At 44.8% G+C, this 72,089-nt stretch overlaps 2 protein-coding genes across 3 annotated transcripts in view; both read left to right on the top strand.

Moving 5' to 3' along the window:
• The first annotated feature begins 19,202 nt into the window (after nt 1–19,202).
• On the top strand, nt 19,203–49,237 carry LOC126526402 (decapping and exoribonuclease protein-like). Of its 2 annotated transcripts, XM_050174318.3 has the most exons (6): nt 19,215–19,790; nt 38,869–39,098; nt 39,919–40,141; nt 46,001–46,136; nt 48,096–48,181; nt 48,736–49,237. In XM_050174318.3, exons 1-6 carry the CDS (start codon nt 19,372–19,374, stop codon nt 48,854–48,856), a joined length of 1,215 nt encoding a protein of 404 aa, XP_050030275.3. In that variant the 5' UTR covers nt 19,215–19,371; the 3' UTR covers nt 48,857–49,237. The 2 variants fall into 2 exon arrangements, with proteins under 2 accessions (XP_054923631.2, XP_050030275.3); XM_055067656.2 differs by lacking the exon at nt 48,096–48,181 and having other exon boundaries at nt 19,203–19,790.
• Nucleotides 49,238–65,844: 16,607 nt separating this feature from the next.
• Nucleotides 65,845–72,089, top strand: part of LOC126522269 (decapping and exoribonuclease protein-like) — a 73,912-nt gene continuing 67,667 nt past the window's right edge. Inside the window, exon 1 of the mRNA XM_055066310.2 lies at nt 65,845–66,428. Coding sequence (XP_054922285.1) covers nt 66,010–66,428 — 419 coding nt within the window. The 5' untranslated portion in view covers nt 65,845–66,009. The remainder of the gene's footprint in view (nt 66,429–72,089) is intronic.

The raw sequence follows: 72,089 nt of genomic DNA on the forward strand, positions 1-72,089 counted from the left end.
GCGCATTATCTATGTAGCACAAGTTGTCATACATATTTAGATGTTACTGTCCGGTTGGTCTACAAGCGCAATGTGCTTAGAGAAGTAAACTGAATGCCATCGTTAACATCTTGTCACTTCTACATCATTTCATTTCCTTAAAGAGCCATCTGACATCACTCAGGAAGAAAATTGGGTACTTCATTCATGGAAGTTGATGGACAAGTGATGGCTGCATTTTTTTAGGAAACGCCGCTCCATTCTGCTGCTGCGCGCGGAAAAAAATGAACAGTAAAATGTGACGGTTCGGGTAGGTGGGCGTGACACGAAGTTTATGGCCCACACAAGGGGCATGAGGGCAGGGGGTGAGTTTTAGGGTGTACGGCCGCGATAACAGTAAAAAAAAGTTGTAGAACAAGGACAGCGCGGCAAGGTGAGAGCAATAATATAGGTAACAGCTATAGGTAGTAATACAGGTAACAGCAATAATATAGGTCATAACAAGCTGGATTCTGGTTTTAAAGTGATACACTAACGTTGCATTGGTAACTCTAATGAATGAATGAATCTAGCAACGCGGTTTTGAACTGCTTCCAGTACAGTCGTGAGGCAATACTGGTATGGGCTTCTAATGGTGGATGCGTACTCGAGCTTAGATCTGGGGTGCGATTCCTGACCAACAATTTTTACATGTAAGGAGGCATGTCGCAGCTTTAGTTTGATGAATCCAAGTGTTTCATTGGCAGTTGATATGATCTTAGCAATATGAGTAAGCCAGGACAGGTCACTCCGTAAGATTACACTAAAGTGCTTGAATGAGTTAACGGTTTCTATGCGAATATCAGAAATTATGTACGGAAAACGTTTGGAATTATGTACGGAACGTACGGAATTATGTACGGATTTACATTTGTAAGAATCAGGCCTATTACCCATTGGTTGCACCAGTTTATTACTTGGTTAAGATCAGTCTGGAAAGCTTGTTGGTCGAAGGAGTTATTGACAATGCGATAAATGACACAATGGTCAGCAAACAAAACGGATGTTAGTTGACACGTGTGAAGGAAAATCGTTAATATATATCAAGAATAAAAGGGGCCCAAGAGCGGATCCTTGTGATAGAACTGAGGTTACTGGGAGGAAATCAGATGTTTTGCTATTTATAAGAACGGTTTAAGAGCGGTTAGGCAGGAATGCCTTAATCCATGCAAGAATATTCGGATCTATATTTAGGTGGCGAAGTTTTGGTAAAAGTCTTTGGGGTGCCATTTTGTCGAATGCCTTGGCAAAATCCAAGTCTGCCTGTACGTTGCGATCCAGGTTAGAATGTGTATCGTTAAGGGAGGTGGCCAGTTGAGTTTCTCATCACAGGCCTTTGAGAAAACGATACGGCGAAGCGTTAAAGAACTGGATCAAGTCTAAAAAATTTATATGAGAATATATGACGTGCCTCGTTACCTTGCAAGGAACGCTGGTTTGGGGAGTGGGCCGATTGTTAAATGGCGGCACTGTGTTGCCTGTTTGTAGATTGAAAGGGCCTTTTCCATTTTCCAATCCTCGAGTAAGCTGGTCGTTTGCGAGAAAGTGTGAGCATAATAACATTGATAGACAGCAGAAATACATTTAGTGTTTTTAGGAACTTTGCGGCAATATAATTTTTACGAAATGATGAGGCCAGTTTCACATCTTCAATCTGAGGTGCTATGCCGGAGGCAGAGAATACAATATGTGGCATTTGCGGTTCAATGGGGAGGGGGGGGGGGGGCGATAAAAATGACATGGTGCATCACTTTTTACGGTGCAAACAGATGAAAGTAAGGCACAAATAAATGCATCGGCACATTCCGCATTAGAGAAAACCTAATTGAAATGATTAGCGAGACACATAGTACGGGTATTGTGAGGGTTAGTTACTTCGCAAAACTTAGGATTATTTTCTGATAGTTCAGGGAGATCAACATGAAAGAACGAATATTTGGCGCAGCGAATTTCTTCCAAGTAGCTTGTAGCAGCGTAGTGTTTTCCCCATGTAATGCCTTTCGGTTTCGCAGCATAATAAAGCCGCTTCTTTTTATTTTCTAACCGTTTTAGTTATCGTGTAAACCATGGCTATATAGAGTTAATGCAGAAAGTAACCTTAGGAATATATTTAGTTACAAACTCGTCCATTTTGGTTTTGTAGAGGATCAAATTGTCATTACGCTTCGATTATCAAAATTAGCTTCAAGTAGAAAAAGCAACTCAATTGACTCGTCATGTACAGCTTGATAGTTGGCGTTCTCGTAGAGGCTTAGTCCTTCCAGAAATCTAGTGCTGAACTGATCCTGAGGCTAAATGCCGATTGGACAACTTTATGATCGCTAACTTCTTTGAGGTAAGTATTTCATAGGAGGCTTTCAGGTCTGTTTGTTAGCATTAAATGCAAGATGTTTTCCGCTCCCTACGGGATGCGTGTTGGCTCTATTACTAATTGCGTAGGATCAAAATTAAGGCAAGGGTCAATAAAATTAGTTGCTTTGGAGTTGCTGTGGAAACTTGGTTACACCAGCGAATGATTTGAAAGTAAAAATCACCCAATAGAAGGACGCTAACATTAAGGTGCGCTCCAACAGGCTGGCTTAATATATTATTAAGTTTCTCTGGGGAGCTTGCGTTAATTGGTGGTGGCCTATGGCATGCATCCAGTACAACTCTTTTTCGCGTAGCGCAACATTATAACCATACTATTTCTAGGTCAGACCCGGTATTAATACGGACTATGTCAGCTACTGATATGCAGCAATGAGAACACCTCCCCCTCGGGCGCCTTTGCCGTCATTCCAATATCGATTGATATTTGGCACGCCAGCCGAAACTTCAGCGTAACTAACTTCATTAGTAAACCGAGTTTCTGTTTATGCCAGAACATTACTTCTGGATGAGGACACAAGATTATATATGACTTCTCGTTTCAGCAAGAAGCTGCGTATGTTTGTAAAAAAATGACGGAAAACGACAGTTCGTTTGAACGTGGGGCGGCATTCGTAGAAAAAGGCGCTTTCTGTTTCAGAGATGATTGCTAGGTGGTGAATTCTTTTATCGATTGAGATGAAGCGTCAAAAGTGCAACGCTCCGATCCGTTGAAAAGAGCTTTGAATCGAAAAGAAAATGAAACCAATTTGGACTTGGCAATTGCAAGAAAGTGTTTTCGTGCGATGGCGGACGCCACGGGAATAATCATCGCCCACGCTCTAGTGGGTTCCTTTGAATGTACGACCACGAAAAAGGACTGCACATTTGCTTTTATGAAAAACGAACTTAACTTTAATAGGCCGGCGTCGGTTTTGGGTGAATTTACCGAGGCGGTGTGCACGATGAATATCTTTAGGATCTGTGTTGGCATTTGAGCTGTTCCGACAAAGGTCAATAATTCGTTGTTGAGATTGGGCAAGCCTTTTTGTTTGTGTTGGTCTCAGGAGTACACTAAAATCTAAGGTTGTTCCTGCGCGAGTGACAGTCAGTATCATCCAAGCGGGCTTCAAGGTTGAAGACCAAACCAGTTGTTTGGGCGGAATCTCCCCGCAGGCTATCATATTTGTCCTAGTTGATAGCTTTGGTAATGGTTTTCCAAGTCAATTAGGCGTTGACTTACGGCTGTTAATGTTTTTTGTCGTCAGTAGCTTGTTTCTGAGATCTTTAGCCTCTGAAATTGGCTCTGACTGTCGGGTAGTTAGACTTCGCATTTCAACCAGTACGGCTCTGACATAGAGACGCGGGCTAGATTCTACATCCCCATCCAGTAACGACAGCGGATTACATCAACCATTTCAACAGCGACTGCAAAACAACACCGTGGGTCCGGCAGCGGCCCTAGGAAGTAGTTGTTCCTTCTCTTAGAAAACAGAGCCTACTTTTTCAGTCCTTTGTGGCGAAGACGAGTGAGTTATTCGCCATCGTTGTAGCGCAGCCACCAAAACTACGGGTAGGGTGGCAAAACGGGAGCCGTTGATCACGATGGTGCCTCCCAAGCTCGACCGAGGCACACAGTGTCGTTGGCAGGATCTGTGTTGCGCTGCTTAATTCCGTGGCGCGTTCAGTGCGCACTAGCGCGCTTGCCCTACAGCGGGTCAGGTAGGCATTCCTAAGAGCAGGGCAGACAATCTGGCTGATTATCGGAACAGTCACCTGTGTGACGAAGACGAGTGCGTCATTCGTCATCGTTGAGGCGCAGCCACCAAGCCCACTAGTAGGGAATGCACTTATGAAATAAAATTTGAAATTCATAATTTTAACGCAATATTCTAGCGACCACTCGTAGCTGCTCCGAAAATCAGATACGTTCAACGCATTGATACGCAAGATGTTGGACATGGCGAGCTATCTGTTTCTAACCACTGCACGGCATTTAGCAAAGTTAGGAACGAGGGCAGATAAGATAGTGTAATGCGGGCGTACAGGAGCGGCCATCAGCCCTCTTTTGTTCGGCTTGACACTCCTGTATACATGTGATAGGCCTGATGGTGTTACTTAAAGTCATTGTCTATGTCTTGGATGTGCTGTGCTGAACTCCCAGAAGCGCTTCTGATTACACTGATAATTTACAGCGATGACTTCACTGTTTATTTAAACATATCTAAATTACCATAATTCTAGGTGATGACTTCTACTACTGCACCAGTAGCTGAGTTGCACTGTTCGCCATTTCCTCAAAACTACTTGTTAATGTATCAGACTGCTTCAATAAGCTTGTCGAGAACTCAAAGCGTGGCAGCGACACTTGCTGTTACACCTGCTGCTGACAAACCAGTCAGGTAGATCGACTAGATGGATAGATAGCACGGTTACTCATAGCAGTTCGAATACAATAATAACTGGGCTTACCAAAGCCTCAATACGCTGGAGTGGCCGCGCCTGACAGACAGTGAACAATGACAAAAAAAAAAAATACAGACGCTGTCAAGAACCTGGCAAAATGACTTAAATAGCACAGAAAAAATATGTACAAAGATGTAACAGCTACGCAATCAAAAAGAATGACATCATTTTGGAATGATGTCAGTAACTGCTGATGAACACAGCTAGTTACAGGACAGGAAACGACGCAGATATGGATTGTCAAGTTTTTGATACCGTATTTAGATTTAATGCTGTACACACTAAGTGGTAGGCAATTGAATCAAACAGGTACGTGGTATTGATGTTTGCATTTTCTATACCGGTTGAAGGAGCGAGGAATGTTATCGCGATGTTTCGCCTTAAATCACATGCAGAAACATTACGAATAGTGAATTGACTGTACCAAACATGTTTTATTGCAAGAGTTTCTATTAACAGAGCGTTAAAGTTTGGAAGCATTCGTCTTCTGAAAATGTCAGTGCCATTTCCACTGGACATGTTGAAGGAAATATTTTTTAGAATAGAAAGCAGAAGTGACTTTTTTTTTTCCAACAAAAGTGATCAGTGATCATAAACAGCGATACAATATATAAGTACTCTATACGGTAGATCACGTATAACACACATGCGGACGGAAAAGGACACAAAATATCTAATGTCATTTGCAGACAAGATTGCTGACAAACCAGTCGCGTAGATCGATTAGATGGATAGATAGCACGGTTACTTATAGCAGTTCGAATACGCTAATAACCGGGCTTACCAAAGCCTCAATGCGCTTGAGTGGCCACGTCACTCAATAGAGTGTGTAACTCATTTCAACTTATTCTTAAGGCTTATGAAAGCTTATAGGCTGCGTTATAGACGTAGTAACATAATAAGGTTAGAAATAAACTTATCCAGGGCTTTAATAGCTGCCTTTTGTAATGCTGTAAGTGTATGTGCGTATTTTGTCACGCATGAAACAATAACAGTTTCGTCAGCATATTGGCATAGCGAAACAGACACAGTGTTAGGAAGATCATTAACATATAAGTTAAACAACTAATGACGCAATATAGAACCTTGCTGGACACCAGATTTAGTTACCGTGAAATTGCTATGCAATGCCGAAATTAACACATACTGCCGCTTAGCATGCAGAAAGTTACTACGCAATTGCTAAAATAAACCACAAAATCCCAGTGATGCAAGTTTATCAAGCAATAGAATGCGACACACGCTATCGAAGGCTTTGCTTACGTCAAGAAAAAGTGAGCGCACGACTTGGTTGTTATCAAAAGCTGAGTGTGGTATAGTAAAGAATCCTTTAAGAAGGACAGTCGTTCCTCTTCCTGTTATAAAGCCGTACTAACAAAGTGATAGTACGCTGTGAACATTAAAAAATTGTCATAATAAATAGTAAATGCTTTTCGAAAATTTGGGCAATGCACGGAAGGATTGACATACTTCTGGAGCTTCCCCTATACAAAGGTGTAAATTTAGCAGCTTTTATTCAAGTCGCTATCTTCCCAGTAGATATTATACTGTTCAAAACAGCTAGCAGGACACCTTTAATCAATTCAAAGTTTCTGCATAAGTGTGAAACCGTCATGTCATCATGACCGGGAGATTAGCTACGTTTAAGGCTAAAAATAATAAACCTTAGTTCACTTTTGGTTACATCAGAGAGGAAAGCAGATTCCATCACACTGGGAGGCATAGGACAGTCGGAAGGCGGAGTGCGAGGTAAACCACAAACGAGGAAAACGAGGTTGTTAAAATTGTTTGCTATGCTCTGTCCATCTTTACAAAAATGGGAGATAAAATTGGTATCATTATCCCTATCAGCGCTCATTCCTTTAACTCTATTCACCAACCACTATGTTGTTTTGCTGTTAAAACGCATATCATCAATTCAGGACGAAAATGGTTGCGTTTAGCCAGACCAATCATGACATCTACACAATTTCGCTCGTGCTTAAATTTAACTTGTAGTTCAGAGCAGTTGGGGCACACTTTGATCTAACGCAAAGTAGATCTTTCGCTCTAATAGCTTTGAGTTATGTGGCTGACGGTCACCTAAGGTTTAAATTTCGTTGTTTAAACGGACCCTGAAACAATTTTGACGATTTTCTACAAAGGTACTAAGTCGTTAGTGTAGGTCCTTCTGATCATTAATTGACACCTCTAACTGCTTGGCGTAAAGCGTGGAATTTATTATAAGGTTTTAAACATGCACATTGATGCCGATTGCAGCACAATGCTCGGCGGAATGTTAAGCCGCCCCACTCATATGACGGAAATCGCCCATATGACGTCAGTGGGGCGAGCTATTTGATGGGCTGACCAGGGCACATGATCGATAATTTTTTCATCTTTACGGTAAACAAATCATGTTTGTAATAGTTTGAATGTTAGTTAATGTGTTTTTATAAAAAGAAAGTAACATAAAGAGAATGCACAATAACAATTTTTCAGTACACTTAAGCACTTCCGGCACACAGCAAGTGTCGTCTGCTTGTGCTACAACGTGCTCCGTTTTTGACGAGAGCTCCGCAGTCAGTGTCGGTCTGTCTTTTCGCGAGTGCTATGATTCGACTTTGTTGCGTTGTGGACTGCAAACGTAGCGACTGGGAATATGTCAAGCTGCGACATCGTGTCCTTCTGCAAGCCAGTAGACGAGCGGACTGGCTGCAGCGCATTGGACAGCCACTATCCGATGGGCGCCAGGATTTGCTCGATTTCGGCCGTCACTTTACACCGGAAGATCCCTAACGCAATAGCGTCTAGCGAGTCCGGTATTAGGGTAAACGCAAGGGCAAGGGGACAGAGCCTAGCCGTGTCCCCTTGTGTGTGGTTTCAGGGGACTAACAGAAGCGAAAATGTGAATGGTGTGCACGATGCACCCACCTGGTGGCTTAGAGCTCAACCACACACAGTAGCAGTAACAAATAGTATTCTTCTTTGCTGCTGGTGTAACTTTTTCGCAGGAGTGTAATCGTTAACACGTTGTTTTTGTAAATACTTAGAATGTTTTACACTTGGTTAGAGCAATATTAGCTCTTTCTTTGGCTGGTTAAACTTTGCGCCAACGTGTGGCTGGACCGTGGAGACCGATCAGGCAGCTCACGTACGTCTACGCTAAAATTCCTGCATCAGCTTGAGTTTATGCCTTCACCGTCCTGTGGAAACGTTTTGCTAGTGTGTGATTACCGCGATACCAGACACGTTCGGCGCTATGACCTAGTGCTCGCAACACACGCTGCTTCGATAGCTCTCGCTTGTGGTCGACGGCCAAGCCGCTAGCGGAGATGCTTCGCGTGGGCGGGGGTGGGCTCCAAAACAAACGCACGTGGACGATGTGACGTCGCATCGTGACGCAGAACCAGTGAAGGCGGAACTTAGCTCGGATCGCTCGGCGAACGAGTTGTTGTTTGTTGTTTGAGACATACAGCTGTCTCAGGGGCTGCAGCAAAAGGCAATATTCTTGCCTGACAAAGGCTGCAGCACCCAAAGCATGTTGACACTCTGAAGCAAACAACATCACAACAAGTGTTACAATTTTCGAAATATGATAACATATAAAAAACGATTAACAATTCGAATCTCGATCAGAACATGTTAAAAAGGAAAACAAAACAGTAACATTGCAGTACATAAGGAAGTTATACAATAAAGCAGCGAAGAAAATACGTTTTAACAGATTTCTTGAACCTCAAGCTTGATTTCGTGGTTTGTAATTGTTCCAGAATTGTGGGATTATTGTTTAGTAAGGTTGATATTTCAAAGTGTAATGCCTGTTTCCCGTAGTTCGTTCGAGTAAGCGGTATAGAGATTGGGTCATGTCTGAGATTATACGGAGTTTCTTTGGTGGCGAAGGTCTGATTAAACTGTATGTGATCAGCCTGACGGAGACGGAACTCCTCGAGCGATAGCTTATGCAAAAATAGGTGTTCTTTATGGAGTATGCCAAGCTTATCAAAAAACGGTTTAGTGTGTGCAAGAACAGGTAGGTTACAAACTGCCCTTACGGCTTTTTTTTGCAGCCTATATAGTGACATAAGGTTACTTTTGGTAGTAGTTCCCCAGACCAGAAGAGAATAGTGTAGACGAGAGTGTATTAGTGTGTAATATAGCTGTTTCTTTAAATTCATTGGAATAAGATGCTTTACCATGTTAATTATTCCCGTCACTCTACGAATGTCGGCTCTGAGGGTCTCCACATGAATGGACCAATACAGGTTTTCGTTAAACCATACGCCTAAAAATTTTACGCACTTCGTATTTTCTATAATGCGCCCCCCTAAATTTAACTCGTAGTGACCCATCAGCTGCTTTCCTTTTGGTCTAAATATGACGTACTTTGTTTTTTCGCAGTTCAGTTGTATTCTATTTGAATTTAGCCAACAGTTGAAGTCCCCCATCCATCTATTGGCTACGTTAAATGCTTCTTGAATGTTATGATCAGAGAAGAAAACGCTGGTGTCATCTGCATGCAGAGTTATGCACGGTGTGTTTGGAATGTTAACAATATCATTGATATAGAGAAGAAACAAAGTTGGGCCTAGGATTGAGCCCTGAGGAACGCCGCAGTTTAAATCAAGAAGTTGGGACTTAGAATCTTTTAGGCTAACAAACTGTTTACGGGAGCTGAGATAGTTCTTAATTAAAGCATATGCTACACCTCTTATGCCATACCAGGGTAACTTTCGAAGCAAAATATCGTGATTAATAGAGTCAAAAGCCTTTCGGAAATCCAGAAACACTCCAGTAGTGTAAGTCTGTTTTTCAAAGTTCTTAATTAAGTGGTCTTTCGCATGCAAAAGCGCTTGCTCAGTAGACTTTTGTTTCTGAAACCCGAATTGTGCTGGTACTATTGCTTTGTTTTTTGTCAAGTGCCCAACTATTCTTTTATTTAAAATGCGTTCAGAGATTTTAGAAAAAATAGGAAGAACTGAGATGGGTCTGAAATTATTGAGGTTATCTAACGCACCCCCCTTATGCAGTGCCACTACTCTCGCAATTTTCAGGAGCACGGGAAATTCACCAGTCGATAAGACGAGGTTGCAGATATGCGAAAGCGGGTGACATAATACTTGCGCTACACTCTTTATAGGCTTTGTACTTATTTCGTCCGCTCCGCATGCGCAGTTATTCTTTAGGGTAGATATGACGTCTGCTATCTCTGCTGGGCTTGTTGGGTACAGGAATATAGTGGGCATATCAGAACATCTTTTTTATGCTTCACATCGGCCCACAGGAGCATCGCTACACTGCGCAGCAGAAACCTGGAAATGCGAGTTAAACTTGTTGGCTAGGCATTCCCCTGATAATGTTATCCCGTCGATAACTATTGACTGAGGACTGTTCGTTTTGTTGCCCGTCAATAATTCTCGAAATGTTCTCCAAAGCAGTGAAGGATTGTATGCAGCTGCGGTGAACTTATTCTGATAATACTCGCGTTTAGCCTTCTTCATTTTAGAGTGTTTTATTTCGAAGCTGCTTGTAGGTTTTCAGGACGTGTAGATCTTTCGATTTAATGAATGTTTCAAATAACTTTTTGCGGCGTTCAATTTCTTTATATAGTTCGTAGGAGACCCAAGGCTTTCTAATTTTTCGGTGCGTTTTGCGCATTTCTAGTGGGAAACAAGTGTCTTAAATTTCTTTAAAGAGTGCTATAAACTTACTGTAAGCCTGGTCAACATTTTTTTCTCTCTCTATTACACTCCAATCGGTGTTAGTTACAAGCTCCTGGAACTTCGTAATGTTATTATCACTTATTTTTCTACTTGCTCTCGCTTCTTTCCCATTCTGCGAAACACTACGATGGTTAGAGCGTGGTATACTGCAAAAGATTGGTAAGTGGTCACTGATGCCGCTAGATATTATGCCGGAGACCATTTCGTCACTTAAATGGTTCGATATACACAAGTCTAACAGTGTACTTGTTTCGACATTAATTCTTGTTGGTGCTCCGATTAAATTCCGACAGCCATAAGAGTGAATACCATCTAGTAGATCATATTTAATAGAGTTCTCATGAAGGAGGTCAATATTAAAGTCACCAGTGAGTAACACGGGCACTTTCAACAATAAGCTGTGCTCCAGGATCCTTTCAACAACTTGCAAAAAAATATTCACACTACCTGCAGGCGGACGGTACAGGACAGCAAGAAGCAGGCCATCACACTCAACCACAAGTGATTCGCAATCATCGTTAACCATACTGTACTCTGTTAACTCGTTGTACAATACGTCATTGCGAAAATAGATTGCAACGCCACCACCTCTTCGTTTACATCGCGAAGCAGACACACAGCTGTAACCTTCAAGTTCGGGAATAAAATCATTAGAACTGTACCAGGTTTCTGTAAAAGCCAAGACATTGGAACTATAGTGCAGAGAGTCAAGAAGCATGTTAACTTCGTCAAATTTGTTCCTGAGGCTTCTAGCATTCATGTGAAAAACTGAGAAGCATTGCTTGTTATGAACATAGTTGCCCACATCTACTCGGAACGTTGCTTGACTATAGTATTGGTTGTCTCATTGGCTAAATAGTTCTGCCATTTTATATCAGTGTTACTGACACTGTCAGCTTCTATTCTATCTTGGACAAGTCATCTTCTGATTGAATTCTAATTGCGCGTTCCCCATGACGTTTCCTGACGAACAGCTTTCCCTCCTTTATCCATGTAAACATGTAATCCTTTTCAGTTGCCTTTGCTTTCATTAGACAAAATAGTCGCTTGTTCGTAGCTGTAAGGTTCTCACGCAAACCCACAGTTGATTTCTTCTCCCTCAAGACAGCTCTCTTTTTGAGCCATTCTTCCTTAGTAGTTCGAGACTGAAACCTCAGTAGTATTGGCTGCGTCTTTGCTTGTTTCGCTGGAAGTCTATGAACAACATCGAGTTCCCTTGTAGTTACAGGCTGCAGACCGTGTTCACTAGCAAGGATGTTAACCTTGCTGAGCAAGTCCTCATTCTCGGTGAACCTTATGCCGTGTATTTCCATATTGTGCCGTCGTCCATACTGCTCAAGTTGATTAAGGTCATTTCTGAGTTTTTTCGTTTCTTCACAGTCCCCTGACGCTTCAATGGCGGCAACTCTTTTCTCTAACGTGCCAATTTTGTTTTCCTGAGCTGTCATCTTATCCAGTAGCGTATCATACTTCTTGGAAACAAGTGTCACCAAGGACCCGATGCCATCCACAGTGGCCTTCAGATTCAGTAACAACTCTACATTTTTCTTTATTACGTTTACTGCTAGCAGCTTTTGATTTATGGCAGCTAGCTCATTGAACACATCAGTGATAGAGCGTGCATCTGCTGAGCTGTCAGGATCAATCGTTGCTTTAGGTTTGCAGGCTTCACAGTTCCACTTTTTTTTCCTTTTTCGAGTCATGGTTATTTCGTCCTCCCCCGAACAACTTCCTAAGTGATACCTGCAACCACAACATACGCATAAAATGGAAGGTGCATTGTCGGGAAAGGTTAGGCTACATGAAGCACACTGAGCAGTATCGGCCATTGCAGAAAATTTGTACACATGCAACAAGAACACTCGCGGCAGCAGCAGCAGCAGCAGGCGGCAATATCAAGTAGCGGCGGAGGAGGCTCAAGTTGTGGTGTATACTGACCTGCGTTTACAGAAAGAATTCCTCGGTTAGGAACGTAGCCACAGGACTAGCGCCACGCCGCTGCTGCCGCAGAGTGCAAATGCAGTCGGTCTTCAGTCGACGTGGCTTCATATACTGGTTCCCGAGTGGCAGCTGCTCCGCGGACAGGCGATGCACTTCACAGCAGGTACGTACGGCGCACCAGTAGATAGTCCCGCCCAACCGCAGGCACCGCGAAGGCAGTCAAGGCACGTGGCAGTGATGCAATTCAGCTTGCAGAAGGCAAAAAAAAAAAACTGTACGTCTGGCAGAGATGCGCAGACGTAGGGACCTGCGTTTACAGAAAGAATTCCTCGGTTAGGAACGTAGCTACAGGACTAGCGCCACGTCACTGCTGCCGCAGAGTGCAAATGAGTGCAAATAAGGAGGAAAATCATGGCTAGGGAGGAGGGTAACTTGTAATCGCTTATAGCTCCATTAATACGTAACACTTCACTTGTGGTGCGAATGTTCTACTTAAGCTGAACCCTACGGGTCTACAATATTTGTCCGAACCGATTCAGGGGCCCTTTATTATTAGCATACGTGAAGGCTCAGTTTTGTGGGAACGAACAACTTCAGCGAAGCTATTGTCTAAGTCAGCAAGAAACACTTTGTCGACTAAATAATTCCAAATATGATTTAGTTTTCGCTCATCGAGACACTTATGATCAAGTGCTGACATCTTTTGCTGGCTTTGGATAAATCCCCAGTGGCTAGATCCCTCTCTTATCAAGCAGCAAACGAAATAGTCATCGGCAAGCTTTACCTCATCCACAGCAGGCCGCACCGACAGGTTCTGAGAAGGCATATTTATGTGCTCGATGCAAGACGCGACCAGTTGCCCAGATAAGAATTACTCACGTGTTTGGCTGTGGATTTCGGTCTATAGTTCCCATTTTGATAAAGTGTCCAGATAATCTGCGATCATTACCATCGTGGGTTGATGAATATCGATATTGATGTCATCAATTCTGCAGGCGTGCTCTTCGCGGAAGAATGATGGTATTGCGGAGTAAAGCCCAGCTACAAGGATTCGTTTGTTATAACATGGAGGGCGGTAAATTGTGAGTATCATTAATGTCAGCCAGGGTTAACTCAGCTGCTGCGCAACTACTTCAGCTTGAGTAAAAGCGATAGTAATTTCTGAAATGGTCCAGGTATTTTTAACAAAGACTGCGATTCCTCCTCCTCTTCCTTGTGGACGAGTGTAAGAAAAACTTTGGTAGCCTGGTAGCGAGAAATGTGCTAACGCATGCGATGTAACGTCCACTTCCGCGACATTAAATACGTATGAAATTGAGTGAAAAGGAGAGCTAGCGCAAAAAAAAGTGTCCCAGTGTTTCTGTATAGTGCCAGTATTAACTAGAGTACACTGAAAATAATTGCCTGTGTGCTGTTGGAAGAGCTTTCGGGCTTCATAAAAATCCAAGCATTTCATGAAACTAGTATCAGACATCATTATGTTAGTTTTTCTGGGTCCGTAGACCTATTGATGCGATTGATATGCGAGTCTCCAGACTTTTCTTTTTGCTAGTGGGCCATCGCAATTTTGGCCCAGACGAACTTGGAATAATTTTCCTTTGCCCGAGACCTTGCCACTCAGAACAACAATTTTACAACTAGGATGGTTGAGGGACTGAGCAACCATTGAGTAGCTTATCACGTTTTTTCTGCCCCAATCAGTGATTACTACATGAACAGTTTGGAACAACCCTGGAGCCGGTCTGGTAAAATGAATACTGTGTTACAAAAATTCAGCCTGAAGTTTAGAAGCGCCTATCACACCAGCACAATTATTCAGAATTCCTGGCTGTTTCGTGACAAAATAAAGGATACTGAGTGCGTTTACGAACCAAAGTTAACAATGGAAATAGTGTCCATGTTCCTTCATTCACCGCAAACAAATCTCTAAATAGAAAGAAAATGCATATGCCGCAGGGCCAAGCTAACAACCACAGATCATGAGTAGGAAAACTATAAGGAAGCCATGACTAAGGCAGAGGCTTCATTTAGAGCGTCCAATGACCACTAGTTACCAAACTTTGCCCCAATTTGGGAAAACCGAACCAACCGACTTTTTCGAAGTGGTAAACCTGAACCGCTAATTCACGAGGACTGCGAATAAGGATGAAGATGTTGTTGTCCGTTGCATGGAAGCTACAATATATATATATATATATATATATATATATATATATATATATATATATATATATATATATATATATATATATATATATATATATATATATATATATATATGTATATTTAACAACCATTCTGCGCAAGTAAATACAAAACAGGCTCCACTACGCGAGTTATCCGATGACGTTGACTCAATAATATTTTACCTATCCCAAATAAAACTCGATAAGCGATTATGCTGAGTTCGCGTGCTATGCACACAAGGCCTTTAAGCAAATGAATGGTTCTCTATCATACATGAATGCGTATTTTTGCACAGTAGTGTACTCAGTTATGCAAAATAAATGTGTAACTCCGATATGAATGCGCAATGTACAGTTGCGCGCGTGCATTAGCTACGTACGATTTACGGTAATTTTCTACACTTTTGGTGATGTCGTACGGTGGTGCTTATAAGCGACAATATCGCGTCCGGTAATGCGCATTTTATTTCCATGAGGACATGGCTAGTGTAGGCTCGTACACATGCGTAATTGCTGTTTTTACGTGTGCAGTTGTAATAAACCGAGTACATCAATGTAAAGAGATTCCGTTGCGTTGTAGCAGCCATAGAAGTTAAATAGGTGTTTTGCTGGAAGCTTTGTTCTGAATACCTAAAACATTACCAATTATCCTTAAACAACTGGAGTTTTGTTCAAGCGCTAAACACCGAGACATTTGCGACGTAATACTTTAATTTTTTCTATCATTTCTTTACCCTAATGAATAATTCGGTAACCACTAAGTTAGCATAATAAAAGCGTAGCTAGCAGGGCAGACCCTCATTTATAGATTGCTCAGATTATTCTCTCTGCTTAGACGTCTCCAGAGAATATCCGCATCTTACAACTTTAGAAGGACCGATGGTTTCGAGAGCCAGTGAGAAAAAATTTGCATTTGTACAGGCACTGAAACCAATATTACCCGCAGGATGCTCACACATATTCATCATCTTGACGGATTACTCACTAATCAGGTGGTAAGAGTTCTTTGCCGTTAAGAACGAAGAGGAGAAATTTACGCGAAACCCAACTCACAATGAATGTCAACAGTAATGCGAGTACCACTGAAACAGTGTAGCGGCACAACATACTGTCATCGTCAGAACGCCTTATGGATAAGGGACTCCTCTCTCGGGCTTTGGATGGATAGATGGATGGATGCTATCAATGTCCCCTTTGGAACTGGGTGGCTTGTGCCGCCAAGCTCTTGTTATTACATTGCCTATGTACTAGCTCAAGAGGAATTTCCATCACCAATCTTTCTGAGCCCTTATTGGGAACTTTGGTTTTGTACAGCTACGTTGTTTGTCGTTTCCTTACTTTTCATTCACCAACCTTCCAATCGCCTTACTAATGTCTACTTCTGACATGTTTACTTTTCCTCTGCTCCGACTGAACCCAAGGGCTACAAGGAGGCCAGAGGTGCCTAAATTGACCGCTGGGCAGATATCTTCCCATTCTAATAAAACATGCTCCATCGTTTCCATAACCTTACCGCAGCAAGCACATGCTTCTTCTTCCTTGTTGTATCTCGCTTTAAAGGGGCGTGTTCTAAAGCATCCTGATCTCGCGTCTAAAAGTCGTGAGCTTCCCTTTGCGTTATGCTAATTTATTTCTTTCCTGATTTCGTTCTTTCCTCTTAAGTAGTTACTCATGCCAGGTTTCTTTTCCATTGACGCCACCCATGAAATTATTTCAGCCCATCTGACATTCCGCTTGACGATCTTTGTTAAAGTGTTGCTCACCCTACGGGCCGAATACTTGCTGGTAAGCTTCCTAGTTCTTTTCCTCCACTGTCAATCAACGTTTTCCCGGTACAAATATCTCAGCACTTTCCCAGCCCATTAAGTTTCTTCCATATTCCTCAGTCGCTCTTCATAATCAATTTTTCTATGAGCTTCCCCCCCTTCAAAACATGTTCAGCCCATATCAGCATGGCCAGATTCATTTGTAGTCTTCCCTTGAGCGCCCAATGTGAGGCGTCAAAAACCTGCGCCTCCTAGCGGCTTCCAGCCATCCTAATATCTGGTAAGCTAGAATAGCTGTTGTGGTTAGGTTGTGGTTGTGGTTATTTTTTGGCAATCAGTAGCTTTTATAAATGAAGAAAGCTGAGTGCATGGGAAAGAACACGTCTTCTTCTCGTCCCATACTGCCTGCTTGTCATTTCAAATCGGGCTTCACATGGGAACTAGCTAACGGCGTGGGCCCGTCGTCCTTGCCACCGCTCGACCTCCCTGCTTGCTCACCGATACCGCAGATAGCGAGTGACCAGCTTTGGCTGTCGTGGTAAGCATGAATATGGAAAAGATATAAACATAGGCTTGATGGGCGTCAAGGAAAGGAAGTCCCAGGAGAGCAAGCCAAAGAAGCATTACACGAACATGAATAGAGATATAGTATGCGCATGTGCAGTGCGTGTTTCCAACACCACAATTTTCAGTTCTGCAAGGTTTTCAGATTTCCCAGTGACGACGAATAATGACAAGTGTTTTACGACTTTTCTGAGCAGGTACTTGTTTTCCGTAAGTACAATAATATTGTAGAGCACTAAGTTTCTGCGGAAGCCTGAGAGACAACGAGCAGTGTCGCACTTTTCATTATTTATGACGGTATCTAGTTTTTATGCTACCGATGAAGTACTCTTAATGATAGTTTCAGTTCTTGTTCGCAATTTTATTTGCCCACGTATATTGCCAACACTAAAATAGATAAAAGACAACATCGATATATTCCGTCGATTTTTAAGAGCCGTGACGTTGAAATCATGGGGAGATGTAATTCTTAGCTCAATTTTGATGTGCAGCTGCTGGGACATTGCTGGACATACACGCAACCTCTTTTTACCAAATTTGGTACCACCGACTGCTGTAGGAGCCCCCCGAAAAAAGAAAGCTTGGCTAACTCTTAAGGGTGGGTATTTTCTTTCCCATGGTTGCTTCTTCCGGAGACTAGAAAAGGACCAGAAGCTTAAGTGTTTGAAGGGACAATGTGGCAACCTTGCTCGCTTAATATGTACATGCCTTGAGCGAAATTTGCTTATGTAGTTTGAGATTTTTACCTTGCGTCGAGTCATGTCACAGTAGCGAATGTGTGAATGAAATGAAAACTTTCAACGCTTAAGTGCGCCCACGTTTGACCGACTGATATATGAGTAATCTTTATTTACTCCATACCTTTGTGGTGAAGCAGCGAACTGACAAGGACAAGGTGAAGACATACAAGAATGTGCGACACTCGCGGTATTCTTGCCTGTCTTCGCCTTGTCTTTGTCAGTGCGCTGCTTCACGACCAAGGTTTGAGGATTAATCACCAACTAGCCCAACTTTTTACATTACTGAACCTTATTTGCTCCACTTCTAAATGCGTGATGCTAGAAGGATGAAGGCGCTGCGGAAGGTTCTTTCTGCTGACATCAGTGAACTTTCTGTGTTTTATTAACTAAATTAATCATACAGAAGGAATCACACAGAAGGAAAACGAAATTTTCAAGATATGGCGCATTGTTCGTGCGTACATAATGGCTGCGCTAGCGACGCCCTTCATGAACGCCCGAGGAAATCACACCCGCATGAAGTGGAAAAGAGTGTCTTGCAAGCATGTTCCTCTCCCCTTCCTATTGTACACGTCACGAGTGGCGTCATGAATGCGTCCTTTTGTTTTGTATGTGGTTTAGTTCGAATAGCGTGCCCGGCAACCCTCAATGGTGAAGCCCAGCTGGCGTGTCACGTCGGCATGCGACCATGGGTAGTTTCGACTTCGCAATGAAGGTATAGAGTTACTGGAAGGAACTGAGGCGCTAATGCCGATGGGAGCTGTAAGCACGGTGGTTCGGCCAGCATGGAAATGATGGATAGCGCATGGATTTCCATAAACGTAATCCTTCTAGCTTCGAACGGCTTTCTGACATTGCAAACTGATCATTTTCAGCAATGTGCTCAGTTCTAAATAAGTAAATAAACAATGTTAAAATGATCCGAGCATTGGATTCGAGCACAAGGCTTGTAGTACACAAGCCCCATATTAAAACTATTAGGCTACGAAAGTCTTCTTCGAGACGCCGCACAGCGGCCTTAATAATTGCTTCCGGCTAAGCCAGCACCTTGAGACGCTTGGCGCGTTTTGATTGGGCAATTTGGCCACCTGGACAGGCAGCAACGCTGCAATTAGCAGCGAGCATGCGTGCTCGGAAGTCCTATTTCCTTGTGTATTTAGAAAAAATATGGTAGAAAATTTAGGCCACTGAAGGCAGATAATTAAGCGCAATGCACAAAACCACAAAATGCCTGATGCCAGAAGGACGAAGATCAGACGAATGCGCGCAGTAACTGTCATTGCCATGGTGGCGGAACGATCGCCCCCCCCCCCCCCCCCTCTTAGCCATAATTTCTGCTAGTAATTATTGTCGGAAACTGTACCCCATAGAGGGTTTCCGCATCCGGTTTTATGTGCGAGAGAAGGAACCCGCGTGACTCGCATTAGCCAATCGGCTTCCTGGTGGGCCGACGCACGACAGACAAGATTGTCCGATCGCTTTCAGATAAACTGCTTGCCTACTTGCAGCACGGGCACGCTGCTTGGTCAGTGAACACGCTTATCACGGCCAAACGTAAGCGACGTGGGTAACGCGTTGAAGAACAAACGCTCGGAGCATAACAGCTAGCCTAACTGCGGCGGAAGCGTAGGTTTTGAAGATGATGGGCGACGATTTTGGCGCTTCTACAAGTTCGGCAGCGGCAGACGAACTTCACCGGGGAACATGTCTCGCCGCCCTTGGGGAACCTGCCGCGGTCTTAACCATGTACGACGCGCTCTCGGTTTGGACTGACGGCTGTTCCGGATACGACGTGCTCTGCGAGATTGGCAGTTTCTCCGTGGACGGAGTAAGCGGCGCATATGTCGACGGTGCCGGTCAAAAAAGGTACCTACGGCTTCCAATCTCGCGGACTCCTGGTTGGGATCTGAACACCGCAAGTGAAGGTGCAGTTCTCAGAAATAGGCTATCCTCGCTACCATCACCTGGGCTACTCCACTGGGTTACTTTCAACAAAGACAAAGTGGCGGCTCCTTCATCGAGGGAGGACATACCTTCGTCGGTGCAAGGAATGCACAGGTGAGTGTCGTGTTTTGCATTGTTGTCTAAAGCGCACGTCGTTGCGAAGCGACTCGGTTTGCGCGTAAATCACGGTATATAAGCCACCCTGCGTTCGTGGCGCATTGGGCTCACGGGTGTAGCAAGCGTCGGCTCACAGGGCACGCCTCCGCCCCGCCGCCTCAAAGTTTATCTGTACCAAGTTTTTGAGGTGATGCCACACTTGCTATCACGGCAGCGCATCCACCAGTACCACACACATGTGATGCAAACGGGCGCGCGATCACTGTGACGCGACAGGAGACGACCCTCGAATCTACGGGATACCAGGCATAAAATGCAATGCGGCAACACTAACATGGCATCCGCTCGCCAAAACGAGAAAAAAAATGTCTTTTCCAAAGGTTACGTTAGTCAGTGTGTTTCCTTTTACACGTCGCAGGCTGGCTGAAGGGCAATTGTTTGATGAATTAGCAGCGTGACTATTTCGGCTATATGGGTTTCAATTACCTTGGGGGTACACTGCAACACTTAAACAGGGACGTAGAAAAGATTAGGATAAGAGTTGACTTCCAACTGAGCTTCTGTACCTAACCTTTAAAAAAATTCACATTAAAGATTCATCATTGCAGTGTTATCGCATATCAATAATTAGTATAGCTCGTAAAAATTTGAACGCGTTTCATTTTCGAACAGTGTAACTTGCTTGAGTTAATAATTTTTTCGCTTGAAACAGTCCTTCCCCAAACGCTTTCGTGCCATTTTCAGTCCTTCCTAATATTTTAATTGCATGTTCCTTTACATCAGCAGAGCGTTCGATAACGTTTGTCGTAAACTGCTTTCTAAAGTTAGTTTGCTAACATGGGACTGCAAACTTAACCTTTACAGCAAATAACGTCATTTTTCCGTTACGTCGCGTTAACTCCAGATTACCATGAGGACAGATTGCAGGCCCACATTTTATTAATTTACATTAATAATTTGCCTCCTTGTGCGTCCTGTAACGTTCACTTTCTCACGGACGACTGTTCTATATACTGAGAAATTAATGGCCATAGCGATGCCAACAATGCGACATGATATTGACGTCATAAACAAATTGTCATCTCTGGCTATTCAGGCTGCATCGTACTAAGTACAAATCTTAGATATTTCGAATGATTCTACAAATAATGCTTCATATTCACCTCAAAACTTTTTGCTTGAGTCTGTAACATGCTGCCGATATACTGGCGCTCATATTACTTCTGGTCCTAAGTGGTCAGTACACGTTACCAACTTCAATGCCAGGGCTAACAGTAGATACATTTGTCGCAACGTCCACTCATCCCCTGGGCGTCCTGAATTCATGCTTTATAAAACATTAATCCAGAGTCAGCTAGCGTACCCTGCGGCTATCTGGGGTATTAAAACATACCCTCGCAAGGGCGTCTGCGTCAGTAGGCGTTTGGTGTATTGCGACACCACCTACCCAAGCACACGAGCGTTGGACCCTTCGCGTGCAGCCGTGCTCGGCTTAGCCGTGTCCGGGGAAAGGGGATCCTGGTGGTTCAGCCGACGCCGGGTGTTCTGACCTTTAAGGCCCCTCGGTAGAGTTAACACACCTCTTTGCCTCTGCTTCACGTGGACGGCACCACCGGACTGACCTGCCCGAGGGAAATCGGCAGTCGCCTTTTCCTGTCCCCTTCTTCAATCTTTTTCTGTCTCTAACTTTCAATCTTTCCTGTGTTCTACTCACTTATTCTTCCAAATTTCCGTGCTGCAAGGGTTAACCGTGTGCAATACATTCGACCTTGGGTATATACATTATGCTATAGTGGTGGTGTATAGTTGGCGTCTGCAGGTTTCTTGGAACCTGTAGCGTCCCCTTGTTGGGCTCGGTGGTGGGTGGCTACCACCGCCACGAAATTTTGAAATCATTCGAAGGCACATGCGTTCCCGCGATTTTGAGATCGGCCTCTGCAGATAGGTCTCACAGAAGCAACTTTCCAGAGCTTTTTAAACCCAAGTGAATAAACATTTCAGAAATACCATGTTCTTCGCACTGAAGGCAACACCGCCATTGGAAAACTGTCACCGTTCATAGCTTTCAAATGTTTAGCAAACACAATTGGAACTGGTTACAAGGCCTGAAAGATGGATAGCGGAGACCTCCTCCTTGAACTGACAAAGAAAGATCAAGTAGAAAAGCTAGCCGAACTCACCAGTATTGGTGACAACAAAGTGACAATTTCTCCACGCCGTTTCTCAACACAAGCAGCGGAGTTATGTCAGAAGACTTCCTGAACCACAGTGATGAAGGGTTCCTCGAAGCATTCAAGGAATAAAACTTAATTAATGTAGAGAGAAGAACACTACGACGAAATGACCAACAGATCCCGACAAAACATGTGATATTGAAATTTGGTAGCAGCACTGCTCCTAATTCACTCCGCGCATGATATTTGAAAATCAACGTCAGACAGTACATACCGAACTCGAGGCGATGTTTCAAGTGCCAGAGGTTCGGGCATGCATCACAATCATGCAGAGGCAGAGAAACATTCGCGAAACGTAGTGCCAATTACAATCTTTATGATAACTGCCATGCTCCCGCACAATGTGTCAATTCCTAGGGCGATCATCCTGCTTACTCGCAGAGTTGCCCTTGCTGAAAAAGATAAAAAGAAATTGTCGGAATCACAGTAAGGGAAAATATTGCCTTCTATAAAGCGAGGGAAAGGCAAGGGTATTTACCTCAAGTGAGCTATGCCAGCGTGACGTGGCAGGGGGCAGCGCCACACTTGTTTCAGGAGCCTACAGGGTCCACGTCTTTCCTTCCTTCCTTCCATCCCTTGGTGGTCGCTGCAGCCAGTGCTGCTCCGAAGACGCGCTGGCAGACCGGAGTGCCACCGGGCCCAAAGGTGAACCGAACCCGAGGGTCCGAGACGCGCGTCTCGGCGCCTGGCTCTCGATCGTCCATATTTGAAACAGAACAGCGCGGTTTTCACGGGGACAAGCAGGGAGAAACGACACGGCAATGACAAAACAATGACTTACCAACTTGCCCAAACGTCTGTTTTATCGATCGTCCAGAGCCTCGGAAAAGGCAATGGAGGTCGTTCCGAAAACCCCGGCGTCATTGACGCCAAAAGATCTGCGCTCCTTCAAACGCTCCAAGAAGGAGAAATATATTGTAACTCTGCCGAGAAAGGGACAGGTAACCTGGATGGTTACCACCATTAACACGCGAGTAATGAACCATTTAATATAGTTTACCTGAAACTGCTCAGCTCACACACATATTTTTTTCTTCAATTCCAATAAAATGGCTTTCATCTTTTATTGGAATTGTAGAAGTCTACTTCACAATCTAGGTGACATCAAAAACATCCTAAATAAGTTATCACCAGTAGCATTCAGCCTTCAAGAAACAAACCTAGGGCCAATGAACAGTATAATGCCTAAAGGCTTTACCGTTCTCCGAAGGGACCGCGAACACTCTAGCCGTTCAGGACGGCGCACCTACACGAAATGTTCAGTTGAATGGCTTTTGAGGCTGTCGCTGTCACCGTTATATCGCATAAAACCATCACCATCTGTTCACTTTAGATTCCGCCCTATATTCATTTTACTACTACACAACTGGAAAATCTCATACACCAGTTGTCGGAGCCTTTGATTTAGTAGATTTTAATGCCCATTGTACCCTCTGGGGCCGCCATAGAACATACCAAAGAGGGCCAGTAATCAATGATTCTATTTTGTGTAACAGCATATGTCTTTTAAACTCGGATTCACCAACGTAGTTATCGCCAAGCTCAAGCAAATTTAGTCGTCTCGATTTAGCCGTCTGCTCACAGTCTGTCTTTAGTGATCTTAAGTGGGAAGCCCTCGACACCTCACATGGAAGTGTGATCATTTGCCTGCATTTAGCAAGCTATTATCCACATTACCTACCTCAAACTCTATGCCACATCGCTGTAAAATACATCTTGCCGACTGGCCGCTTTTCGTGAAACTCAGCGTAAATAAAATTAATGAGATGTTCACTGCAATTTTAATTTTCAGTGGCAGAAAAGGCAATACCTCAAACATCTAGCCTTGTGCGCAAAAAAAAAAAAAAATTACCCCAGGTGGACTCCTAAGTGCACAGAAGCAAAAAATACTTCAAAATAGGGCCTGGGGTATATTACGAAGACACCCAACCTATACCACCCTCCAAAACAGGCCAAATCCAAAGCAAGATTTAGCAGATGGCAGGGAGAAACATCTCCGTGGAAGAAATACATATCTTCAATAAACACTTCAATCACATCTAAACGAATGTGGGAACAGGTTGTAAAGTTTCGGGGATATAACTCGCCTTATACAATACAAGAACAGGCAGATATACTTGGCGAATATTTGTGATATGTATCCAGTTCAGTGAATCATGCAAAAGAATTTTTACAGCACAGTCTGCTGAAAAACACAGGCTGCCCACTACTGGCGCGTCAAATGAAACGCACCATTCACCCCTCACACAATAAGAAATAAACTGTTCTTCCTTCGGGGAAAAACACAGCGCCAAGTCACGACCGTATTCACTACGTCATGCTGGCTCATCTATCTCAAGCATCTGTAGAAGCTCTCCTTAAATTTTTCAACATTATCTGCGAATCTGGTATAACGCCGGAAGAGTAGAAAAAGGTAATATTCCATTTCTAAAAGCTGGTAAATACCGAACATCCACAAGCAGCTACAAACCCATTGCCCTCACAAGCTGTTTCGCAAAATCATGGGAAGGCTTTATCAATATAAGACTCATTTATTTTAGAATCAAGAAACCTTATAGACCCCCACCAGTGTAGATATAAAAAGTTGTTCAGCTACTGCCCATCTTGTCGGTCTGGAACATGAAATCAACACTGTCTTGCTTCAATTTAGAAAAAGCCTAAGATACCACATGGAAATATAAAATTTTCAGAGACCTGGCTGATCTCGGCATCCGCGGTAACATGCTGAACTGCCTAGCTAATTTTATGTCAGAACATTTCAGGTATGTCTGGGCTCAGTACATTCCGATACATTTACACAAAAAAACCCTTTCGCAAGGCTGTGTTCTCAGCACGACACTCTTTATCGTAAAACTGAACTCGGTTATTAAGCTAATACCGCCGTCTCTTATGCTCTCTCTATACGTAGACGATGTCCAAGTGGCTTGCCGCGCCTCAAAATAAACTTACACAATGGGCTAACAAAAATGCTTTCTGGTTCTCCACACAGAAAACTGTTGCTGTTTTGTTCTCTCAGAAACGAGTGCTACACAGTGATCCAGTCCTAACATTTAATAACGCCATACTGCCGGTGAAACAAGACTATAATTTTTTAGGAGTAACCTTTGACACCGAACAAAACTTCCTAGCTTACATAAAAGCAACAAAAATTAAAACAGATAAAGCGCTAAATATCCTTAAAAGTTTGTCTCGTAACCATTGGGGTTCCGACCGAACGTCCCTTTTACGTATCTACCGGTCTCTTGTGCGCAGCATTTTAGATACGGCTGCATGGTTTATGGCTCAGCCAGGCAGTCTTACATTCGACGACTTGATCCAGTACATATACCGGGACTCCGATTAGCAAGTGGTGCCTACCGAAAATCACCTGTCCAAAGTTTAAACCTTCAGTGTAATGAACCTCCCTTACATCAGTGCAGAGCGTTACTCACTTTTTCCTATGTGCTCAGAGTTCAGGCCTCACCACAACACATATGCTATAACATCGTCACACAGTGCAACTCACGATTACACTACACAAATAATGATGATGGCAAAATGTATTTATTAAGGGATGGCGCGAAGGCCTATAATGGGGAATAAGAAGAGGAGGGGGGGAGGTGTATTCAGAGCCGTCCTAGAAGCTACGCGTCCTTGGCGAAAGCCAAGAGCGAGTCCAGAATGGCCCTGTCGGAATCCATCGAGCCAGTTGCCGGTCTAATCCACTTCTCGTAGGACGACACTCGCGCCGCCCTCAGGTGGTGGTCCCGCTGTTGAGCGTGTCGCTGGCACTCCCAAAACAGATGGGCTGCGGATGGCCGTGTGGCCATATCGCAGTCAGGGCACCTGTGTGGCGTCTGGAGCGCTTCTTGGTCCGCGGAGGCTGTGGGATGGCCGGGTTCCTGCGATGGAAGGGAGTTGGAAGACGGAGATAGAGGGCGTCTTTCCCGGCGTGGCCGATACTGTCGCCACCGCTCCAGCACATCCGGTGTGAGGACGAAGCCGGAACGTAGCCTATGCAGCAGCACCTGCCCCGACCTGGGAAGACCCGCTGGAAGTGGGTCTGGGTCTGAGGGCACACTCGCACGGAGTTCCCTCTTGCGTTGGTTGGCTGCTGCTCTCAGAGCTCTGTCTCGGTCGCACGGGGCTCCATTTGTCGTGTTGCTTGTACTGGTTGTGAGGGTTTCTCAATGATCCCGGGAGACGACGCGGTTGGAAAGAAGCGCGCGCCGCCTCATGGGCTCTCTCATTTCCCTCGATGCCCTGGTGACCAGGGATCCAATGAAGTGTTGCAGTGACCCCGTGGGCTCCTCGTCAAGCACGCCTGAAGGCCTGCCTGACGAGGAGTACTTCCGATGATGCTGTGTGGCGCGACTTGCAGGTATGCAGCGCATACTGAGTCGGTGTATATATCGATGTGTTTTGCTTGCGTGGTGCTTGAAACTCTATCTAATGCCCAGACTATTGCGTGGAGTTGAAGTTCCGTTGGGTCGTCAACATCAGCAGTTGTAAAATGTGTCTCACAAGAACCCACTACGTGGTAGGCGACTGCTCCTTCGCTGGTGCGTGGGTCGAAAGCTGCGTAAGTGTACACTTGTTCATGGCTTGGCGGTGCGTCTGCCAATGTCTGCACATGACGCGCAGCGAATGCTGCCCGGCGGTGCGCATGTTGGGCGCCCATGTTTCGGGGCATTGGTACACCGAACATTATTAAGCCGCTTGTCCTGCGATATGAGCAATATTTTTGGGAGTATGACATCGCTCTCGAAGTCCTCCAGATTGCCAAAAAACCACGATTGCCCCCGCGGTACGATTTGACACAGTTATGTGACTGGACATTGACACATTTAAAGAAAAGAGACACCCCACACGAACATATTATACAAGAATTCCGTGCACTTTCGGACAAATATCAAAATAACATGAATTCGACACTGATGGCTCTAAAACAGAACACGAGGTTGTTGGGGCCGTAACAGAAAATTGGGAAACAAATACTCGTCTACCAAAACATGCCTGTGCTTTCACTGCTGAAGTTTATGCAGTATGGGTTGTAATGAAAACGATTATCACTTGCGAACACACAGTCATATACACTGATTACTTAAGTACACTGCAGGCTCTACATCTGAAGTCTGAGTGTAAACCCATGCTCGGGGATATACTAACATGGTCACGCTTTACAAATACGGGAGATCAATTCGTTTCTGCTGGATACCAAGTCATGTCGGGATACCGGGTAACGAAGCAGCTGATAGATGTGCATTGATGGCAGCCTAAAAAGACATAATAAACAACACTTCCATATAAAGATAATATCCGTGCCATTAGGAAGGCCCTAATGTCAAAGTGGCAACACGAATGGGACGATATTACAAACAAGCTACATGCCACTAAACCCGTACTTGGTGAGTCGAAGTCGTGTAACCACCAGGAGCGGTTTGAAGTAGTACTGTGCTGACTACGCATTGGGCACACACACCTCACAAACAATTATTTACTTACGAAAGAGGACGCGCCAACACGAGAAAAATGCCAAGAACCACTAAAAGTCATGCATATATTACTCACATGCACACATATTGAAGTACAAAGACAAAACATTTTGCACAACCTATATAAAATACATACCTTTACATCCTGCTTTAATTTTAGATGATTCGATAGTCCCATTACCTGAAGTACGTAAATTCCTAGACAGTGGGTTTTTACACAAAATGTAGATTAACAGTCTTTCGCCTATTAAATAGTATTATAAAGCACCTCGTGTTTGGCGCAGCATAGCCTTAGCCGCTTTTTCGCCACTAAACCACATTTACCTAGCTTAACGCATACCGATTTTATAGTACTGAAAGTGATCAGAATAACTCTTCTCGTTTGGTTCTCAATTACTATCTCCGTACAGCAAGCATAACAGAAATGAAAACTAGCTGCAACGCACCTCTGCAGCAACTCATCGTAAATTTCCACTTTTATGCTTATTCCATAAAGTACACTACCATCCAGCACAGCGCAATCATATAATTAATCTCCTTTCATAAGTGTCTACCATCCTCATGAAGAGAGAGGTGTGTTGGGCCAAGCACAATCAATCCTATCAGCAGGCTCTCATCCCGCGTGTTTGATCGAATGTGTTGCGGTGTTGCATCGAACGCGGAGCGATAGAGTGCCGTGACTGTGATTGGGGGATTTGAGTGTTTACCCTGCGCATGTGCAATGCGAGGTGAGAGTTTTCTTCGTTGCTGTGACGCGGCCTGCAGCTCCAGGAGTAGTTGGAAGGACACCTGCTGGTGTTCCCTTCAGTCCTCCCCAGCAGGTCGGCAGCAGCGGCGTGCATAGTTCACGTTCTCGCCTGTCACAGGTAGTGTAGGCTCCCGTTCACAGCAAGTTCTACTGCAGTTGAGCTCTCTGGGCTCTACCTGGCGGCCGACCTCCTTGCTGAGCATCCTCCCCAGCAGCCGGTGGTGGCGGTGTGCGACTCTAAGCAAGAGCTCCAGACCCCTATAAACCCGCGGCGGGCAGGACTTAGAGGTGCTGCTGCTTGCCAAAGTAACGGCTCTAGCTACCGCCTGTATCCCAATATCCTTCCACTGGCCGCCCTGACATGCCGGGGTAGCCAGCGACGAGGATGCGGATACCTATTCCAAAGCTGCCCACCATGTAGTCCCGATTACCAGAGGGGTAGCGGCTTCGTACTACACGGGATATCGGCTACGGCGCCTGCTTACCTCCATTCACCCGGACCTTCGAGTGGCTAGTGGCAGGTCCCCCAAGCCGCTTCCAGAGAAAGGCCTCTCCAGAAGAGACCGTTCCACGTCCTGGGCTTAAGGACTGGCTGCGCCGGGACTGCGGCTATGCTTTACGCCAAGGGCCGCGTCGTGTCAGCTGCCTGCAAGAGGTGCGGGAACACCGTTACTTTGGAGCACCTTCTCTGTGCCTGCCCATCCTTGAAGCAGGAATGCTCTACAGTTTTCAACATCTGCAGACGCCATGGCTTTCCAACGGCCACAGAGACTGACCTACTGTTCCCGGTGTGTCTCCGGCTCCCTGGGCTGCGAAGCCTGCTGGAGTTTATAAATTCCACTGGAATAGACACCCTGTAAGCGCCCGCTACAACGCTGACCACTTTACTGAGGACTGCCACCTGTCGCGTATAATAGGAGTCTATTAGGCAACCATCCTCTATCTTGCTCTATCATCTTTCACTTCCCACTCCCTCACCCCTGACGACGCTTCGCCGTGCTCCCTCACGGGCGGCAGAATCAAGCGTCTTTCCTTTCTTTAGATCCCAATCATCATCATTATCGCGGCCTGTAGGCCAGATGGAATAAAGACATTTCACAAGTACGTCTCGACGTCTTGACGCAGTAAACTGGCGACGAGGATGGGATGCTGCAAGATGCGCTGAAAATGGCTACGTCGGGCGCTACACTTGGCAAGCTGCCGGAGTTGGACCCGGACACCGGGGACTACCTATAAGCTCGAGATAGACAAAGCCTACCTCGAGCTTCTCCAGTGCGTCAACGCCGCCAACGACATTGCAGGAGAAAAGAAACTACACGTCTTTTTGACTACAATGGGTGAAAAGACTTACGGAAAGCTCAAGAGCTAGCTTCTTCCAAAGACGCCCACAAGGTGTCATTCGAGGATGGCGCTGGTGCACTGGAACTGGATGGCGCTGGTGCACTCGCAGAGTTCTGTGGTGACGGAAAGGTATCGCTTCCACCGACGAAAACAAGTATGAAAGCGTGATGGACTTCATTGCCGGTCTCAAGAAATTGTCAGCAACGTCCGCGTTCGGCACGTTTCTAGAGGAAGCTCTGCGGGACCGACTAACTGCCGGACTTCAAACAGATGCTATACGCTGCCGACTGTTCGGCACGCCTGGCGCTGAACTGACCTGGGATCCGGCCTGCACCATCTTTGTGGCTATGGGAGCCGCGTCGAAAGACACTCAGCAGATGGCCTCGACGAGAAGCGAAGTCCTCGCTGCGGGTATCTCCGACCTTCACTGACAAAGACAGGCAACAGGATGGCTTCAACAAGCAAGTGTTGTCAAAAACACCGAGAGCAACGCATTGGCGAAGGCAGCGGCACGTTCAATGGTGTGATGGCCAGGCATCCATAATGCTATAGAACAAGTGGTATGCCAATGTAAAGCTTGCCAATCTGTGCTCCCTTTGGTGCCGCCAGTACCCTTGTGTTAGTCGCGAGTGAGCGATTGTCCGTGGGAAAGGGTACACTTAGATTTTGCATCTAAAGAAGGGGATATGTTATTGACCGCTGTGGATGCATATCCGAAATGGTTCGAAGTGAAAATAATGCGTTATAGGACAGCTACGAAAACAGTGGAACCTATACGTTTTGTTTGCGTCGCATGGGCTTCCAGCTGAGATTGTTAGCGATAACGGCTGTCAGTTTGTTGCTGCATAATTTGAACTCTTCTGGAAAGCGAACGGTGCGAAACATACGCTCACGCAACCGTACGATCCACCATCAAACGGGGCGGCCCAACGAGCCGGGCCACTATTTTGTAGCGATGCCTTATGCCTTATTCTATGCTATTCTTATCATCCACCACACACGGCTGCCTGATCCCGTTGATGATGTGGGCAGACCGTCGCTCTGACCACTGGCCAAGCGCAAGAAGTCTGAAAAAGCATAGAATTGGAAAAGACATCGCTACAAAATACCGGCCCAGTACAAACTGCAATGGAAGCGCTTCTTAAGCAGCTACTAGAAGATGAAGGGAAAGGGGAAAGGCGATCATTGCAGCACAGAATTAAGAACTTTTTGTTTTCTTACCACACAACGCCCCCATACACTCACGGCTAAAATGCCCGCTGAACTCTTTCTGCGACGCAAACTGAGAACTCGGCTAACATTGCTCCAATCATATCTTAGGAGTGAACTGCTGGACAAGGTGGAAAGAGTGAAAGTGTCTGGAGACAATCGGCGAGGTATGTCGTGATAATTTTCTGTCGGTGATTCTGTTTTTGTGCGCCCAGTGCGAGGTGAAGTTATTAAACAGTTGCCCGGAAAAGGAGGGGGGGATGACACGAATGAAATTGCCATTTACCGGGCAGTCTATTGTTAAAAGGAACACCGGAGCGCGTGGCGTCTGCTCTGCTCCACGAGCCGGCGGCGGCAACGAACTTCGCGCAGGCGCAGTGAGCGCAGTGGGCGGTGCTCTTTGGTGTATGCTGCTCTCTGCCGCCGTGCTTCGGATCGTCGCAAAGGAAACCGTTCACGCGTTGTTAAAGTTGGCTGGAGACTGCCTGGTCACACTCGGATAGCCAGCCCTTGCAAGGATGAAAGAGAATTAGACGGTGCAAAATATTACCTCGGTTATTTTTGCCATTTAAGCTCCCGAGGCAAACACGAGAACTTTTCCACACGTCTCTGTGGCGCAACTATTTTAGAAAGCACTACTGCATATTTGCGTCGCTGGTATCCGTAGGCAAAACAAGCGCCTTTAAAGAGCATTCAGTAGAATTCACAGTGGTAAACTTGACGGGGAAACATATTAGTGTGTGTAATGTGTTAGGCTACCGCAGTTGCAGAAACGTTACTAACTAGTGGACGCTGAAGTATAGCACCATGCTAAATTGTCCTAAAGCTTTAGGTTAGTAACGTTTGCAAAATGGTGCCATTCTGATTATGGTAGCCATATTAGGGTATGCGTTCAAAATACTGATTGCTATAACCTCTTTGTTAGGACTTCACGTCAAAGGTGCTGTTACAAACATCTGCCATCTTATTGGGCTTTAAGAAAAAAGGAAAAAGGGTAATCCTCGTGCGTCGCTCAATACCTAGTCACGTCGCCGTTTGCCTCCCACACTGCCTTCATTCTTGAACGAATATTTGCTTACAAGTCTTCACATAAGGACGCATTTTGCTTCAAACGCTCCCATTCGGCCTTGACAGCGCTCCAAAGCCTGTCCGCGGAGAGCCCATGCAGGCACTCACTTGCTAGAGCCTTCTTCCTAGTCCGCAAAACGTTTTCTATGGGGTTCAAGTCGGGAGATTGCGATGGCCAGCTCGGAACTTCCACTTGGTGTCGCTGGAAAAAAGTGATAGAGCTTTTTATGCGGTATACACAGGGGAGTTGCCGTGTTGAAATCGGAAGTCATGCGGCTGGGAAGGACCATTTGCAGCATGGAGGGCAACTTGTTCGGTGACGTCACAGTATTTGACTGCCGTGAATTTTCCTTCCAGCCTGACGAGAGGCCCGAGGCCATCCTTTGTCATGCAGCCTCACATGCTGACGACTGTCCTTTCGCTTGCAGCGAGCCGCTGGATGTATTCCGACCTGTAGCTGAAGTATAAAATAACGGAGGTTCAGTAAACACATCCTATCATCTGCAATGCGCGCCATGAGGCAATGGAAGTCGTGGATCTTTTCATTAAACTGGAAGTTCTTGCGTACTCAATGCTGCATCATCACGTGCAGTATCGCTCCCCTATATATAAAGTTCAGCTTGCTACACGCAAAGCATTTTACAGAATGGAACTACAAATTCGGAAAACTCAAACGACAAGAAATAACACTGCTCTTCCTGGTTCGTTTCCGGCATAAGAAGCTCCTGGACTGTAATGTAGCGTAATGTGCCATCGTTGATGCCATTGCTACATATTAGCCATCATTTCTATATATTGCGAGCAGAAAATATTGTCGGCGCGTTTTTCAAGCTACTATTTAAATAATTATTTGGGAGCAGTTTGCCCTATTGTCAACCGTGTTAGGCCTCGTGTGATATGACAGGTAGGATTCCGCCAATGACACTACATATTATTTTATGAAACATCGTTCCCTTTTACAAACGCTTCCAGGAATTCTCAGAACTAGAGAGACGAGTTTACAATTATCAATAATGAAAACAAAAATCGTGCAAGGAGCACCATTACAATAGTAAAGGCATATATTACCGATTGCAGTCAGGGCGTTAATGCGTCTTCTGGGGCCGTACTCTAAAACGTTCACCTTCAGCGATAGTTTCGCCGCCGCGATAGTCGCGTTCAATGAATCAAGCGACTGCTTACCCTTGATGTCAGCGTGCACCAATACGCGCTGTGCAACGCTTCACATCGCATGAGAGAGCGCACCCTGCGAGTCCAGAGCAGTTCGGGTGTTTTCGAGTGTAGTGGCCGCAGTACGGCTTATACTAATTTGTTACGGCGGCTTTAGGTAAAATAAATTGAGTAAAGAAGTGTAAAATGTTTCATTTTAAATTAATCAACAAATATCGCCGGAGAAAAATGCGTGTAAGGCGCCACCAATAAGGCTACTATAAACTACCACCTACGTTATGCCTTATCTGTACTACACTCCACCACCAACCGAACGCCAAAAGACGTGTTCTTTAATTCAATATATGTGAAGAGCACCCATCGACACCATGAAGTTAAAATGACATAGGCTGGAACTGCTAGATGGCGCTGTTTATTTTCCGGTTTTCCTAAAACTGCCAAACCGGGCACGCCGTTGGCGGAGGCCTGGCCAAGGCGATAGTCTTGCGGAAGGCGTACGTTTCAAAATACGGGCCCTTCCAATCTTGCGTCGTCCAGCCTGCGTGACGCTGCACAAACTGAAGTCGCTTGTCCTTGTTAGCGGTACGAAGAAGCTTCTGTACAGTTGTCCTGCTTTTTAGCTCAGCCTGATACAAGCGGGGCTTCACAGTTGTCTTTGAAGTGTTTTGTCCAAGGCTCTCTGTGATGTCTTGAACAGAAGCACGAGGTCTGCAGCCACAGCAGCTACAATGGCGAGGTCGTGCGCATGGCTTGTGGCGTCGGGCCACAAGCCATGCGCACGACCTATAAACACGCACCTATAAAGCGAGATATAAGGAGGAAGAAGCATGTGCTTGCTGCGGTAAAACGAGGGAAACGACGGAGCATATTTTATTAGAATGTGAAGACTTCTACCCAGCGGTCGATTTAGGCACCACTGGCCTCCTTGAGGCCCTTGGGTTCGGCGGGAGCAGTGGTAAAGCAAACATCTCCGCAATAGGCATTAGTAAGAGGCGATTGGAGGATTGGTGGAAGGAAGGTAGGGAAACGACAAAAGACGGATACCTACAAAAGCACAGTTCGCAATAGGCGATCAGAAAATTTGGGTGCGGTAGTCCATAGTGTTTTTTTTTTTCATTGTTTAATCTAGGTAGGACATTAGGCAGTAAAATACCAAGAGCTTGCTGGCGCAACCCACCGCCCCGTTCCAAAGGGGTCGCTCATAACGTCCATCCATGCGGCGTTGCATTGAACGCGGCGCGAGAGAGTGCCGCAGCGCGTTCTATGCAACACCGCGTAGCCGCCATGGTGACGTAGTGGCTTTGGCATTGGGCTGATAAGTCAAAATTTAATGTAATTTAATTCGCGTCAATGTGGGTGCGCATTGAAAATGCGGGCAAACGATTGGAGCCTGCAAAACCGAGCATGCGAACGAATACCTTAAAGGGACACTAAAGTGCAGAATGATTTTTTCCCCATCAGTGAATTACCGTTCTACAACACCAAAAAGACCGCTCTGACAACGCCAGAAAAAGCGCAAGAACGAAATATGGGTGGCGACGCCTACTCAAGTTCCCGCACCTGGGGGCTGTGACGTCTAGGATTTTGATGGCATCTTCTAGGCCCCACTAATTATTGTGTTCTAACGGAACCAAATATTAAACATGGCAAGTTTCGGCAGCCAACGCACCCAAATCACGCGGACGTAACGGCGCTGGGGTTTCGGCACGAAATTCAAATACTGATACTTGGACCTTCATTTTCTCACCTAATAAACTATTTTTTTGAAATGACGCCTGCAGGGTTCTCAAACAATACTTCATTAGTCTAAGCTGATTTATTGTTTCGATTTAGTGTCCCATTAATACACAGGGTGTTTCACGTAACTTGTGCCAGCATTTAAAAGAAATGATTAGTTTCAGATGAAGGAAACGAACGGCATGTGGTTTGCCGGCATGTGGCTCTCCTTATATTATTCTTAAATTCGGCCTAAGTAGTGACTAAGATTAATTATGCAACACCTTTAATGCTTTTAGATCCAAGTGCGTTTCGTTGGGTTGTAGAGGGTCTTCAGAAACGACCGATCCACTTTCTTGTCGCAACCATACATGCTGCTTCGCGAACTCTTTCGGAGTTTCAAGAAAGCCCGCGAAATATGACATAAAGCCACGTGGCTGCACTCGTGCGCTATCGTATTGCAGCGCTCTCAACCGTGCGTCGAGCCTGTCGCTTATCTGGGACGTCGGCGCTTCATTTTGGTGGGCCACCGCCAGAGATGCTGAGGCACTGTGAAGCCGATGCCTAGAGCCGCGGCCGCTCACTTCGCTTCAGTCTGTATGTACGGTTCTTCGCACGCGCTGTGCGAAGGCGTGGGTCGCTCCCAACCTTCGACAAGTTGCCTTTTCATCCGCTTTCACTGCCTATAATATGTAATTTCTTTAACTCAGTTAGTAAGCGCAAGTAACTTCCCCTATGTTGTCCATTGGTTTCTTCCTTGGCTTCTTATATGATTAATAAATATCGGGCTCCTTGGTTTACCCCCTTTCTCCTTCACACACAAAGCCATATACATGCGTGCGCGTGCACGCACGCACGCGCACTACTGACGGTGGTATCCTCGGGACAACTGCCCACTAATTTATTCTGTCGAACAATGACGTGGAAATTTGTGTAAAGATAATCGCGAGCAAGTCCTAAGGGGCGTGTAATATAGTCGGAGTTACTCGATGAGACGCTATCGGCCACTAGGTCTGCGACTAACTCAAGCCTAATAGTCCAGATAGGACTGAGTCTTGAGTAATTTGATTCAAATAAATTTATGCGACGGCAAACTGCCATTGAGGAACTCGCGATAAGGTAGAAAGGCCGTGCATGTTCTTCTATCGAATAAATGAGGATGAGCAAACAATTTACGGACGACTGGTGACAACGCCACCTTCAAGTTAAGGTTGAAAAGGCTTTGGCTCAAGCAAGTCAACTGTTTACGTTCGAGTTGCACCTCGTGACATCTCATGCACGAGCAGTCCATTTGTGCTTATATAGTTTAATTTGTAACGTGTCACGACGTCGACATTCTGATATTTAAGGGGAAGCATTGAGTACAAGTCTGGGGCATTCATTTGCTCCACTGCTTGTAAGGTTTTCCCAGCAGAACAAATGAAATTTGGATGTAGTCAAACTATTTTTCGAGTTTATTGGTACTTAATAGAAGTATTTGTTGTTATTTTATTTGCATGCTAGAATATACGGTGGACATACAAGCCGGGTCAGCAATATTGGCCATTGGCTCACTAGGAGCTTGACCGCATAGTTGCTGGCGAAAGCTACTCGGTAGCTTAGCTAATAAACTAACGTAATGAAGCAGCAGTTATCTTCCCAAAATAGAGCCTGCGCTCCTTGAAACATATTCGCGCACGATTAAATTTATGTTCTGGAAACTATGCCGATCGGAATAGGACTAACCTTGCGGCCTTCAATAAAGTGTGAACAACTTAAACTGGCTGAAATACTAACGTAGCATTGATATTTTCGTTCTTAAATATTGGTGGAACAGGAGACGCAAAAAGAAAATTTACAAAAGAAAACGCTGAAAAAACATGAACAGCGTGCTCCATCGTGCCATGTTTTGTACTTTTTCCAATGTGCAGTATTCCTGCTAAGAATGTTGAACTTCAACAAGCCCTTCTCTCTTTAGTTGTTGAATGTTTTATCGGTGTACACATAGCAGGGAGTCTAGTCAAATGTCACTTAGCTGGTTATACTTCCAGTGTTATTGTCTTTTCCCTTGCTTACGCTATTTGCTTATTAATGCGTAATTCATGCGTGAATAATTTTTATAGCACACAACCGATAAGAAAAGGTACAAGTATCAGGCCTGCCAAAGCTACATTAGTCTTGACTGGCAGTGCCGGGCAGGCAGCACGAAATTGCTACTGGTACGAGAAAAGGGGCCGGGTAAACGTATTCTAATGGTGAGACAGAATACGAACGTATAATGAAACATACAGAAAGCAAAGAATGCGCAACTTGTAGTAGCTACTACTATATGTTCACATGCGCCTCTGACGTCACAATAGGGCGTGGAAAGAAGAAAAGTAATTCTGTCTTAGATAGGTCTTACTGACCATGCTATGTTGTGCTTAGTGCGTGTGTGATAGATGCTTGGTGGCATAGTGTTGAGTAAGGACGGAACATATTAATTGTATGTTCTTTTGCCATAATTAGTGATCGGCTAGGAAGGCGATAGCGTATTTTAGGTCACAGGGAGCGGGAAGGACAAAACAATATTTTTCATGGCCTGTGCCAACGACGCTTCAGAACTACGGTTTCCAGTAACAAGCTGATGAAATCAGGCAAATCCCATGTTTTGAATGTTTATTTTAAAACGAAGATCATATGAGATGGTCTTTAGCAGCAAGCGAAAAATTGAATTCAGTCGATTTTGACAGCGCGCGCAACAATACTTGTAAACTGTAGTTGCATACCGAAGCAAACCCTAAGCGATAACATCGAAAATCGCTTTCCCGACAGAAAATTCCATGCAGTAGCGGATAATGTAGAGTACCCGAGACACCAATCAGTTTACAGCAAACCTATTCTGGATGCGAGTTCCAAGCAATTTGTACCAAAATTTTTGAAACTCGGGTAAGTAATGGGGCAACCAGTGCAAGCAGAACAATCGGGCGTGTGTATGAACAATTGATGACCTAAATGCATTTTCTTTAATGTATTGGAAGTTATATGGGCTGAGTTTTCGACGTGTTTACACTGACGAGGTTAGCAGCGAATCACTCTAAACGTCGTCCCAAGTTGAAGCGAAGAAATCGCATTTAAACAGTTGGTTGCCCGGAATACCGGAACGGTGTCGTCAGCCTACTGAAAAACAATCATTCGTACGGCAGCTCTCAAGTCGTTGACGTAAATATTAAATAAAAACTGGGTTTATATACTTGGGGTGCTTCAGACTTGATCACTGAAAAGGCCCTATGAAACGGTCCTAACCAAACACGTTGGAGTTTTTGTTCTAAAAAATCCGTAAGCACAGTAGGAAGGAACCTCGCAGTTCTAGCAAAGAAAGTTTCTACGGTCACAGTTGATGGCATTCGCTGTCAAATTCTTTGCAGACGTCGATAAATAAGCACAGGCAATTATTCTCTTCCAGAGAAGAGTTTAAAAAATCAGCAGAATGCTCCAGAGGAAGTTGTGTGTCTGTACTAGGTAATAAAGCATGTAGCTGCAGCGAAATAACATTGTGTTTGTTTAAGGAGCTACTCATAATAGCTTATAGGTGGTTTTCTAGAACTTCAGATTTGCTAGAAATAATTGATAGACCTATAATTCTTTATCGTGTTACGTGCTGCGCTTTTGTGCAAGGGGAGAAGAATAGCGGTTTAGTTGAGTGGGAATTCTACCAGAAAAAATTGCATGGCCTAAAAGTGAAGACAGAACATGTTTGCTTACAGAAAAGGGTCTACGCAATTCTTAAACTCATATCCCATTGATATTGCCAAGTTCATTGGCTTTTACGTTGCCAAGAATTAACTGAAGCTCCTGTAAACTAATAAGAGGGGGATGAGTGGACATGGCTATGCTACGACTTTAAATACAAGAATTGGGTTCCCTTCCAGCCGAAGCTAAAAGATAGCAAAAAAAAAACTATTGAAATAGTTTGCGACGCTCTGACAATAGGAGAGAAAATAGGTCATAAAGTAACCTTCATTTTTTTAGCCGTGCATTCGTCCTTGGAGGACTAACAATCAAAGGAATAGTTTTCTAAGTGTCAGCACTAGAATTTCTGAATTTTATTGAATGTTGAATTTACTGATGTGTTGATGTCGTTTCTCTGTGCACAGCCCACGCACGGATTTCGTCTGTGGCCGACACGTCTTGGCAAAGGTTCTGTGCACGCCGTTTGAGGAAAAAATAGGCTGGCGGCTCGTGGCGTCTCGGCACCGAGGCATCGTGTACATCCATCCAATTCGTCCGAATACAGAAGTGAAGCAGCCTCTCAACGACCGCCCCAACTGGAAACCGGATCGCATGCGTGACTATGCCATCAGGTTCTGTCGCCTCATGACCACGAGTGAGTGCGGAGCATCCGAAGAAATAACGAGCTTGTCCTTGCGCCTTCTTTTGCAGGGATTTTTAAGATTTTCACCCCATGGTAGAGCAGCAAATTAAATCTGCGACGATACCATCCTAGCCGTACAAAAACCGTGGCATGCAGCGAACACATACTGGATATATTTTGAGTGTTCATCTTCAAAGCTATTGCGCTGCGCTTATTACGTCAAAAAAAAAAAAAAAAAAGAACGTGCACCTCACTAACACCGACAACGAATCCCATCGTGCCGCCATTGTGGGAGCGAGCGGGGACACTTGCCCACAACATTTTGGGAATGCAGAAAGGATTATCCGCGGCATGTTGCACCCGGTGGCCTAGAAAGCACGTGCAAGGACTCCGCCACTCGGATTACGCTTGCGCCGCAAAACCTTGCTTAAGTTACTAATGCTGCGTAGAAGCAGTGGTTTGCGTGCACCGTCACGCCATGATCAAATGCCGGTGTAGGAGCATGCCATGTGTTGTAAGACTATCATCTGGGCTTTGCACACGTTTGTTTTGTATCTAACGGGCCGAAAAAAAATCAAAATCTCACGCTTACGCGGAAATTAGTGTCAAGCAAAGTTTTCTTTTTTACTTGCGCAATGGTCGTGTTAACGTACGCTAATGGCGGAAGTTTTTCCACAAAATGGCGCAGATGGTATAGAGAATGTGCTGTAAATAATTTGGTACTGCTTTTCTATTTGCGCGTATGCCCTGTCGAACAGAGACTTTCTGAGGCACTGTCCAAGAATAGTCGCATACGCAAGGTCACAGTTGCATAAATTTTTGTACGACGCAGGTGATCCCGGAGCTTCTGCCGAGGAGGGTGAAGTCTGCAGGGAAGACGATGCATACAACGTCGTCCTCCGCTGCCAGCTTGGATTGCACTCCATCGTGCTAGGCGCCGAAGTTAAAGCGGTGGACCCCTCTGTTGAATGCGAGCCGGGTTCTACGGCTGGATACGTGGAGTTCAAGACGAACCGCAAGCACTTAAATAAGACGAAGCGGAACAAGTTCTACAAGTGAGTACCACAATGAACTACACGCACGTAGACTATTTTCTTGCAGAAAACGTAATCAAAGCGAGTTCGATTCCGATTGTTTTTGCGCTATCGTGAAGCACCTATGTTCGGAAACAAGCTTTTTAGAAATATAGCAGTGGCCCGAAGTTACTTTGACTTGCTGGATTTGGCAGTATCTCGAATTAGTCAAAGAAATAAAGGTTTTTATGATGTCGGGGTCTCATAGAGGATCCTTGTAATCGCTCTTTCGTTGCGAGCTGTCGCAAGTAGCAGTGACCCAAGGAAGCACAAACGAAGATGGACTGGTTGTTAAATAGTTACTGGTTCTTAAATAGTGGGCAGGCACTTGATCAAAGTGGTGGATATTTCCGCGTGTAATGAATACCGTCCGCCCAGCGCATTTTGAAGCGCCCGGCTCACCCTTTAAAGTAGAAGACTCAGGCATGACGACAATGATATGAATATCCTAGAATCATTAAAATGAAATGATGATGACGGAACTACCATGATGACATGACAACGAAAGAATGAGTAGGGGTATAACGATGGGATTGCGGTCCAGTAGGAGCTATCCGGCAAGACAGCAAGCAGCCATCCGACAGTGGGGGCAGCGGGAAAGTCGAAGGAAGGTGCGAGGAAAGCGTCATTTTCATAAGACTTCACACCTCTATGCTATACTGAAGACTAATATATCATATGCAACACAGCTCTATAAACGAATTCTCACACTCCGTTGGAAGTACTAGAGGTCTGTTGGTAAGCTCACGACTTCGCTCGAAGTCGCAGTCGTGGCCGGCAGTTATGTGTGTGGGCTTAACACTGGCGGTGTTGCAGCAACATGGCAACCGTGACATCAGCCTTCACCGCGTCAGCAAAAGTCTCCTAGCTGACTTCGAATGTGGAAGGCGACATATTGGCGCGACACAACACGCGAGGTAGGCTGCTGCTACTCAGAAGAAAACGCGCGCTGGCACATACCTGGCCTGTCGCGTCACTGGTGCAATCGGGGCGTTTGTGTGCGTCGCACCTCGATGGTGCTTGAGGCGAGACCGACGGAAAACACTTTGTGTCTGTCATTGTCATTGATAAGCATTGAGTAACCTTAACTGTACATTCGCGGTTCCGCCTGATCAGATCATTCTGTGTACACCGAGGTGTTCTATGCACACGTGTAATCAGCAGCAACATTTGTGTGGGTGCACACAACACTTACACCAGCAGTTGGAGCCAGAAAGGCGCCTTCTCCCGCCTGCACGAACGAGGGGGCGGAGCATCCCGGTGCGTCGGCGGCTACGTTGTTCTTGAAGCCACAGGACCTGCGCGTCGAGCGCGTGTTTGAAGACTTGTTAACCGTAATCTCGCCGCCTACACATACGTCGTCGATACCTTGTCAGCATGGTGGCAATGACGGGGACAGTAAATATTGATAATGATGATAATAATGATAATGATAATAATGATAATGATAATGATAATAATAATAATAATAATCAGCAGCAGCATGCACTGCAGGACGAAGGCCTCTTCCTGCGATATACAATTACCCCTGTCCTGCGCCAACCGATCCAAACTAGCGCCTGTGAATTAATTTAATCACCCCACCCAGTCTTCTGAGGTACTTCACAGCGCTTCCCTTCTCTTCGCACCCATTTATAACCCTAATGACCCACCGGTTATCAAACCTACGCATTACATGTCCTGCCCAGCTCCACTTCTTTCTCTTAATTTCCATTAGAATATCGGCTATCCCTGTTTGCTCTCTGATCCACACCGCTTTCTCTTCTTGTATCTTAATGTTACGCCTAACACTCTTCGTTCCATCGCTCTTTACGGTGTCCTTACCCTGTTTTCGAACTTCTTTGTCAGTCTCCAAGTTTCTGCCGCATAGGTTAGCACATGTAGGATTGATTGATTGTACACCCTTCTTTTCAATGAGAATGATAAACTTCCAGTCAGGATCTGACAATGCATGCCGAATGCGCTACAACCCATTTTTATTCTTCTGTAAATTTCCTCTTCATGATCAAGGTCCCCTGTGAGTAATTCACCTAGGTAAACGTACTCCTTCACAGGCTCTAAAGGGTGACTGGCGATCCTGAACTCTCGTTCCCTTGCCCGGTTATTGATCATTATATTTCTCTTCTGCCTATTAGTTTTCAACCGCACTCTGATACTCTCTCTGTTAAGGTCCTCAATCATTTGTTGTGACTCGTGCCCATTGTTGTTTCACAGGACAGTGTCATCTGCAAATCATCGGTGGCTGATATATTCGCCGTTGACCCTTACTCCTATGCCTTCCCAGTTTAACAGCTTGAATATTTCTTCCAAGCATGCGGTGAATAGCATTGGAGAGATTGTGCTTCTTTGTCTAACCCTAATCTTTATAGGTATCTTCCTACTTTTCTGGTGAAGAATTAGGGCAGCTGTGGAATTTTTGTAGATACTTTCCAAGATGTTTACGTCAGCGCCTTTACTCCTTCATTGCTTAATGCCTGTGACTGCTGGTATCCCTACTGAATGAAATGCCTTTCGTAATATATGAATGCCATGTAGAGAGCCTGATTGTACTCCGCGAATTTCTCGATTGTCTGATTGATGAAATGGATGTGATCTATTGTTGAGTACCCCTTCCTGAAACCAGCCTCTTCCCTTGGTCCAGTGTTGACCTTATTCTATTGGAGGGTATCTTGGCGAACATTTTATATAATACTGGAAGTAAGCTAATGGGCCTGTGATTCTTCAATTCTTTAACATTACCCTTTTTGTGTATTAGTATATTGTTGGCATTCTTCCAGTGTTCTGGGACCCTTGCAGTCGATCGAAACTTCGTATAAAGAGCCGCCACTTTTACAAGCATTGTCTCCTCCATCTTTGAATAATTCTACTGTTATTCCGTCTTTTCGGTCGCTCTTCCTCGTTTCATTTCTTAATTGCAAGGTCCTTCTGACCTCATCACTAGTTATAGGAAGAGCTTCATGTAGCGTGTTCATTACTGTTTAAAATTCAGTTATCCTGACTGCTCTGGGTGCTGTACAGGCCAGTATAGAAGTCTTCCGCTGCTTTTACTATAGCTTCGAGATTGCTGATGATATTACCCTGCTTATCTTTCAGGGCATACATCTTGGCTTGTCGTATGCCAAGTTTCCTTCTCACTTATTTCATGCTGCTGATTTACTTTACTGATTCTCTACTGATTTACTGATTACTCAGTCTTTCTCGCGTTATAATTTCGAATGTCCTTTATTTTCGCCTTGTTGATCAGTTTAGAGGTCCTGAAATTCCATCTGATCTCTTGAATTGGACAATATCCTTCTTTGTCGTTTCCTTACTAAGTCCTTTGCTACTTGGGAGAGCTTGCCTACTCGTTGCCTTGGTCCCTTACCTCGCACTTCAATTGCTGCTTCTTCAGCCATACTATTTACGGTTTCATTCGTTGCCTCTATCTCATCTTCAACTCTCTCTTCTGAGACTGCATATATTTTTGCAAGTATAAACCTGAATCTGTCCGCTTTTACCCTTAATGCGTCTAGGTTGGCTTGTTTTTCGCGACAAATTTTGCTCTTTCTCTCTTCAAATTGACGTGAATCCTAGCCCTCACTAACCTATGATCACTGCACTTTACCGTACCTTACACTTCTACATCCTCGACTATGCTGGGATGGACAGAAGTATGAAATCACTTTCATTTCTTGTCTCAGCATTAGGGCTTTTGCAGGTCCACTTTTTGTTTCAACGCTTCCTGAAGAAGGTTTTCAATACTCGCCGCTTATTCTTTCCGCGAATTCTACCAACATCTCTATGTTCCTAGAATCCACGCCGTAGTTGCCATTTGCTTTTCACCAGTCTGCTCTTTCCCCAGTTTTGCATTTAAGTCCCCCATGACTACAGTATACTGAGTTTGCACTTTTCGCATCGCTAATTCAACATCTTCATAAGACTGGTCGTTTTTATTTCATATTCGTGACTGTAGGTTAGAGAGCAGGCTGCTGCTATCTTTTTTCTATACGTTCTATTCAGGTTTATTCCAAGTACTGCTCCCCCTTCTTAGCGCTATAGAATTCCTCGATGTTGACCGCTGTGTGTTTATGGCTTAAGAATCCTACTCCGAACTGCTTCTTCTCGGGTAGTCCTCTATAGCGGAGGACGTAGCCACTTGTCAGCACTGTATAGGCCCCACCAGCTCTTCTAACCTCACTAAGGCCAATTATATCCCAAACAATGCCTGATAGTTTCTCAAAGAGTCTTGCTAGGCTAGCTTCACTCGAGGGAGTTCGGGTGTTAAACGTTGCAAGAGTAAGTTTGCATTGCCGGTCTGTCCAGTTCCAACGATTCTTAGCACCCTCTGCTGCGTTAAAGGTCTGACCACCGCCTCGCTCAGGTGCTCCACAAGGACCGGGGACCGAGGACTATTGGTTAACCTAATGAGTCATTTGGGAGGGAGTGGCTGAATACGCACCAGGGAGGCCAATTCTTGTTCTGGTGAGGGAGTGTCTTTTCTTGAAGCTTAGTAGGCCTTCCTAATTAGTTTGTACCTAAATTGGTATAGATTAGTATAGCGCGTGCATTTCGTAACGATTTCTACCCATCAAGAGAATAAGTGAGCTCGTACCTTTGTTCAAAATTATGTGCCACCTCCGTGTCGTGTGCTAAGCATTTTCACTGGTCAACCCCCTTCAGAGTGGCTCACAATTTCTTTTTAGTCTCTCGGTAAACATTTGGTGGTCATGTGTCAATTGTTGAGAATTCTATGGCAGATTATTAGAAGGGATACTCCGGATAACAGAAACCTTTTCTAATAAGGAATGCGTTTTACTTTTGTAATTCGCTCTGGTGTGAGAATAACTTCAGTTTTGCCAAATTGCCCGAAACAACAGAACTCTAACGAATTAAATAAACATTGAATAGGCTGAGACGGGACTTGTTCGTTTGCTATGCGATCGCTTATTGCTACATAAACATTAGTAACGATTAAGAGCATGTTTTGCGGAGTTTCACGGTTGTCATTCACTGCTTCTCAAGAGTACCGTGGCTATGCGATTTTACCTAAAATTGTGGACAGCTTAGTTTCATGTGAGAGTTTTGCTTCGGCACTTGCTTACAGTAACGTTACGGCGCTTGCGGAACACCGGTGTATTTCTTTGCATGCGTGATGGATATAAACGTTGCCATATTACCCGACTTTTCACCAAGCTCGATAGAGTACGTCTAAATGTTGACCTCCTTTTCTTGTGCTTGTTTTCGTTAGCTAGCCTTTTAAGCGTTACTTGACTATTCATAACGTATAGATTTATTCTATTGCAAGTTTTTTACGTATCAAATTTCTATTTAAGTCTGGTTTCGTTAAATATAACCATCACCAAAGCATTGTGCTGGCCATGGCCACTTGCAGAAATAAGCAAGTGAATGCAAGCAAGAAGAAGCAAACAAATGAATAAATGATTGAGGTGGTTTCGCACATCAGTTCCAACAAAACGATTCACCTGCCATCCTTTCATAGTTTCCCAAAAACGTTTATACGTACACAAGTTCAGTCGTGGGCTGTTCGCTATTCCTGCACACAATAAATGAAAGGAATAAAGGTACTAAATATGACATCTGTTCTGATTTATTGCACAATCACTCAGAGACAAGTGATAGATGCGCTATAAGAAAAATGTAAAATTTTGCCAAATATAGCTGCCGACGACGGCTACGGCTATTAACTGCTTTTCCTGGCTTTCTTGTTGATGGTGGCAAGTCTGACACCAGTGTGTTTTGTCTTCAGTGGTGATAAGGCGCCATAGGTCAGTGATATTTTCGTCAAGGTTATCGCACTATATGGCGCTATAGCTTATTGATTTCTTGTTGTTGACGTTGTAGGCACAAGTTAATGCGGTGGTGGGCCAACTGCCGCCTGGCTGGCGTCCCGAGGACATTGTGTGGCATTCGCGATGTCAACGGGATTGTGCTCTACATCAGGGAGTTCGATGTCATGAAGATGCCGGAGATGGCTAAGGTAAGTTTTTTAACACTTTAGCCGCAATTCTGTATGCTGCATGCGTGTGTCAGTAAAGACATTAGAATGCCGTATGCAAAATACCTCTCATAAGGTCTCTAATAAGCTTCGTGGTGACACCCACGGAATAACTGTCGTCAGAATCGTTTTTGAAACGGTATGTCAGCTATATTGTAAAAAAGGTGATCGTATGGAGACTGCAGTATCCCTTTGTCCAAGGCTTCCACCACAGGGCCATGGCTCCTGGCAGGTATAATGCCACCCGGGTGCTGTCGGAAGGAAGACAATGTTAATAAATGAAAAAGTCACACCAAAAGTTAACGCATTTTACGCTCATTTAAAGATTGGGGTTAACCGATGCTTTAGTTCGTCTGCTAACGGTTACGATCGTTAGAGGAACGCAACGCTAGTGGACGAGATAATTACATAAAATTATGTAGCGGATGTCTTAGCTTTTGAAATGAAATGTCAATGACGCAAGAGCAATCTATTGTGTAACTAATGTGTGTAATGAGGTTAATGTAATGTAATGTGTGTAATGAGGTTAAGCAAATTTGTGTAACGACGCAGAAGTTTAGGTGCAGGCGTGGCCTCTACTTAAAGGGGTACTGATTTGTTATTTTTTACTATTGGGCTTTATAAGGTGCTAGACCTCTTAGCCTTCGGAAAAATAGCCACGAGCCAGAAACACCCTAAACGATTTAATATGGTAGCCTACGTACAGCCAGTTCCTGTTTTGTTTCGCAGAATTATTCTATGTTGTGACGTCAGGACACAGTATGCTGTCACTATCGAGCAGGACATAGCTACGTTTGACACTCGCCGCGGCGTGCTTGGTCGTCTCGTATGCTGCCATGTGTTGAGAGGGGTGATATAGCAGCATAGCAGACAACCAAGAAAGAATGCAATCTTGTTCGGAGTCAGAGAATTCGACTGCGGTCTGCTGCGTTAGCACACGCAGCGTGCAAGTTGCTGCGCTAACAATCTAGGTTAGATCAGAGGAAGCGAACGTAATGAAGCTGTCGTCCGCGTATACGATAAATGGCGCAATCAGGTACAGCAATGTGACGACGCCCACTTCTGTTCGGAAACTTGTTTATTTCAGGCATCGCTACCCAAGCATAGTCTCCTAGAAGGCACCGTTGTTCAGCTTGCACAGTTGCACAGCTAGTCCTGTTGTCTCCGTAGACTTTGCGGTCAGCGCGCAGTTGGTGGTTCTGACACAACCACAAGTGCAAAACTACAAACATAGCCCCTCCTTTTCCACTTTTTTGTTCTACCTTTCCTGTGGTTTACGTCCGTCATTGTGAAACGCTGTGGAAGGCGTTCACTGAGAATTAACCCTTAAGAGATAAAATAACTGCATTTGATGTCCCATTGTGAAGGCAACTATTTGAGGTACGACGCCCCACGTACCTCATATAGTTGTCTTCGCAATGATATCTCATTATAGCAAGCCAAAAAAAGCAGCATTTCCTGGTTCATAACGTTTGCAGGTGCAAAAGCACAAGGAGTAGCACGCGTATGACAGCTCAACGTACTTACCATAATATATAATTTCTTGTTACAATTCGTATGTTAACTGAAATATATTCCTAGCGCAATCTATAATCTAAGGGCACGAATCTTAATCAACATTGGCGATTCTCGTAAAGCCAGGGAACAAAATTGTTCTCAATTGAAGTCAACTACGCAAAGAAATCATTTAAGGATAAATCTCCCGACCTAACTACAAAGATTGATGTGCGCTCCATACAAAAATATAACTTGAAGAAATCGATATTTAATTTTGAAGCTCATCCTACATCAATCTTCCAGAGTAGGTGTAAAAAGTACTCGGTTTCGTATTCAATCTATTTAATGGCACGCAATTTTGAAGTAATTCTGTTTATTTTCTCCAAATATTCTGGTTACTGAAATGCTTGTCGTGCTATATCTTCTTGCTCCTTTTGGTTACAGGGACAGTGGTCAGATGACGTATGCATGAATTTTTGCAACCGCCTGCTTTCCTTTATCAAAGAGAATGTTGAAGGGGATGATGGCAGGTCAGTGAAAATTGCTATTGATTTTACCAGTTTGCATTGTTCTCATTTCCAGAACACTGATAGCGTTAATGTATTGTAATCATTTGCACGAAATTTTCAGTCGCAGCTAAGTATTAATTACCCTGCCTAAATGGGTAAGAATCCTTAGTGCCACCAGGCAGGACTTTTAAAGTGAAAATGCTGACCTGCATTCGTCCATTCCACGCATGATATACAAAGAAATAAGAACCGGCATTTCGCCCTCTATTGAAGACATTCTCGATAGCGATTATTCCAAAACTTTCACTACTTCTGACAGTGTAGCTGAAGATTCGAGAACAGATTTATTGCTTCAAAAAGGGGTCTACGCCTTGCCTATACAACCAGGAACGATTTGATTTTGGTTCTCCTCTGCACTGGTGCATATGACCGAATGCATATCATAATCACCCTAGGCGTGCACACGCACCTACATATGTTACAGCAGAGAAAAATTTCTCCTTAGGGGAGCATGCACATACATGTGACGCGTTCACTGCTAACCGGGTCACTATACTGTGTTTTCCGACCCGCAGGACAGCCTACCTTTTCGAGTATACGCCGTCTTCACGGGAAGTCGCCTGCAAGCGCCTGCCAGATCCCGAGAACATTTACGGCATCCCAGATTGGTTCATAGAGGCGTTTGAAGACTGTTGATGCGTCCCCGTTCACTGCGCGCCTTATCGCAGATCATGGGAGGATTTCACGACCACTGTTCTACTGACGGCTTCATTCTAGGGCAAGGTGTTCCATATTTCTTGGTCACCCCGCAAAACTTCTGCCATTCCTCCAGATGTAGTTCTGCTGCACACTGCTTTATGGAGGGTGCAAAGCATGTGGTTTATATTCTTTGTCAAGAATTGTCACTATATTTATTAATGTTTCACAAAGTTGGTGATTTTAAACTTTAACGTTTAATGAGAGTGCTCTGTAAGCCACGAAATATTTTGAATTAGAATACAATGTAAATAAATGTGTACAGACATCGGAATACTCGTTGTGGATACAGGCATACAAATAAAATGCACCTTTTCTGCAGCTGCGTTATTGTAATTTTCCTAGGTCATACGGTTGTATCAGTTACTTCGTGGAAGCCCCTTAATAGGCGGTGCGTTATGCTCATGTCGGGTCTTATCAGCGCCCTTGCAGAGATCAAGGTGTTTGTAGGAGTGGAATTGCCTTGCCTTAGGTGAAGATAAAATTCCACACAGATATACATAGTAATGAAGCAGTAGAAGGAGCATAAATGAGAAATTACTTCATGTCACGCGACGTAGGCGTAGTAGCTAATAGCTAATTTTGCGGGGCTCGGTCACTTCCACCGTTGACCTTCTCAGCTGCAACGTGTTGTCAATCGTAAATAAAGTAGGTTGTCGGGCTAGTTATTATAGATTGATATTTTATTTACGCAGAACCTAAGAAAATTGACATGTGATTGTTTTACGCCCTAATTGCGTAATTTTTGCATGAGTTCAACAATGGTGTCATTACTAAATCCAACGCCTTTTCGTAATTTTTTTAAGGATTAAGCAGGGTCCATATAATTTGCACTTTCTAGCTCTCTGGATGAATACATTGTCGTCATTCGTTGTTCTGTTGGCATTTCTACACCCACATTGACATATACATTCAATGAATTCAAGTAGTGCTTAGACTTCATAAAAATAACTTAGCAAATATTTTGTTAACTACCAAAAACATTCAGCACTGCAGCTCTTGGAATGGATAACGTCTTTTTTATGCGGTAATACTGTCCTCCCAAGAAATGATTGGTACATTCGAAGCTGCGCGGCGAGCGCCTCGAAGCAGTCACTGTGAAACTTGCAGCACTCAGGTTACCTCTCATTACTGCGTAGGAATTGCTCAAAGCCATTGGATTACTTTATGCTCGTCATAACCGTTCAGGCAGAAAACAAAAGTGAGAAAGAAAGGATAGCTTAAAGCGCTGGCAGCGCTCTCCACTAGGTTCGTGGAATGGGATGTAATGCTAAGTGCCCATCTTGAAATTAATACAGAGCAAATATTTAGTGAAACGGGCGAATAAAGGTTAAGCCATTGGCGATGATGTGCACTTCATCTTACGCCGCGTGTAGTCTCTCGAAATGGTCGCAGTGCCCATGCATAGAGATGTTCACAGCTTTATCATTAACTTTTTTCACATAGGCATACGAGCTATGTGAAAGTCCAAAGGCAAAATACCGCGCTTGCACAGTGGAATTTGTGTACGCATCAACATCACAAGGATTGAGGTGATACGAGCAAACGCCGAGTGAACATTGTAAGGTTGCATAAGTCACGTTAAATGATGTGTTTACAATTATTGCAAGAGACAACGATGTACAAACAAGATGTATGTGGAGACAGGTTCCATCTACACACGTCAAAGCGTCTTCTGACTGGCGCCACTCTTGGTTGGGCCGTAACATGACCTCCGCCTGTAAAGGCGCCCTCTCGGCGCTAACTACAAGGGAGGGGAACTCGCGGCAGAGTAAGGCTTCAGCCGGGACACATGCACAACTTCAGTCCAGCGGAGTGATCTCGTACTCGACATCACCAAGCAAACGCAATGTCGTTGGCCCTGTGTAGCGTGGCAGCAGCTTTTAAGGCAAGCCGACGCAGCGACATGGTGTCCATAGGAGGACAACAGATTCAGGAGGAAATCGAACGTCCCAGTGTCGGCTGGCATACCGGATCTTGTGCGTGGCCTGAGACTCATTGAGCCCTGAGCAGCCAGTCTGGCGTGCCCTTTTAACCCGTGCGAAGACGTTTGAGCACATTCAGTGGGAGCGTTCGTCGAGGAAGGAAGCAGTGTGTCAGAGGGCAAGGAAGGGTGGCGGGCGAACAGAAGGTAAAAGGGGGAAAAGCCAGGGCTCTCGCGACGGGACGACTTTAGGCGAAGGTCATGAAGGGTAGCGTGCTGTCCCTACCACTGTGACGGTAAGAAACGTGCACAGACAGCATTTCTGTCAGCGTTCAATTGAGCTGCTCCGTCAGTCCGTTTGTCTGGGTGGTAGGTGGTGGAAAGCTTGTGCTCGGCAGAACAGGAGTGAAGCAAGTCTTCAGCTACTCTGAACAAGAAGGTGCGGCGGCGAACAGTGAGTAGCTGCCGGGGCACGTCGTGATGGAGGATGACGTGACATAAAAGGAAAGCTGCCACCCCAGTTGCACAGCCTGTGCGCAGAGCAAGCGTGATCGCGTACCAGGTCGCGTAACCAGTCGCCACGACGACCCACTGATTGCCAGATTTCGACATGGGAAAGGACCGAGAAGATAGACCAACGCGAAAGTATGGTTCTGAGGGCACATCGATGGGGTGAAGGGGTCCAGGGGGCGGCACACCAGGTTTTTTTGCGGCGCTGACAGAGCGCACAGGCTGAAACGTAGCGGTGAACAGAGTGATACAGGTGTAGGCTCTTTTCATTGCCACGATTACAATTACCTGCAAGTATTGCTGCGAACTTCTCATGACTGCTTCTCTTTATGGGGTTTAACTCCGAAAAGCGATTTTGACAATGAAAAGGCTCTGAGGCGGGCTCCAGATAATTTCGACCACCCAAGACTCTTTAACGTGCACTGACATCGCGCAACACAAGGGCGTTCTTGTATTTTGCCTGCTTTGAAGCGCGGCACCGGCTGCCGGGAACGAACTTGTGCCTCACGGCTCAGTAATGGGGGCGAGCTCCACCACTGGAAAAGCTGGAGCCACTGTCGGCATGACGTAGCATGAGGGATCACGTGGACACAGCGGCCGCGTCGGCTGCTTCGGAAGCACCGAAGCGAGCTGAAAACGAAAGTTCAAAGTCCCACATCCGCTGTGGTTCCGATTAAGTGGTGAGGATTTCCCGCCTTGGGTGCTTACTTGACATTTCAAAGCTCTATAATAAGTAGTGCCGCCTTCGGAGGCGTGCCACATGCTAGTCTACTGCTAGTTGCTGCAGTGCCGGACGTAAGCGATGGTGCTGCAGGACAGGAAGCTGTGTGAAGCTAGCCTTGCGAAACTTAGCACCGGCAGACAGCCATCGGCTACAACTCGAGTGTGCAGCAAGGACAGGCGTGAGGAAGATTTCTAATACGGCGTTGGGGCTGCTATGTTCGGTGAGTAGCAAAAAGCGCGCACTGAGACGCTCACCTGTGCGCACGGCCGGTCTAATGTCATGAAGTTTTGGCCTAAGAACTTGTAGATGCTAGATACTGGCAAGTTCACAGTAATACAAAGGGAACCGTAAAACCCACATATAAAGAGGCATGACATACACTCATGCTTGTGTAGCACCAAAGAATGAAATGTACAGGCTTAAATAAACAAATCGGCGGGTAATTGCTCGCTGAGAAGATCGACAAACATACAGTCCGAAGCAACTTGAGAAATGATATTTAAACGTCTAAGACCTTAGAATAACAAAGATTTAATCATCGTGACGGGACATCCCAAATGCAAGTCGTCCTGGTAGGTATCGAAGTCCGTAGTCATAACGAAATTACTTTTGAACATCTCTGATAGTTTCCACGCAACACTGGTTGCTTATGTGCTGTCAAATGCTCCCATGCTGCTGCCTAAAGCTCGGGGCACGATGAGAAAACGCGCTCGCTGAGAGATGGAAACGTGCGCGTACATGGATGCAGACACCCGTGCGATGGCTGCATTGTGTTATACTCTATTTAGTTATACAGACAGCTCACTATAAGAACATATTTCACATAGTTTGCTCACAGCGTTCGCCTCCCTTTCCAGCAAGAAGCCGGTTCGGGAGGCTCCATCGCGGCGACCGCGCGCAGTGGAGTTCACTGTACGTATTCGGTAAAGAGATAGCGTCTGTAAACGATTCTGTGCTTTCAGTTTGCTCAAAATTATTTCGACAGTAAAAAATTTCCCTCTCTTTGAGAGTATTTAGGCAGATGTCTAGGAGGGCTTCCGCATGGTGTTTGTATTGAACGCGGTAAGCCAAATCTCTGAGGAGCCCACCGCGTGATCTCTCATATTACGTAAGTGAGGGGCTTTCGACAGATGGCGACTCCGTAAGTCTTCGCCCCCAATAGCCGTGCGCACGGGGGCCGTGCGCTATAAGTTCAGTACTGCGTGGATTCGCCTCCAGCACCTATCACAGCCTGCATTCTATTCTGCAGGGCGCTGTGAAGGGACCAACAAATTTTGATGCTTGATCTAGACAGCTCCCACTTCTCTTTGACATGAGCCCATAGAGTGTCCGCTGAGAGGGCACGGAGGTGTCGGCGGGCCATAGCAAGCTTCATATTGCCCGGGACATATTCAATGATGGTGAGGTCCGGCTACTGTGGAGGCCATTCGACGAATGCTGAGTCACGACTCTCTAGAAACAAAGCAACTTTTTGGACTTGCGTATGGGTGTGTTATCATGCTGCAGGATGAAATTATATTCCGGAAATGGTCCGCCAACAAGGTATGGGAGCAGCACATCGTCCAAGAGGGCGCACTCCGAATCTGCTTTGAAGCGGTTCTGTATTCTCTCGAGGGACTCCCGGCCTTCGGCTGACGCTCCATACACTTCCTGCAGGGTGACTGCTGGCTAGAACTCGCTGGACCAATTGCGTGATATGCGTGCAAAAAATTAAGATATTTGGCTGGCGTTGGTATAAAATGCGAATGAAACCATTGGTCACTAAAAGAAGTATTGAATTGTGTTATTTTTTAGCTTTGCCTAATGGGCGTTAAAGGGCTGAAACTAATTTTTACTTAACGCTCTCATGAAAAAATATCGCAAACGGGGCCTCTCATCTCTATTTGTTATCGCAGATTAATACATATTCGCGTATTCTGGCAGAAGACCGCTTCTACGAATGCCACACTGCATGTAAATCGGCTCTCTAACTGCTACTATTTCTTAAGGAGCAAAATATTCTATGGTACTCAGAAGTTCCACCCTCTTTCATTACATTCAGTGGAAGTATATTTCCGCCACAGTTAATCCTAAACGCGGCTAAATTCAGACTCCTGTACTGGCGGCATGGCCCGCTGATTATATTTGTTTGCTCAATGCTCCGCTTAAAATGTTCAGCTTGATAAGCACAACGTAAGTCATAATTCGGTTCCATTCTATAGCGTCTCTGTTGCTTCACGTGCAAGCTTGGGATGTTCAGACACCATTATTATTGTTATTATTATTATTATTATTATTATTATTCCGTTCTTGGCGCAAACAACTTACTTTTCGCGAGGCCAACATCTCCTGATTGCGGGTGCTGTGGTTCTTTACAAATATCTCACAACTACTAACTTCGTGGCATAAACTGTGGGGCTGTACTCTGGGTTCAGGAATCTGCACGCTTTACTAAAGGCATACATGCGATATGCATTGGTGCAAACACATGGCGCGGAGTCATAGTGAGATGCGGCTAATGGAATGCCTCTCTTTATAACAAATTTGAATGCGTATTTGGACAGCCAATAACTTCGAAGAAATATAGAAGCAGCACTTTCTAAGATATAAAAAAATTCTGTAGATTCTGCTTACCGGCAGATTTAGAGCCGCCAGACTCGCCGCGACTGGTAACACCTTATGGCAAAGGAAGATTCATCCCTAAAAGCGACCTTCCCCGAGTGGTCGTAGTTACATTGTTGATGCTGACAGGCAAGTTCGGGGCCCTTTCGCTTGTTGGCCAAACTCACAATTGCCTTCTGAGCCGCAATTCTCGAGTTGAGTCCAACTGCATATAGGCGACGCTTCACGGTTCTGTTTGGTATACCTGTCAGACGTGCACTGTTGATATCGCCAACACTTGAAGCTCTACTCTCCATAGCTACCGCAACAATGGTGATGTCCTCGGGTTCAGTTGTTACTATTTTTGGACGGGCTTCAAGGGGAGCATCTTTAATTCTCCGCTCTCTTCTGTATGCTTCGATGATCCGGTTCCCCGTTGAAAGCGGCTGATTTTTTATTCTAGGTATCTGTCTTTGAGTGTAGGCTGGTAAGCTTAGGTATACAATAAGTCTTCTTTTATTTTCCTGAAGACCTGACAAAGCCGTCTTCCCGAACGTTTGCCGAAAAGTGATGTGGCCTTGCCAGGTTGCAGCCATTTTATTATCGAAACTGTGTTAGAAGCAACGAAATAAAGCACTACTCGCAACACAAGTGGTCATAGCATGATGTTTTTTCAGCCAATACGGTTACGCTGAGTAATACAACATCTGGTGGCTTCAGCATTCACAAGCAATCCAAGCAATGTCTCGTCTGTGCAGACGAGACACTTAGCTTGTAAATAATTTGCGGCCCCGTTCAGCGTCACTAACAGATAGGGTACCATGCCTACGCTAATATGAACCATCTTTGCGCTCTTTCTAGCGACCTTGGGAATCCAGAATGCGAAGGAGGGTGAGATGACAGGCTACTTCAGGAGCGGCCGCCAGAAAATTGGAGCATAGTATTCAAGGTATAGCTCCGGGGTCTAGCGTAGAGAATAATGAATTTAAAGCAATTGTCTAGCGTCGTACGGTGTTGGAATGCGGAGATGATGAATGACAGGGTGATGTCGCTGTCCTTGGAATTTTATTCCACATTGAGAACATATTGAACATATTGAATTTTCCGTTCATGGCCTTTGGCTAGGCCCTGCGTTAAGGGACCATGAAGAGAAGAATGCAGAAGTAGCGGATCTCAAGAACGGAGAAGCCGCACCGTAACGACGGCGCGTGGAACTGGTGACCAGCCTCAATTCTGGCGTAGGTCTATTGCTGGGAAGTACGGGTCAGAGAACAAAGATAGATACGTAGCAACTAGCAACGAAGGGTAGGGCCGCTGTCTCCCAATAATGAGCCTGGGAGGTAGCGGAAGCGACGATATATGCATTGCAATGCAGCAGACTATAGGATGACCGGTCCAGACCTATGCCGGAGAGCAGTAGGATGGTGCTGGGTGCGTGAGACCCACTTGCTGGGCGACTGCTTAAACCCCTTCGACGTTGCAGGATATTCATAAATGGACATGAAAAAGAGGCAACAGACATCGAGAGAAAGGCGGCGGGATCGAAACCCAGGCCCTGTGGGGGCATTTCCATAGAGGCGAGATATTCATCACATATTCATCATCTTGACGGATTACTCACTAATCAGGTGGTAAGAGTTCTTTGCCGTTAGGAACGAATAGGAGAAATTTACGCGGAACCCAACTCACAATGAATGTCAACAGTAATGCGAGTACCACTGAAACAGTGTAGCGGTACATGGTATTGATGTTTGCATTTTCTATACCGGTTGAAGGAGCGAGGAATGGTATAGCGATATTTGGCCTTAAATCACATGCAGAAACATTACCAATAGTGAATTGACTGTACCAAACATGTTTTATTGCAAGAGTTTCTATTAACAGAGCGTTAAAGTTTGGAAGCATTCGTCTTCTGAAAATGTCAGTGCCATTTCCACTGGACATGTTGAAGGAAATATTTTTTAGAATAGAAAGCAGAAGTGACTTTTTTTTGTTTCCAACAAAAGTGATCAGTGATCATAAACAGCGATACAATATATAAGTACTCTATACGGTAGATCATCTATAGCACACATGCGGATGGAAATGGACACAAAATATCTAATGTCATTTGCAGACAAGATTGCGGACAAACCAGTCGCGTAGATCGATTAGATGGATAGATAGCACGGTTACTTATAGCAGTTCGAATACGCTAATAACCGGGCTTACCAAAGCCTCAATGCGCTTGAGTGGCAGCGTCACTCAATAGAGTGTGTAACTCATTTCAACTTATTCTTAAGGCTTATGAAAGCTTATAGGCTGCGTTATAGACGTAGTACCATAATAAGGTTAAAAATAAACTTATCGAGGGCTTTAATAGCTGCCTTTTGTAATGCTGTAAGTGTATGTGCGTATATTGTCCCGCATGAAACAATAACAGTTTCGTCAGCATATTGGCATAGCGAAACAGACACAGTGTTAGGAAGATCATTAACATATAAGTTAAACAACTAATGACGCAATATAGAACCTTGATGGGCAGCAGATTTAGTTACCGTGAAATTGCTATGAAATCCCAAAATTAACACATACTGTCGCTTAGCATGCAGAAAGTTACTACGCAATTGCAAAAATAAACCACAAAATCCCAGTGATGTAAGTTTATCAAGCAAAAGAATGTGACACATGCTATCTAAGGCCTTGCTTACGTGAACAAAACGTGAGCGCCCGACTTGGTTGTTATCAAAAGCTGAGTGCGGTATAATAAAGAATCCTTTAAGAAGGACAGTCGTTCCTCTTCCTGGTATAAAGCCGCACTCACAAAGTGATAGTACGCTATGAGCATTAAAAAATTGTTATAAAAAATAGTAAATGCTTTTCGAAAATTTGGACAGCGCACGGAAGGATTGACATATCTCTGGAGCTTCCCCTATACAAAGGTGTAAATTTAACAGCTTTTATTCAAGTCGCCATTATCCCCCTAGATATTATACTGTTCAACACACCTAGCAAGACACCTTTAATCAATTCAGAGTTCCTGCACAAGTATGAAACCGTCATGTCATCATGACCGGGAGATTAGCTACGTTTAAGGCTAAAAATAATAAACGTACCTTAGTTCACTTTTGGTTACATCAGAGAGGAAAGCAGATTCCATCACACTGGGAGGCATAGGACAGTCGGAAGGCGGAGTGCGAGGTAAACCACAAACAAGGAAAACCAGGTTGTTAAAACTGTTTGCTATGCTCTGTCCATCTTTAAAAAAATGTGAGATAAAATTGGTATCATTATCCTTATCAGCGCTCATACCTTTAAGTCTATTCACCAGCCACTACGTTGTTTTGCTGTTAAAACGCCCAACATTACATTCAGCACGAAAATGGTTGCGCTTAGCCAGACAACTCATGACATCCACACAATTTCGTTCGTGTTTAAATTTAACTTGTAGTTCAGAGCAGTTTAGGGCACACTTTGATCTAACGCAAAGTAGATCTTTCGCTCTAATAGCTTTTAGTTATGTGGGTGAGAGCCACTTATGGTTTAAATTTCGTTGTTTAAAGGGACCCTGAAACGATTTTGACAATTTTCTACAAACGTACTGAGTCGGTAGAGTAGGTCCTTCTGATCATTAATTGACACCTCTAAGTGCTCGGCGTAAAGCGTGTAATTTATTATAAGGGTTTAAAAATGCACATCGATGCCGATCGCAGCACACTGCTCGGCGGAATGTTAAGCCGCCCCTACCCATATGACGGAAATCGCCCATATGACGTCAGTGGAGCGAGCTATACGATGGGCTGACCAGGGCGGACGATCGATAATTTTTCCATCTTTATGGTAAACAAATCATGTTTGTAATAGTTGGAATGTTAGTGAATTTGTTTTTATGAAAGGAAAGTAACATAAAGAGACTGCACAATAACAATTTTTCAGTACACTTAAGCACTCCCGGCACACAGCAAGTGTCTGGTTGCGTCTGGTTGCGTTACAACGTGCTCCGTTTTTGACGAGAGCTCCGCAGTCAGGGTCGGTCTGTCTTTTCGCGAGCGCTATGATTCGACTTTGTTGCGTTGTGGAATGCAAACGTAGCGACTGGCTATATGTCAAGCTGTGACATCGTGTCCTTCTGCAAGCCAGTAGACGAGCGGACTGGCTCCAGCGCATTGGACAGCCACTATCCGATGGGCGCCAGGATTCGCTCGAATGCGGCCGTCACTTTACACCGGAAGATCACTAACGCAATAGCGTCTAGCGATTCCGGTATTAGGGTAAACGCAAGGGCAAGGGGACAGGGCCTAGCCGTGTCCCCTTGTTTGTGGTTTCAGCGGATGAACAGAAGCGAAAATGTGAATGGTCTGCACGGTGCACCCACCTGGTGGCATAGAGCTCAACCACACACAGTAGCAGTAACAAAATGTATTCTTCTTTGCTGCTGGTGTACATTTTTCGCAGGAGTGTAATCGTTAACACGTTGTTTTTGTAAATGTTCAAAATGTTTTACACTTGGTTAGAGCAATATTAGCTCTTTCTTTGGCTGGTTAAGCTTTGCGCCAACGGGTGGCTGGACCGTGGAGACCGATCAGGCAGCTCACGTACGTCTACGCTAAAGTTCCTTCATCAGCATGAGTTTATGCCTTCACCGTCCTGTCGAAACATTCTGCTAGTGTGTGATTACCGGAATACCAGACACGTTCGGCGCTACGACCGAGTGCTCGCAACGCACGCTGCTTTGATAGCTCTCGCTTGGGGTTGACGGCCAAGCCGCTAGCGGAGACGTTTCGCGTGGGCGGGGGCGGGCTCCAAAACAACCGGACTTGGACGATGTGACGTCGCATCGTGACGCAGAACCAGTGAAGGCGGAACTTAGCCCCGATCGCTCGGCGAACGAGTTGAGGAGGAAAAGCATGGCTAGGGAGGAGGGTAACTTGTAACCGCTTATAGCTCCATTAATACGTAACCCTTCACTTAAATTGTGGTGCAAATGTTCTACTTAAGCTGAACCCTACGGGTCTACAATATTTGTCCGAACCGTTTCAGGGGCGCTTTATTAATAGCATACGTGAAGGCTCAGTTTTCTGGGAACGAACAATTTCAGCGAAGCTATTGTCTAAGTCAGCAAGAAACACTTTGCCGACTAAATAATTCCAAATATGCTTTGGTTTTCGCTCATCGAGACACTTATGATCAAGTGCTGATATCTTTTGCTGGCTGTGGATAGATCCCCAGTGGCTAGATCCTTCCCTTATCAAGCAGCAAACGAAATAGTCATCGGCAAGCTTTACCTCAACCACAGCAGGCCGCACCGACAGGTTCTGAGAAGGCACATTTATGTGCTCGATGCAAGATGCGACCAGTTGCCCAGAGAAGAATTACTCACGTGTTTCGCTGTGGATTTTGGTCTATAGTTCCCATTTTGATAAAGTGCCCAGATAATCGGCGATCATTACCATTGTGGGTTGATGAATATCGATATGGATGTCAATTCTACACGCGTGCTCTTGCGGAAGAATGATGGTATTGCGGAGTAAAGCCCAGCTACAAAGATTCGTTTGTTATAACATGGAGGGCGGTAAATTGTGAGTATCACTAATGTCAACCAGGGTTAACTCGGCTGCAGCGCAACTACTTCACGTGAGTAAAAGCGATAGTAATTCCAGAAATGGTCCAGGTATTTTTAACAATGACTACGATTCCTCCTCCTCTTCCTCGTGGACGAGTGTAAAAAAAATTTTGGCAACCTGTTAGCGAGAAATATGCTAACGCATGCGATGTAACGTCCACTTCCGCGACATTAAATACGTATGAAATTGAGTGAAAAGGACAGCTAGCGCAAAAAAAGTGTCCCAGTGTTTCTGTATAGTGCCAGTATTAACTAGAGTACACTGAAAAGAATTGCCTGTGTGCTGTTGGAAGAACTTTCGGGCTTCATAAAAATCCAAGCATTTCATGAAACTAGTATGAGACATCATTATGTTAGTTTTTCTGGGTCCATAGACCTGTTGATGCGATTGATATGCGAGTCTTCAGACTTTTCTTTTTGCTAGTGGGCCATCGCAATTTCGGCCCAGACGAACTTGGAATAATTTTCCTTTGCCCGAGACCTTGCCACTCAGAACAACAATTTTACAACTAGGATGGTTGAGGGACTGAGCAACCATTGAGTAGTTTATCACGTTTTTTCTGCCCCAATCAGTGATTACTACATGAACAGTTTGGAACAATCCTGGAGCCGGTCTGGTAAAATGAATACTGTGTTACGAAAATTCAGCCTGATGTTTAGAAGCGCCTATCACACCAGCACAGTTATTCAGAATTCCTGGCTGTTTCGTGACAAAATAAAGGATACTGAGTGCGTTTACGAACCAAAGTTAACAATGGAAATAGTGTCCATGTTCCTTCGTTCACCGCAAACAAATCTCTATATAGAAAGAAAATGCATATGCCGCAGGGCCAAGCTAACAACCACAGATCATGAGTAGGAAAACTATAAGGAAGCCATGACTAAGGCAGAGGCTTCATTTAGAGCGTCCAATGACCACTAGCTATCAAACTTTGCCCCAAGTTGGGCAAACCGAACCAACCGACTTTTCCGAAGTGGTAAACCTGAACCGCTAATTCACGACGACTGCGATTAAGCATGAAGATGTTGTTTTCCGTTGCATGGAAGCTACAATATATGTATATATATATATATATATATATATATATATATATATATATATATATATATATATATATATATATATATATATATATATATATGTATATTTAACAACCATTCTGCGCAAGTAAATACAAAACAGGCTCCACTACGCGAGTTATCCGATGACGTTGACTCAATAATATTTTACCTATCCCAAATAAAACTCGGTAAGCGATTATGCTGAGCTCGCGTGCTATGCACACAAGGCCTTTAAGTAAATGAATGGTTGTCTATCATACATGAATGCGTATTTTTGCACAGTAGTTTACTCAGTTATGCAAAATAAATGTGTAACTCCGATATGAATGCGCAATGAACAGTTGCGCGCGTGAATTAGCTACGTACGATTTACGGTAATTTCCTACACTTTTGGTGACGCCGTACGGTGGTGCTTATAGGCGACAATATCGCGTCCGGTAATGCGCATTTTATTGCCATGAGGACATGGCTAGTGTAGGCTCGTACACATGCGTAATTGCTGTTTTTACGTGTGCAGTTGTAATAAACCGAGTACATCTATGTAAAGAGATTTCGTTGCGTTGTAGCAGCCATAGAAGTTAAATAGGTGTTTTGCTGGAAGCTTTGTTCTGAATACCTAAAACATTACCAATTATCCTTAACCAACTGGAGTTTTGTTCAAGCGCTAAACACCGAGACATTTGCGACGTAAAACTTTAGTTTTTTCTATCATTTCTTTACCCTAATGAATAATTCGGTAACCACTAAGTTAGCATAATAAAAGCGTAGCTAGCAGGGCAGACCCTCATTTATAGATTGCTCAGATTATTCTCTCTGCTTAGATATCTCCAGAGAATATCCGCATCTTACAACTTTAGAAGGACCGATGGTTTCGAGAGCCAGTGAGAAAAAATTTGCATATGTACAGGCACTGAAACCAATATTACCCGCAGGATGCTCATACATATTCATCATCTTGACGGATTACTCACTAATCAGGTGGTAAGAGTTCTTTTCCGTTAGGAACGAAGAGGAGAAATTTACGCGGAACCCAACTCACAATGAATGTCAACAGTAATGCGAGTACCACTGAAACAGTGTAGCGGCACAACATACTGTCATTGTCGGAACGCCTTATGGATAAGGGACTCCTCTCTCGGGCTTTGGATGGATAGATGGATGGATGCTATCAATGTCCCCTTTGGAACTGGGTGGCTTGTGCCACCAAGCCCTTGTTATTACATTGCCTATGTACTACTACAAGAGGAATTTCCATCACCAAACTTTCTGAGCCCTTATTGGGAACTTTGGTTTTGTACGGCTTCGTTGTTTGTCGTTTCCTTACTTTTCATCCCCCAACCTTCCAATCGCCTTACTAATGTCTACTCCTGACATGTTTACTTTCCCTCTGCTCCGACTGAACCCAAGGGCTACAAGGAGGCCAGAGGTGCCTAAATTGACCGCTGGGCAGATATCTTCCCATTCTAATAAAACATGCTCCATCGTTTCCATAACTTTACCGCAGCAAGCACATGCTTCTTCTTCCTTGTTGTATCTGGCCTTATAGGGGCGTGTTCTAAAGCATCCTGATCTCGCGTCTAAAAGTCGTCAGCTTCCCTTTGCGTTATGCCAATTTCTTTCTTTCCTGATTTCGTTCTTTCCTCTTAAGTAGTTACTCATGCCAGGTTTCTTTTCCATTGCCGCCACCCATGAAATTATTTCAGCCCATCTGACATTCCGCTTGACGTTCTTTGTTAAAGTGTTGCTCACCCTACGGGCCGAATACTTGCTGGTAAGCTTCCTAGTTCTTTTCCTCCACTGTCAATCAACGTTTTCCCGGTACAAATATCTCAGCACTTTCCCAGCCCAATTAGTTTCTTCCATATTCCTCAGTCGTTCTTCATAATCAATTTTTCTGTGAGCTTCCCTCCCTTCAAAACATGTTCAGCCCATATCAGCATGGCCAGATTCGTTTGTAGTCTTCCCTTGAGCGCCCAATGTGAGGCGTCAAAAACCGGCGCCTCCTAGCGGCTTCCAGCCATCCTAATATCTGGTAAGCTAGAATAGCTGTTGTGGTTAGCATTTTTTGGCAATCAGTAGCTTTTATAAATGAAGAAAGCTGAGTGCATGGGAAAGAACACGTCTTCTTCTCGTCTCATACTGCCTGCTTGTCATTTCAAATCGGGCTTCACATGGGAACTAGCTAATGGCGTGGGCCCGTCGTCCTTGCCACCGCTCGCCCTCCCTGCTTGCTCACCGATACCGCAGATAGCGAGTGACCAGCTTTGGCTGTCGTGGTAAGCATGAATATGGAAAAGATAAGAAACATAGGCTTGATGGGCGTCAAGGAAAGGAAGTCCCAGGAAAGCAAGCCAACGAAGCATTACACGAACATGGATGAATAGAGATATCGTATGCGCATATGTGCAGTGCGTGTTTCCAACACCACAATTTTCAGTTCTGTAAGGTTTTCAGATTTCCCAATGACGACGAATAATGACAAGTGTTTTACAACTTTTCTGAGCAGGTACTTGTTTTCCGTAAGTACAATAATATTGTAGAGCAATAAGTTTCTGCGGAAGCCTGAGAGACATACGAGCAGTGTCGCACTTTTCATTATTTATGACGGTATCTAGTTTTTATGCTACCGATGAAGTACTCTTAATGATAGTTTCTGTTCTTGTTCGCAATTTTCTTTGCCCACGTATATTGCCAACACTAAAATAGATAAAAGACAACATCGATATATTTCGTCGATTTTTAAGAGCCGTGACGTTGAAATCATGGGGAGATGTAATTCTTAGCTCAATTTTGATGTGCAGCTACTGGGACATTGCTGGACATACACGCAACCTCTTTTTACCAAATTTGGTACCACCGACTGCTCTAGGAGCCCCCAGAAAAAAGACAGTTTGACTAACTCTTAAGGGTGGGTATTTTCTGTCCCATGGTTGCTTCTTCCGGAGACTAGAAAAGGACCAGAAGCTTAAGTGTTTGAAGGGACAATGTGGCAACCTTGCTCGCTTAATATGTACATGTCTTGAGCGAAATTTGCTTATGTAGTTTGAGATTTTTACCTTGCGTCGAGTCATGTCACAGTAGCGAATGTGTGAATGAAATGAAAACTTCCAACGCTTAAGTGCGCGCACGTTTGACCGACTGATATATGAGTAATCTTTATTTACTCCATACCTTTGTGGTGAAGCAGCGAACTGACAAGGACAAGGCGAAGACACACAAGAATGTGCGACACTCGCGGTATTCTTGCCTGTCTTCGCCTTGTCTTTGTCAGTGCGCTGCTTCACCACCAAGGTTTGAGGATTAATCACCAACTAACCCAACTTTTTACATTACTGAAGCTTATTTGCTCCACTTCTAAATGCGTGATGCTAGAAGGATGAAGGCGCTGCGGAAGGTTCTTTCTGCTGACATCAGTGAACTTTCTGTGTTTTATTAACTAAATTATTCATACAGAAGGAATCACACAGAAGGAAAACGAAATTTTCAAGATATGGCGCATTGTTCGTGCGTACATAATGGCTGCGCTAGCGACGCCCTTCATGAACGCCCGAGGAAATCACACCCGCATGAAGTGGAAAAGAGTGTCTTGCAAGCATGTTCCTCTCCCCTTCCTATTGTACACGTGACGAGTGGCGTCATGAATGCGTCCTTTTGTTTTGTATGTGGTTTAGTTCGAATAGCGTGCCCGGCAACCCTCAATGGTGAAGCCCAGCTGGCGTGTCACGTCGGCATGCGACCATGGGCAGTTTCGACTTCGCAATGAAGGTATAGAGTTACTGGAAGGAACTGAGGCGCTAATGCCGATGGGAGCTGTAAGCACGGTGGTTCGGCCAGCATGGAAATGATGGATAGCGCATGGATTTCCATAAACGTAATCCTTCTAGCTTCAAACGGCTTTCTGACATGGCAAACTGATCATTTTCAGCAATGTGCTCAGTTCTAGATAAGTAAATAAACAATGTTAAAATGATCCGAGCATTGGATTCGAGCACCAGGCTTGTAGTACACAAGCCCCATATTAAAACTATTAAGCTACCAAAGTCTTCTTCGAGACGCCGCACAGCGGCCTTAATAATTGCTTCCGGCTAAGCCAGCACCTTGAGACGCTTGGCGCGTTTTGATTGGGCAATTTGGCCACCTGGACAGGCAGCAACGCTGCAATTAGCAGCGAGCATGCGTGCTCGGAAGTCCTATTTCCTTGTGTATTTAGAAAAAATATGGTAGAAAATTTAGGCCACTGAATGCACATAATTAAGCGCAATGCACAAAACCACAAAATGCCTGATGCCAGAAGGACGAAGATCAGACGAATTCGCGCAGTAACTGTCATTGCCATGGTGGCGGAACGATCGCCCCCCCCCCCCCCCCCCCCCATAGCCATAATTCCTGCTAGTAATTATTGTCGGAAACTGTACCCCATAGAGGGTTTCCGCATCCGGTTTTATGTGCGAGAGAAGGAACCCGCGTGACTCGCATTAGCCAATCGGCTTCCTGGTGGGCCGACGCACGACAGACAAGATTGTCCGATCGCTTTCAGATAAACTGCTTGCCTACTTGCAGCACGGGCACGCTGCTTGGTCAGTGAGCACGCTTATCACGGCCAAACGTAAGCGACGTGGGTAACGCGTTGAAGAACAAACGCTCGGAGCATAACAGCTAGCCTAACTGCGGCGGAAGCGTAGGTTTTGAAGATGATGGGCGACGATTTTGGCGCTTCTACAAGTTCGGCAGCGGCAGACGAACTTCACCGGGGGATATGTCTCGCCGCCGTTGGGGAACCTGCCGCGGTCTTAACCATGTACGACGCACTCTCGGTTTGGACTGACGGCTGTTCCGGATACGACGTGCTCTGCGAGATTGGCAGTTTCTCCGTGGACGGAGTAAGCGGCGCATATGTCGACGGTGCCAGTCAAAAAAGGTACCTACGGCTTCCTATCTCGCGGTGTCCTGGTTGGGATCTGAACACCGCAAATGAAGATGCAGTTCTCAGAAATAGGCTATCCTCGCTACCATCACCTGGGCTACTCCACTGGGTTATTTTCAACAAAGACAAAGTGGCGGCTCGATCATCGAGGGAGGACATACCTTCGTCGGTGCAAGGAATGCACAGGTGAGTGTCGTGTTTTGCATCGTTGTCTAAAGCGCACGTCGTTGCGAAGCGACTCGGTTTGCGCTTAAATCACGGTATATAAGCCACCCTGCGTTCGTGGGGCATTGGGCTCACGGGTGCAGCAAGCGTCGGCTCACAGGGCACGCCTCCGCCCCGCCGCCTCAAAGTTTATCTGTACCAAGTTTTTGAGGTGATGCGACACTTGCTATCACGGCAGCGCATCCACCAGTACCACACACATGTGATGCAAACGGGCGCGCGATCACTGTGACGCGACAGGAGACGACCCTCGAATCTACGGGATACCAGGCATAAAATGCAATGCGACAACACTAACATGGCATCCGCTCGCCAAAACGAGAAAGTAAAATGTCTTTTCCAAAGGTTACGTTAGTCAGTGTGTTTCCTTTTACACGTCGCAGGCTGGCTGAAGGGCAATTGTTTGATGAATTAGCAGCGTGACTATTTGGGCTATTTGGGTTTCAATTACCTTGGGGGTACAGTGTAACACTTAAACAGGGACGTAGAAAAGATTAGGATAAGAGTTGACTTCCAACTGAGCTTCTGTACCTAACCTTTAAAAAGAGATTTACCTTTAGAGATTCATCATTACACTCTTATCGCATATCAATAATTAGTATACCTCGTAAAAATTTGAACGCGTTTCATTTTCGAACAGTGTAACTTTCTTGAGTTAACAATAATTTTTTCGCTTGAAACAGTCCTTCCCCAAACGCTTTCGTGCCATTTTCAGTCCTCCCTAATATTTTAATTGCATGTTCCTTTACATCAGCAGAGCGTTCGATAACGTTTGTCGTAAACTGCTTTCTAAAGTTAGTTTGCTAACATGGGACTGCAAACTTAACCTTTACAGCAAATAACGTCATTTTTCCGTTACGTCGCGTTAACTCCAGATTACCATGAGGATAGATTGCAGGCCCACGTTTTATTAATTTACATTAATAATTTGCCTCCTTGTGCGTCCTGTAACGTTCACTTTTTCACGGACGACTGTTCTATACACTGAGAAATTAATGGCCATAGCGATGCCAACAATGCGACACGACATTGACGTCATAAACAAATTGTCATCTCTGGCTATTCAAGCTGCATTGTACTAAGTACAAATCTTAGATAATTCGAATGATTCTACAAATAATGCTTCATATTCACCTCAAAACTTTTTGCTTGAGTCTGTAACATGCTACCGATATACTGGCGCTCATATTACTTCTGGTCTTAACTGGTCAGCTCACGTTACCAGCTTCAATGCCAGGGCTAACAGTAGATGCATTTGTCGCAACGTCCACTCATCCCCTGGGCGTCCTGAATTCATGCTTTATAAAACATTAATCCAGGGTCAGCTAGCGTACCCTGCGGCTATCTGGGGTATTAAAACATGCCCTCGCAAGGGCGTCTGCGTCAGTAGGCGTTTGGTGTGTTGCGACACCACCTACCCGAGCACACGAGCGTTGGACCCTTCGCGTGCAGCCGTGCGCGGCTTAGCCGTGTCCGGGGAAAGGGGATCCTGGTGGTTCAGCCGACGCCGGGTGTTCTGACCTTTAAGGCCCCTCGGTAGAGTTAACACACCTCTTTGCCTCTGCTTCACGTGGACGGCACCACCGGACTGACCTGCCCGAGGGAAATCGGCAGTCGCCTTTTCCTGTCCCCTTCTTCAATCTTTTTCTGTCTCTAACTTTCAATCTTTCCTGTGTTCTACTCACTTATTCTTCCAAATTTCCGTGCTGCAAGGGTTAACCGTGTGCAATACATTCAACCTTGGGTATATACATTATGTTATAGTGGTGGTGTATAGTTGGTATAGTTGACGTCTGCAGGTTTCTTGGAACCTGTAGCGTCCCCTTGTTGGGCTCGGTGGTGGGTGGCTACCACCGCCACGGAATTTTGAAATCATTCAATGGCACAAGCGTTCCCGCGATTTTGAGATTGGCCTCTGCAGAGAGTTCGCACAGAAGCAACTTTCCAGTTCTTTTTAAAACCAAGTGAATACACATTTCAGAAATACCATGTTCTTCGCACTGAAGGCAACACTGCCATTGGAAAACTGTCATCGTTCATAGCTTTCAAATGTTTAGCAAACACAATTGGAACTAGTTACAAGGCCTGAAAGATGGATAGCGGAGACCTCCTCCTTGAACTGACAAAGAAAGATCAAGTAGAAAAGCTAGCCGAACTCACCAGTATTGGTGACAACAAAGTGACAATTTCTCCAGCTGTTCACTCAACACAAGCAGCGGAGTTATGTCAGAAGACTTCCTTAACCTCAGTGATGTAGAGTTCCTCGAAGCATTTCAGAAACAAAACTTAATTAATGTACAGAGAAGCACACTACGACGAAATGACCAACAGATCCCGACGAAACATGTGATATTGACATTTGGTAGCAGCACTGCGCCTAGTTCATTCGGTGCAGGATATATGAAAATCATCGTGAGACCGTGCGTACCAAACTCGAGGCGGTGTTTCAAGTGCCAGAGGTTCGGGCATGCATCACAATCATGCAGAGGGAGAGAAACATTCGCGAAACGTAGTGCCAATTACAATCCTTATAGTAACTGCAATGCTCCCGCACCATGTGTCAATTCCAAGGGCGATCATCCTGCTTACTGGCAGAGTTGCCCTTGCTGAAAAAGATAAAAAGAAATCGTCGGAATCACAGTAAAGGAAAATATTTCCTTCTATAAAGCGAGGAAAAGGCTAGGGTACGTACCTCAAGTAACCTATGCCAGCGTGACGTGGCAGGGGGCAGCGCCACACCTGTTTCAGGAGCCTACAGGGTCCATGTCTTTCCTTCCTTCCTTCCTTCCTTCCTTCCATCCCTTGGTGGTCGCTGCAGCCAGTGCTGCTCCACCATAATCGAAGACAGGCCGGCAGACCGGAGTGCCGCCGGGCCCGAAGTTGAACCGAACCCGAGGGCCCGAGACGCGCGTCTCGGCGCCTGGCTCTCGATCGTCCATATTTGAAAGAACAGCGTGGTTTTCCCGGGGACAAGCAGGGAAAAACGACACGGCAACGACAAAACAATGTCTTACCAACTTGCCCAAACGTCTGTTTTATCGATTGTCTAGAGCCTCGGAAAAGGCAATGGAGGTCGTTCCGAAAACCCCGGCGTCATTGACGATAAAAGATCTGCGCTTCTTCAAACGCTCCAAGAAGGAGAAACATATCGTAACTCTGCCGAGAAAGGGACAGGTAACCTGGACGGTTACTGCCCTTAACACGCGAGTAATGAATTTTTTAATATATGTCACCTAAAACTGCTCAGCTCACACACATTTTTTTTTTCAATTCCAATGAAATGGCTTTCATCTTTTATTGGAATTGTAGAAGTCTACTTCACAATCTAGGTGACATCAAAGACATCCTAAATAAGTTATCACCAGTAGCATTCAGCCTTCAAGAAACAAACCTAGGGCCAAAGAACAATATAATGCCTAAAGGCTTTGCCGTTCTCCGAAGGGACCGCGAACACTCGAGCCGTTTGTCAGGAGGGGTCGCCATAGTCGTTCGGGACGGCGCCCCTACACGAAATGTTCAGCTGAATGGCTTTCGAGGCTGTCGCTGTCACCGTTATATCGCATAAAACCATCACCATCTCTTCACTTTAGATTCCGCCCTCTACTCATTTTACTACTAGACAACTGGAAAAATCTCATACACCAGTTGTCGGAGCCTTTTGATTTAGTATCCACATTACCTACCACAAACTCTAAGCCACGTCTCTGTAAAATACATCTTGCCGACTGGCCGCTTTTCGTGAAACATGCAAAACTCGAAGAAGTCTTTGCAAATGAACTCAACGTAATTATAATTAATGAGAAGTTTGCTGCAATTTTAATTTTCAGTGGCAGAAAATGCAATACCTCAAACATCTAGCGTGGTGTGCAAAAAAAAAAATTACCCCTGGTGGACTCCTGAGTGCACAGAAGAAAAACTACTTCAAAATAGGGCCTGGGGGATATTACGAAGACACCCCACCTATACCAGCCTCTAGAACAGGCCAAAGCCAAAGCGCGATTTAGCAGAAGGCAGGGAGAAACATTGCCGTTGAAGAAATACATATCTTCAATAAACACGACAATCACATCTAAACGAATGTGGGAACAGGTTGTAAAGTTTCGGGGAGATAACTCATCTTATACAATACCGTCACTTACAAGTCCAGGTGCACAAACAATACAACAGGCAGATATACTTGGCGAATATTTGTGATATGTATCCAGTTCAGTGAATTATACAAAATAATTTTTACAGTACAGACTGCTGAAAAACACAGGCTGCCCACTACTGGCGCGTCAAATGAAACGCACAATTCACCCCTCACACAATAAGAAATAAACAGTTCTTCCTTCGGGGAAAAACACAGCGCCAAGTCACGACCGTATTCACTACGTCATGCTGGCTCATCTATCTCAATCATCTGTAGAAGCTCTCCTTAAATTTTTCAAAATTATCTGTGAATCTGGTATAATGCCGGAAGAGTAGAAAAAGGCAATATTAGTTGCATTTCTCAAAGCTGGTAAATACCCAACATCCACAAGCAGCTACAAACCCATTGCCCTCACAAGCTGTTTGGCAAAATCATGTGAAGGCTTTATCAATATAAGACTCTCATTTATTTTAGAATCAAGAAACCTTATAGACCCCCACCAGTGTAGATATAAAAAGGGTTGTTCAGCTACTGGCCATCTTGTCCGTCTGGAACATGAAATTCGATATGCATTTTTACACAAACAACACTGTCTTGCAGTTTTCTTCAATTTAGATAAAGCCTAAGATACCACATGGAAATATAAAATTTTCAAAGACCTGGCTGATCTCGGCATCCGCGCTAGAATGCTGAACTGCCTAGCTAATTTTATGTCAGAACATTTCAGGTATGTCTCGGCTCAGTAGATTCCGATACATTTACACAAATAATTGGGTTTCGCAAGGCTGTGTTCTCAGCACGACACTCTTTATTGTAAAACTGAACTCGGTTAATAAGATAATACCGGCGTCTCCTATGCACTCTCTATACGTAGACGATGTCCAAGTGGCTTGCCGCGCCTCAAAATAAACTTACACAATGGGCTAACAAAAATGCTTTCTGGTTCTCCACACAGAAAACTGTTGCTGTTTTGTTCTCTCAGAAACGAGGCCTACACAGGGATCCAGTCCTAACATTGAATAACGCCATACTGCCGGTGAAACAAGACTATAAGTTTTTAGGAGTAACCTTTGACACCAAACAAAACTTCCTAGCTTACATAAAAGCAATAAAAATTAAAACAGATAAAGCCCTAAATATCCTTAAAATTTTGTCTCGTAACCATTGGGGTTCCGACCGAACGTGCCTTTTACGTATCTACCGGTCTCTTGTGCGCAGCATTTTAGATGCGGCTCCATGGTTTATGGCTCAGCCAGGCAGTCTTACATACGACGACTTGATCCAGTACATATACCGGGACTCTGATTAGCAAGTGGTGCCTACCGAAAATCGCCTGTCCAAAGTTTAAACCTTCAGTGTAATGAACCTCCCTTACAGCAGTGCAGAGCGTTACTCACTTTTTCCTATGTGCTCAGAGTTCAGGCCTCACCACAACACATGCTACAACATCGTCACACAGTGCAACTCACGATTACACTACAAAAATGATG

Source organism: Dermacentor andersoni, chromosome 6 (assembly GCF_023375885.2).
Source record: "Dermacentor andersoni chromosome 6, qqDerAnde1_hic_scaffold, whole genome shotgun sequence".
Taxonomy (NCBI): domain Eukaryota; kingdom Metazoa; phylum Arthropoda; class Arachnida; order Ixodida; family Ixodidae; genus Dermacentor; species Dermacentor andersoni.

Bases quoted from the DNA above. Each gene is read 5' to 3' on its own strand.
- LOC126526402 (XM_050174318.3), top strand. From the start codon at position 19,372: ATGATGGGCGACGATTTTGGCGCTTCTACAAGTTCGGCAGCGGCAGAC. The intron at 40,142-46,000 runs GTGAGTACCACA...TTGACGTTGTAG, and splicing joins AAGCGGAACAAGTTCTACAA to GCACAAGTTAATGCGGTGGT. The intron at 48,182-48,735 runs GTCAGTGAAAAT...TCCGACCCGCAG, and splicing joins GTTGAAGGGGATGATGGCAG to GACAGCCTACCTTTTCGAGT.